General features: G+C 42.7%; 2 protein-coding genes across 2 annotated transcripts; one reads left to right on the top strand and one right to left on the bottom strand.

The window, feature by feature from the left end:
• The first annotated feature begins 3,246 nt into the window (after nt 1-3,246).
• Nucleotides 3,247-34,380, top strand: LOC147460151 (delta-1-pyrroline-5-carboxylate synthase 1-like). The gene is made up of 20 exons (XM_086511262.1): nt 3,247-3,525; nt 3,840-3,911; nt 4,000-4,103; nt 4,234-4,336; nt 11,110-11,271; nt 11,358-11,635; nt 11,750-11,900; nt 12,000-12,164; nt 12,540-12,617; nt 12,705-12,794; nt 28,918-29,004; nt 29,090-29,176; nt 29,278-29,374; nt 31,509-31,612; nt 31,689-31,764; nt 31,840-31,990; nt 32,101-32,169; nt 32,626-32,692; nt 33,434-33,504; nt 33,676-34,380. Exons 1-20 carry the CDS (start codon nt 3,475-3,477, stop codon nt 33,803-33,805), a joined length of 2,193 nt encoding a protein of 730 aa, XP_086367388.1. The 5' UTR covers nt 3,247-3,474; the 3' UTR covers nt 33,806-34,380.
• A 2,789-nt stretch (nt 34,381-37,169) lies between these two features.
• LOC147460152 (uncharacterized) lies at nt 37,170-39,616 on the bottom strand. Its single transcript, XM_086511264.1, has 2 exons — nt 38,999-39,616; nt 37,170-38,686 (listed from the first exon to the last, which is right to left on the bottom strand). Exons 1-2 carry the CDS (start codon nt 39,426-39,428, stop codon nt 37,539-37,541), a joined length of 1,578 nt encoding a protein of 525 aa, XP_086367390.1. The 5' UTR covers nt 39,429-39,616; the 3' UTR covers nt 37,170-37,538.
• Nucleotides 39,617-72,089: the final 32,473 nt, after the last annotated feature.

A 72,089-nucleotide genomic window follows, 5' to 3' on the forward strand; every position in this document is an offset into this window, starting at 1 on the left:
GGTTCGTCATCTAGTGTCCATTATCTTCGATTATACACAAGACGTCTGCACAGTTGAGCCTCGACACCCCCACTGTACCTATGAGATCTGGGATGGAGCTGAGTGCGCTGCCATGCCAGAGTCTGTATCGGTTTCTTTGATTTTGTCGATGTTCCTTATGTTCATGTTCATGTTCAGGTTTTGCTTACTGTTGTTGCTCTGTTATTCTTTATCTTATGTGTTTGCGTTGGTGGAGTGAGATATCATGCACATTGCATTGAGGAGCACCCACTATAGAGGGCGACACATTATCTCCACTACACACTCTCTCTCTCTCTCTCTCTCTCTCGTCTACCATGTCGCATACTACCCCCAACTTGCTAGAAGCTATGGATGTTTAGTCTCAACAAGATTACTAACCACGTACTGGCAATGCAACCCCAACTTCCGTAGTGACAACACCTTTGTGCTACATCATCTTCCATCCCATAACCCATCCCTATGCCTTAAATAAAGGCCCAACTAAGGGAACATCAATGCCTCACTGTATGTGTAGATTACCAAATCCTTTCAGCTGTAAATTCCCTACTTGCCTGCATGGACAGACTCTCTCAATTACGCTAGCCTCTTGTGCACCCATTGGATCAGTTGAACTACCTGTCTGCATGGACATATTTGCCTCTCCTCTCTCAGTTATGCTAGCCTCCCGTGCACCCATTGGATCGGCCGAACTACCAACTACATACACCTACCCGCCCACTAGTAGGAGCCAGCGGTCAACCCCATTGTCCCCTACCATTGCTGGTGCCCACTTTCTGTACTATAGAGCCTCACTTGCTTCACCATTAAGGGCTACCCTAATTCGCTTCACGTTCTCTTCACCGAGTATCCCTGCTCTCATGTGATGATGCAATCCAATACATGCACATGTGAGCTTTGCCAGAGATGCTCACATAGATGAGCTGCCCATTGCAATACACCACACCTACATGTAATGTTGTGCCTACATGTCTATGGTCAATAACCAGTGGCCAGGAAGGGACTCCATGGCAAGATGGAAAACCTTGTTGCGATAAGAAACTCTGTTTATCTCCAACAAAGAACATCTAACCTTCCAAGTTCCACAAGTGTCGATGCTCAAACAGATTGTAAAGGGTGGGGGATGTACTCATTCAAAGCAGCTATTAGCCACTAAAGAAGATGACAACAAGGTGTTTGGCTTGCTAGATGAAGTTCCAAACAAATTATTTTCCCTACAGTCACCTCCTCTTGAGCGTTATTAAGGCTACTCTCTCTCTCTCTCTCCCCTCCTCTGACTTGGTTACTAATTTGTGTGTTCTGTCAACAAAATGTCTCTTGTATCATGATAAATAGTGTGTACCATCAACAAAATGTATTTCTTTATCATGGTAAGTAGCTTAACGTCTTTCATTATCATGGTAACAGTAACCAAGACGAGAGAGAGAGAGAGAGAGAGAGAGAGAGAGAGAGAGAGAGAGAGAGAGAGAGAGAGAGAGAGAGAGAGAGAGAGAGAGAGAGAGAGAGAGAGAGAGAGAGAGAGAGAGAGAGAGAGAGAGAGAGAGAGAGAGGAGGGGAATAAGGAGGTAGCAAGAAATAAGGTCTTTCTATTTTGCTTGTATAATAGAGAGACCCGACTTAGAGAGAAAATTGAGAAGATGCAGTATGATCTGACTCACATTTGAATAGAGTCAATCATAAGGTCACGTGTGGTGTAAATTTGAAACAAAAACAAGTTTCTGGTGAGCTTTTTGAAGTGTCTTGGATTGCAATTATTGCAACATATGCCCAAAGCAAGCTTGGTTATCTTTAGCTAATGTGTGGTCAAGTGTTTCCTCCTAATGCTATCACCTATGCATGTGCTTTGAAGGTATGTCAATCAAAGCATGACTTCCTTAGTCATACATAGTCCCTTGCATTGGGCTTATTGACGGGCATGTTTGACATAGGCAAGCCTAATGGGTTTTAGGAGTCAATTGTCTCTCTTCTAGTTCAACTAGATGCATCAAGTATTTTTGTACCTGGACATTTATAGGCAGGCCTCATGATTTTATCACTTGTGCTCAAATTCATATCATGTTTCCAATATTAAATGCTTTTAGCTAGAAGTCAATGGCATGCAGAATTATTGACATAGTGTGTGTGTGTGTGTGTGTGTGTGTGTGAGAGAGAGAGAGAGAGAGAGAGAGAGAGAGAGAGAGAGAGAGAGAGAGAGAGAGAGAGAGAGAGAGAGAGAGAGAGAGAGAGAAGAAGAAGAAGAAGAAGAAGAAGAAGAAGAAGAAGAAGAAGAAGAAGAAGAGATCACATGAAGGGGAAAGAGAAAGGTTGTAAAGCGACCTTTTGAGCCATATAGTGTCTTATGCATTGACCTCTCAACATGGTGGTGGGGGGCGGGGGGGGGGGGGGGGGGGGGGGGGGGGGGGGGGGGGGGGGGGGGGGGGGGGGGGGGGGGGGGGGGGGGGGGGGAGGCGTCAACTTCTTGAGAGTAAGGGGCAACGGGCTTTGTAGCTCGAGATTAGTTTTTAGCTTTCCTCACAATGGTGCCAATCAACTAATGGTCCACTTTTGAGCTAGTGTTCGTCGATGGCATTCAGGACACCGTTTGCCAACAAGGTGATAATCATAGTGGCCTACATAAGCTGATAGGATTCATGGGAGAGTGTGTGTGGTCTCCAAGTTTTTGCCTTGTTTTAAATATTGCATAAGATAACAAGAATCGAGTGCGGCCTCCTAGTTCATGCCTCTCTTAAACTAGGAATAACACTGATTTTGCCACCTGACCGCATTAGCTCATCCAATGGTAAACAATTGCTACCAAGAGCTCCATGTGTCTGCGAAGGTAGGTGTAACACTGGGGCAAGCATGGGGGGCCATGTCAAAATAGTAGGCAATAGAAAAACAGGATGTCTATGCTCGATCACATGACTAAGGAGGGACCAAAGATGAAGTGGCTTAGGTGATAAACAATCCCACATGAGCATGTGGTTAGAGCATTGTACAACCAAGCGAGGGTTCTTAGGTTCAATTCTCAAGCGTGGGTCAACTTGTGACTTTTTTTTTTCAACCATCCTTCTTCCTTGAGATCCGTGCAAAACGTCTCGAGCACATCCTTTTTCCTCGAGATTTGTGGAAAACGTAAGGCGCTGTCTATCCCACCGCCCTAGGGTCATTAAAACAAACCCCCCCCCCCCCCCCCCCCCCCCCCCAAAAAAAAAAAAGACACCCCCAAATGCCACATTTTGTTTTTGGGAGGAGGGGCGCAGCATCTTGTAAGGTATAAGTACCTCAGCTCACACACAGGTTTAGAGAAATTACCTCAGCTCAAACACAGGCTCGTGGTTTAGGGGAATTAGGAGCGAGGTGGGCCCTGTTGAGAGAAAGAATATGCACTGTGGTGGGCTATTTAAGCTGTGAGCTGAGAGAGAGAGAGAGAGAGAGAGAGAGAGGATACCTCTTAGATCGTGGCGGAAAACCATCATGGATCATTCTCGGGCATTTCTCAAGCATGCCAAGCGAGTCATTGTCAAGGTATTTAAACTGCTACAGCTCATTTGATGTTGATTGGATATTGGGAGATGTGTAAGAGCAGCACACAATGTGGGTCCCTGCCAAACTCGTCGGTTCATGGACATGAAAACCGCATGTTTGACAAAGATCGTGCATAGACTATGTAAAGGTGTCCTGTGGCTTTTCAATAAGCACAGATTGTGTTCTGGGTATGATTTAAGAACATGTGGGCAATGATACATTCATGTAAATAATCACATGCAGAAGAGATTCCAGCTTTAAATGTGTGCTACAAGAAAGTGTTCAGCCGTGTGCTGATGGCATTAATGTTGCAGGTTGGTACAGCTGTGGTAACCCGAACAGATGGACGTTTGGCAGTGGGACGAATAGGTTCTCTTTTTGAGCAGGTTATGATCCGTTGTGGCTATAGATATTATCAACATCTTTAAAGAGAGTATTAGCCAATGTCCCGATCTTGTTGTGTGCTCAACTCAGGTGAAGGAACTCATAGCAGAAGGCACGGAGGTTATCCTTGTAACGTCTGGGGCAATTGGTGTTGGCAGACAGAAACTGCGGTACCAACGTTTAATGAACAGTAGGTATGATAGTTAATTTTTAACCTTTGCATACTCGCATGTCTATGTGCTACAGAATCAAACCATATCTTTGTGGACATTAGGTCAGTTGACTCACAGACACTGTTAAAGAATATATTGCAATTTAATGCAGTTTTGCAGACCTTCAGAAGCCTCAGGTTGAACTTGATGGGAAGCCATGTGCTGCTGTTGGACAAAGTGGTCTCATGGCTCTGTATGACAGCCTTTTGACTCAGGTACCTTTTTCATAAGTAACTTTTCTTTACATGGAAGACTTACGAAATTGAGCTAGCTTGAGGGTGAAGTAATGTTTTTCAAAACCTTCCAGGAACTGTAAATAATTATCTTGCTTCGTAGATAAACTTGGTACACGTTTGCCAAATCAATCTTGATATGCACATCAAATGGTGTCTCAATAGCTTCAGATGATTCTAGAGAAGGTTGGGACACCACCAACCTAGAAACATGCATGTGCCGCTATTCCACATTGATCATTAACAAGAGCTTGGTTTGATAAAGCTAAGCGAGAGTGGATTTTGGTAAGGGAGAGTTCAAGGAAATTCGAGAATTTTGCATCAGAGTTTGAGAGGACATTGTACAAACACAATATAGTACAATAAAATAATACCCAAGCAAGGTTGTTGAATCTAGTGGTTTAGGGCCATTGAATTCTCTTGTGCAGGAGCATTGCTCCAACATCTTATCTCTCTCTATTATCACTTGTCATTTCGGTTCAATTTGTTAATTTTCAAGCATTAAAATGATTGAAGTGTTGCTGATTCTGGTAGTTCACAGTATATTCTTTGATTGCTTATGTGAGGATTAGTGGCGCTTATCCTAGAATTAAGACTAAATCTCATACTTAAGACTAAACCGAGACTCAAGAGATGAGAACACTTGTTAAATTGATTTGATCGAAATGTATACATAGCCTTCTTTATATAGGAAATGAAAAGACACATACGAAGAGGCATGCCTATCGAGGAAGAGACAATGACTCTAGACCAATGGTACATGTGTTGACCAACAATTGTGACGAGTTGGCGTAGAGACATGACCATTTGGTGTAAGAGTGCAACCATTCGATGAAGAGGTGTACATGTTGGGCGAAGAGACACCATTTCAAGGACAGGGGTCTCCATTCTGATCCATGTTTGTATGTGCAAGAGGATCGGTTCTGAATGTCACACAGATATTCCTCACATCGTGTAGATTACTTCAGATGCAAATACCACATAGAGAGAATTGATCATGGCATAGAGGATTTTCGGCTTTGACAAAGAGATTGGCATGGACCATGTCACGTGTACATGGCTTTGTGTGCCACGTGGACATGCTTCATCGACTTCTAGAGCTAATTTTGCACCTATCCCTAGATAGGAGTGTCTACAATCCTAGAAGGATTAGTACCGGCAATTTTGTGAGCCTATTCATAGGATTTGCATGCTCGGATGAGTCCATTAGATTAGGTTTTCAAGTTTTGGAATCCTCTTCATAAATAGTTTGTACAAGCATTTTGACAAATATCGTCACACTATGGTGGGCATGTGACATGGCATGCATGTAGTTTTAGGTTAGAGGATTCCAACGAGCCATTACCCGTGTCAATCGGATTCTCGGGCGGGCAAATATGCATTAGTTTCACCTAGAAACTTTGTCGAGGCCAAGTTATCAATAAATCATTTTCTTGATTTATTTTTATAACTTTGTCTTTTACACTTGCCCTACCAATTTTTAAAAAAAGTTTCTAACCAATATCTTGGGCTATAAAAGGAGCAGCGTTTTGGATTAGATGAGCCAACGCCACATCTAGCCCAAGCATTTTTGCATGCCTTGGCGTTTTGCTCCCATATTGCAGCTCAGCCCTAACGCAAGCAACTCAGCCCAGCTTTTCGGATTTTAGCCCTTTCCCGCATTGGGATCGGCTCGAATTTGCTAATGCTAGCCTCTCCGTTGCAGCTCGGTACTTTGGTAGCCCATTGAGCCTTTTCTTGGCCATTCTCTCGCCGCATCGAGTGCTCCCATTGCTGTCCATCATCGGCATCATCATCATTTATGTTTTCAGCCCTGCTTTGCGCGATGGATTTGCTGCAGCGAGATCTGTGTTTTTGCAGCCAGCTTTGAGCCCTTCATTCCTCACATCGGGAGCGCAAATCAGCCCTAGATCTCCCTTGGTGGCCATTAGCAACCCCTCATCGAGATGGATCCAAAGGTGCATCAAATCAGCCTCGGAGGTGCTTCATTTTGAAGAGTTACCGCAATGACATTCCCCGTTTGAGTCAGTAGAGTCTGCATTGAGGTATTGTATGTGTGTACATTCCGTTTACACAATCAAAAGCAAATACCACATCGGCAACGATGTGGGGGTTCTTGAGAGGGTTGGTTGGGATCCCATCGGGTGTCATTCCCCTCTCTGACTCTCTCTTCTGGGGGTCCTTGAGAGGGTTGGTTGGGACCCCATCTATAAGGTGCAACGGAATTGAATGTTGAACTTTGCTCAAGATGAGTGCTCCGAACTGTGCTCAAGGGTTCCTTTTACTTACGGAAGAGAGAGCCTTTCGTTCCTTTAGTGAGAGAGCGCAAATGATCACAAACAAGAGGATAAACACTGTGAATGAAGGTACTGAGACTGTGAGATAGAAAGAGAAGAATACGACACCAGAAAAGTTGTCAAACCCTCCTCCAAGGGCCCCTCTCTTGATGGCGAGAAGTCTATGCTATTGATTGCACAAATCTGATACAAGGTCCTGATGCAAGTTCTTGATGCTATGATGCAATGAGGTTCTAGGTCGGAGACGACGGCGACGACGACGCTATGATTGCTGACTGAAAATGTTGATTTGGTGGCTGAAAAATGTTGCTGTTTTGGCTTGAGTTTCATTGTTGAAAACGCTGGTTCTACTGCTGAAAAACGCTGGTACAACAGATGCAAAACGCTGGTACAGCAGGGCTTAAAAAACACTGATTCTGCAAGTGCAAAGCGTTGGTACAGCAGGGCTGAAATCGCTAGGCTGAAAAACGCTGGTTTGCTATGCTGAAAAACGTCAGGTTTCTATGCTGAAAAACGATGGTGTAAAGCTGTTGAAAAATGCCAGTGTTTGTTGAGGTTCTTGCTTGAGAAGGAAGGTTAGTGTTAGGTGCAGCGGTACTCAAGATGAGTGCTCCGAACTGTGCTCAAGAGTTCCTTTTACTTACGGAAGGGAGAACCTTCTGTTCCTTTAGTGAGAGAGTGCAATGGACACAAACAAAGTGAATGGATACCGTGAATGGAAGTGCATGAGACTAAGAGATAGAGAGAGAATATGACACCAGAATGTTGTCAAACCCTCCTCCAAGGGCCCCACTCTCGATGGCGAGAGTGGTCTACTATTGATTGCACAATCTGGTACAATGGCTGATGCAAATCTAATGGGACTATGTCGATGTTGACGACGACGCACTGAAAACCAGATGCTGAAATCTGCGTTTCCGGGCTGAATCTGCAGACTTCGTGGGATTTGACCGTGCGGCGAGGATTTGCTGCGAGAAGGTGAGATCTGCGCGGTTTGGGGGTTCTACTGCGGGTACTGACTGCTGAAAACTGAAAACGCTGATGCTTGTGGGGATTTCGTTGTGAAGGAACTGCAAAATGCTAGGTCGCTTGCTGCTCCAAAAACGCTAGGGCTTAATTTTGCTAACGCTAGGGCTGATCTGCTGTTGTGGGGGAATCTGCTAACGCTAGGGCTGATCTGCTGTCTACTGTTGCTGTGAATCTGCAAATGCAAAAACGTTGGCTGATCAGATGCAAAAACGCTAGGCCTTCTACAATGCTGAAAACGCTAGGGTTGTCGCGGGGGTTGGTCTTGCTGAGAAGTTACCTGTTGAGCAAGGTGCTCCTTCTGTCTCTTCTCCAGAAAGTGCTAGCGCTAGGTTTGCTTATATACAAACTTAGCAAAATTGCCCTACCTACTTTCCAACAAAAAGTCACTTAAAAATAATAAGTGAAAAATGTCAAAAATAGGGAAAATAGGTCTATGCACTGTAAAAATGCTCTTGATGGGTTTGATGAGAATCTGATGGTCACGCTGTGTGCAACCAAAGGATATGCATCTAACTGCGAACAGACTCACAAAAGTGCCAGATCACTTCCTATTCTAGACTGACTTGACTGAACCAAACCCCGGTCATGCTGTAGCTTGTCCACGGACACACAGGGTTGGATGTGTCACGTGACATCCCCTCTTTTTCAAAGTGAGGTATTGGTACCGAACTGTATGGCGTCCAGGGAGATCGCCAATAACATCCGAAATCTTGGAAAGGACTCTCCGCCGGCCCACTCTGATGTGTGGGTCATGCGATACTTGAACTTCATAAAGGTCTGCAAAGTCTTCTTCTTTGGGCCGCGCCGAAAGCGACACAAATTCATCTATAGCTCCTTCAATGCTTCAACTTCGTCTATAGTCATGCGTCCAACTTCTTCAAGAATCTCCGATGCTGAAAATTTCTGAAACCACTTCTAACACAAAAACATGAACATACCCATTCCATGTAAAGTGAGTGGAGAAAATCTCGTCTTCCTCAAAGACTGTGCATGCAATGTAGATGAACAAATAGACGGAGTGCCAAACGGTCCACCACACACACACAAACACTGAGATCGAATCTTGTCTTTCTGATCTAAATCAATCAACTGTGGCAAATCACAATGGACATGCCGAGTTTTGATGCTCAATTCTTCTTGTGATCTTTCTACGATTGTGTTGTGACAAGGGAGAGACATGGAATGTGACTTCCTTGAATGCATACTTTTCAACTTTTCATGAACAATCCCTATACATCCGTGCTCATTCATGAGTGAAACGTGCTCAACGTACAATATGTCGTGCCTAGGAAAAGGGAGCACATAAAGACGCTGACTAAAATACAGTAAACGATCACGAATGAAACACTCGTACAATGCGTGCTGACAAATCATTTGAACACATAGTACTTCCTGTAAGGGTTCTTTGGACCTAGGCTCGAGAGCCAAGATCGGTTCTTCCTGATTGATCGAATCTTCCTGTGGGGGTTCTGTGGACCTAGACTCGAAAGCCAAGATCGGTTCTTCGTGATTGTTCGAATCTGCAACGAGGTTAGCTTTGCTAGAAAAAGCATCAACTAAACCATCATCCTTGTGAACAATCACGTCATCTTCATGCAAATCATCATGCTTGTGAGAAATCACATTGTGATCATCATGCAATTCATCATGCTTGTCATTGTCATCCAATTCATCATGCTTGTCATTATCATTCAAATTATCATGCTTATCATCATGCAAATCATGCGTGTCATGCTTTGGAAAAGAAGAGATTGAGAGAGTCTCCTTTTCCCGAATCTCTTGCATCTGTGCCTGCACTTGAGAAAAGAGTCGCAAGAACTCTTTCATGTGTTGGTTGCTCTTTTCTTTTCTTGCTTTGTTCTTGCGATCAAATTCTGCTCGTTTTTCCAGGCGTGCTTGCTCGTGCTCACGCTCTATGGCTTCCATTCTTGCTTCATATTCATGATCTATGGCTGCCCTTATTTGGTCTGCCCTAAGAATAGTATGCAGAGGCTTCCAAGTATCATCGTTTCTGATTCCCGAACGAACGTGGTAATACGTTCGGTTCACGTGCTTGTATAGACTTCTCCCGAGTAATAAAGATACTTTTATCGGCGGGGGGACGAGCCCATCTTCTGGTCCCCGTACTTTGTTGATCTCTCTCTCTCTCTCTCTCTCTTCTTTCTATATCAATTGGCTTTAATATAAGTGATAAATTCTATTTATCCAAGTATATTTTATATCATTCCCGTTTGTGACACTAGTAGGGCCAGTAGCCCATTGGGCAGTTATCTTAACTAATGGAAGGATCTTTTTCTTGCAAAAATATAAAAATAAGAAAAACAATCCTCCACGAGTGCATGCCGAAAAGTGGTCAAATTGGGGGACTGATTTTGTAGGGTTTGGTGATATGATTCAAGATGAGAGGGGGACATATTACGATGGGTAGATTTCTCCTACGAGAGTGAGGTGGAGCTGCTAGGTAACAGCCGGCTCGCCCATTCTTTTAGGGGATTTTCCATGACTTGTTGGCATATCTTGAAATGATCCTGTACTTTGGTGGCTTTCCGTGGTAGTAGACCATTACACGTGAAATGATAAAGAAATGCCAAAAGGGCTGCCAGTCTTGGAGCCAATCTAGTGTCATTTTCTCGCTCTCTCCCTCTCTTTCACTCTGCTGGTCAAGGTGTTAGATTCCATTCACAGGTGACAAGTCACGTGAACTTTGGGTCAAAAAGTTACATGGAAGTTTAGACAACAATCATTGGTTTCATTTTGTGTTTTACCACCCTTTGGTGGTCCCATTGGCTAGTTTCATAAGCAACAGAGCTGGCCTCTAACAGTAGCTACTATGCCTGATAAAAATGATGATCTTTCTATTTGTGTTTGGACAGTTTGGGTCCCCCATTGATATATACTATATCAAAATTGATTGTGTAATGCTTTATTCCAGGCCCTTACTTTAAGACTCTCATGTCATAGTGTAGCTTATTTTGGGAGTCGAGATTGTACTCGTCTATTGATTGTGTTGTTACAAGGTACATGAAGTTAAGGAATCAAGTCTTTGTGTTGTTTAATGTCCTTGGTGAATGACATTTGAAAGTTGTAGTAAGTATCTTTGAATTATATGTTTTATCTGATTCCTCTTGAACCTCTTCTTTTTTTTAAGTATTTATAGAACTGTATCTAAGTAAGTGTTTATTTTTACTAATACACTTTTAAATTGTTTTTCTTCAACACGTGTAATTGTGTCGCTTGATTTTTCTGTATTGTGCAAGCATGTTGTCTGTCTTAGAGTTTATAAGTTCAGATCTTTCTGACCTGATGAAGATAATACAGTTTCTCTAAAGTTCACGTCAGGGCTCTTTTCTTCCATCTGATGTTCTTTTAAATGTACAATCATGTGAGAGACTAATTTCCTGCCGTGTTTGTGTTTCTTTTGGTTTCCAGCTTGATGTGCAGTCATCTCAAATTCTTGTCACTGATCGTGATTTCTCAAATGAGGATTTTCGAAAGCAGCTGTCTCGAACTGTGGATGTTTTACTGGCATCGCGAGTGGTGCCAGTTTTTAATGAGAATGATGCAATAAGCACACGAAAAGCACCTTATGAGGTTCCATGGCTGTGCGCTTCCCCCTTAATTGATCATATTGGGCAGCCTTTTTGTTAATGTGTTCTCATGAAGGTTTTTTGTCTCAGGATTCAACAGGCATATTTTGGGACAATGACAGTTTGGCAGGCCTTTTGGCGGTAGAACTGAAAGCTGACCTTCTCATTCTTTTAAGTGATGTTGAAGGTCTCTATAGTGGACCCCCAAGTGATCCTACATCAAAACTTATCCATACTTATTTGAGAGGAAAGCATGTTGATACGATAACTTTTGGAGAGAAGTCACGGGTCGGTACAGGTGGTATGACTGCAAAGGTGTTTGCTGCTTGGACTGCTGCGAGTGCAGGAGTTCCTGTTGTGATTACAAGGTAAATACAAGAGCATCTTTATGTTGCCAATTTAAGCACAGGCTAGCTTCATCAGGTAGTATGCCCACTCAATCACAAATAATGTGGCTGATCACAAGAACTGCACCTTTGTAGTGGATTTACTGCAGATGGTATATTGAGAGTGGTGAATGGTGAGCGTATAGGAACACTTTTTCATAAGGATGCTCACCTCTGGATCTCAAAGAAGGAGGCAAGTACTCGCCAAATGGCTGCTATGGCAAGGGATGCCAGCCGAAGACTGCAGGTATTTTTACTTATCTAATTTCATGCATTTGGGGGTTATAGATTTGCATCGTATCCAAATTAAATTGTCAACGTCGTCCAAATCGCTGTTTTTTCGCAGAAAATTTCCACATTTGAGCGAAGAAAAGTATTATTGGATGTAGCTGATGCGCTTGAAGCCAATGACGAGTTGATAAGAAGTGAAAACAATCTTGATGTACAAGCAGCAGAGTCATCCGGAGTAGAAAAATCTTTGGTAGCAAGGCTGAAGTTGAAACCTGGAAAGGTTGTTGCTTTGCGTTTTCAATTTTGACTAAGGCCCAATTGCTAATGCATGTAGTTGCCAGAGGGTGACTTGCATGCACTTCTGCACTTCCATAAGCTTTCTGTCAAGGACATAATATTGTTTGTCCCATCAAAACTGAGCCTAATTTTTTTGAGAGAGCTCTTCGCTTTATTTTTCCTGCTTCTCTTGTGTATTTTAATTTAATTGCTGTTTGTCTTCAATTAAAGGTGTAAACAACAATGCATGATTGCCTTACTGAATTTCTAGCTAGTTACTGAACATCATCACAGGGGAAACCCGTTGAAATGCAAATCCATGCAAAAACTATTTGATTGCAAGCCTCTTAGTTGCAGGTCTTTTTTGTGTGCGCTTCAGGTTGCGAGCTTGGCAAAGGCAGTAAGGACGCTAGCTGACATGGATGAGCCAATAGGGAAAGTACTGAGTCGAATGGAGGTGCGTTTTGGGCACTTTCTTGATCATTGCTGCAATCTCTCAATAGAGTTGTGTTTCTTAGTTTATTTAGTTTTTGTATATCTTCAGATTGCAGAAGGTCTCATTCTAGATAAGAGTACCTGTCCATTAGGGGTACTGCTGATCATATTTGAATCTCGACCTGATGCACTAGTTCAGGTACTTATGTTTAATCTGAAAGAGTTTTTGTTGGTATCTTTAGTATAGAGTGAAGAAATTGGGGCCTTCAGTCCTGGGTTGCAGAGGTAGAAATATTAGCTGCTAGTGAGGCAGGGCATGGTAGTTGTGAGAGTGAAAGAAGACTTGATTGGGGGTTGCAACTTGAACGCATTTCATAAAATGATGACACTTTCAAAAAAAACTTTCCAAACGTCATTTTTCATGAAAGACTTTCACTTTTTGACATTTTGGAGACTTCTTTTCATGTTTTTATGTTTATTTTGATGGTTTTTCTTGGCACTTCAGTGCTCTTTGTAAGGGAGATGATGGATTCTGTAATTGTAAAATCATATATGCTTTGTCTATGTGAATGGATGGGAAGATCTGGACTTTTCATTCTCTTTTCTTTTATGTAATTTTAAAAAACTTCACGTCCTAAACATCCTTTATAGGAGCCAACGTTTTGAGTTGCGTTTCAAACTTTCTAATTCATGTTTGATTGAAATCTTTAAAACTATCTTGATCATGGTTCATATCTTGAAATGCATCTGCCCCAAAACAAAAAAGCAAACTGGGCTTTTAATCAGAATGAGCCACATTGCAAAATGAGTAATTATTTGGAGAACAGATAGGTTGGGCAACAAATAGAAAGGAGACTTGGGCAAGAATTGGGTGGCTTTACATCGGCGAATAGGCACTTGAGCAGTTGATGGGACATATTTTGCTTTAAGTACAGGCCCTTAGAAGCTGCTTCAGAAAATCCCAGACTGCTGGCAATACTTGATGGAGGAAGGACAATTTGTAATACGAATCTAGATTTAAAAGGCCACAAAATTGCAGGATTGTTCTTTACCGTACGACAAGCCTTGAAAAGAGGCTAGCAGAAGAGGAGAGACCCCTTTCTCCCAGCCCTTTGTTTTGCAAGCACCTATTTTCTAACCGGCCTAAGAGACAAACAACACCCACAATGGAATGTATCTCTCCGCTTTGAGATGGGAAAAAATGCCAAATGCTGAAAATCTGTCTTTGATTGTGTAAAATTATGAATCAACAAAATACAAATCGTCACTGAAAACTTCTCATAATGGGGTATATCTCTCAATGATGTATGGTGGGACTATTTGTCAGGTGCAGAGCTTTGGTCGACATATGTGTTGAATTTGGTAGTTTATACAAAGTACAAAAGGTGAGCGTGGTAAATGAACCCCTTGGTGAGACACTCTGTGCACTGGCCTGGACCCTGGTACCTTGCAACCACCTCACATAAGATGCGCAAGCTAATCATGTGAGCTGTTGCTATTATGGGGGGCTGCTCTAGTTTCCATTATGAGTGCGATGTGCTTTGGCCTTTGCTATCCAAAATTAAGTAATGTATAGAAGTTGCAATTCAGGAAGCAGAGGCCTGCTCAAGTGCAGGGCCTGCTTGTGCTGGATAAGAAGGGGGCCTGCTTGCTTCATAGAGGTAGAGGTGGTACTTGCATTCAGAAGCAGTGGTGCTCATTGCTCTAAAGGTTGGTTGTCAACAGTAAGAGGCATGTCTCAATGTCCAGAGAGGTCCGGCATTGAACAAGAAGTGCAACAAGACCTTTAACACTCAAACTAAAACCCATTTACATACAAAAAACTGAGGGATAGACTCTTGTTATGACAATTTTGGGCACCAGTAAATTGCGCCCCCCCCCCCCCCCCCCAACCCCCCCCTCCCTCCGCCCCCACGTCACAAAACGGGCACCACGTGCCAATAGAAAAGAACAGACTGAACAAACTTTTAGCACTTCAATAACAACTGAATTGAAAGAGAGACGACACGCGACACGGAGTGGCGGAATTCCACCCTAGAGAGTATTGGCCCCAAACCTTGGCGCCCCTTTCTGTATTTCTTTCTATTGCATCAACACAGTACAAGCCGGTACTCGAGACTCTGCACCTTCTCCAGGAAGCATGCTAGAGAATGAGCCCTCAGTACATATTTAAAGGCCCCTGGCCTATGAAAAGCAGTTTACATGGAAAGCCTTCAAACTCAAAAGCTTCTGGTCCAAAAGCAATGTGTCACAAGGCGGGCACTACGTGCCAATAGAAAAGAACAGACTGAAATAGACTTTTAGCACTTCAATGACTTTTAGCACTTCAATAACAACTGAATTGAGAGAGAGAGAGACGACACGCGACACGGAGTGGCGGAATTCCACCCTAGAGAGTATTGGCCTCAAACCTTGGCTCCCCTTTTGGTATTTATATTGCATCATCAAAGTACAAGCCGGTACTCGAGACTCTGCACCTTCTCCAGGAAGCATGCTAGAGAATGAGTCCTAACCTCATATTTAAAGGCCCTAGGTCCCAAAAGCAGATTACAGTAAAAAGCCTTTAAAACTCAAAAGCTTCTGGTCCAAAAAGCAATGCCAAAAGCTGCCAGCATAATTTACGGAAATCCGTACAGCCTGCCACGTCATCAACCAACACAATTTTCGGAAATCTCCTTGCTGCCCTTAGGGTTAGGGTTAGGGTTTCTAGAATTAGGCTTTGCAGGTTTTAGGGTTAGGGTTTCCAGAATTAGGGTTTGCAGGTTTTATGGTTAGGGTTTCCAGAATTAGGGTTTGCAGGTTTTAGGGTTAGGGTTTCCAGAATTAGGGTTTGCAGGTTTTAGGGTTAGGGTTTCCAGAATTAGGGTTTCAGCAGTTAGGGTTTTTGGCAGAAATTAGGGTTACGGGAAGCCATGTCATCACTTTGTGACAAATTAGGCCCCTTGGCCACATCTGTAAGTTGGCTCCATTCTTTAGGCTTTGACACGTCAGCAGTTTGTTACACAATGCCCAAAAGCTGTCAGTGTAAATCACGAAAATCCGTAGCAGTCAACGCAAAACACGAAAATCCGTACAGTCTGCCACGTCATCATGCCAGTGCAATTTTCAGAATTTCCGTACAATTGCCACGTCATCAACTGCTAGGCAATTCTTTCTCTGTGTGTGTGGTTCCTGCTTTATTTTAATCCTATATGTCACTTCATAAGTTGGTAGGACTTCTTCTTCTGTTACTTGTTCTTCTTAGGGTTTAGGCCCCTTGGCCGCGGCATCTGCAAGTTGGCTCCATTCTTCAAGGCTTTGACACGTCAGCAGTTTGTGACATCTCCCCTTCTTGAAAGAGAGTAATCGTCCGCGATTACAACATATCTGCAAAACAACTCAAGTTAGCTCAAATTTTTTTTGAGGGACATTTCGAGGGACAATCAGTTTGCTCTTTTCGTTAAGGAGTTAGCTTCTCCTTTCAGCTCTTTTGATCAAGGAGTTGGCTTCTCCTTTCGTCCAGATTGGAACTCTTGATATTCTGGCGTAGTAAAATTAGCCATCACACCCAGACCGCATTGATCTTCCATGGGTGTCTTGATGCACTAAAATTACATACCCAGACAATCTCATCCAATTAGGAATATTCAGTGGTTGGCACATCACAATGCAACACAAATGCTCACATATGCATGTCACAACTTACAAGACATAGAAACATAAAGCTGCTGATAAACACTCCCCCCGCAAATAACCATCTAGGTCCGGGCCATGAGCTGTTCAACGACTCCCTCATCACTCCTCCCGCAAATAACCTAAAAAGGTCTGGGCCATGAGATATAGAGGCCTTTTACAACCAAACGCCCCCCCAGACTGCAGCCTGCGTCGTTTGGAGGTGCTGAGAGTAACCACTGCTCAGACTTCTTAGTTCCTCCCGCATAACCATCCTGGTCCGGGCCGGGAGTCACAAACAACAATACTCCCCCCGTAAATAACCACTAGGGTCCGGGCCATGAGTAAAAACAACACTTTTCAATCATTCAATACTTCGCCGGCAAATAACCACAAGGGTCCGGCCATGAGTATGAGCAAGCATTCTCAAACATCATCTCTCACTACTCCACCCGGGAGTTAAATCACCAATCATTGAAATCAATATTAAAACCAGAGTCAAACAATTCAAATCAGCACCAAGACAGGTTCAAAACAGATACCATCCTTTTCAAACAAATTCCAAACAGGATCACCAAACAAGTTCTCAAACAGATTTTAAACTTGAAAAGCAATCTCGACATCAGTCGAGCTCGAAAAGTTGACTAACTTTCCATCCTGAAACCTGCACCAAAAAGATTAGGGTGAGGTTCATTCCATAGGGTCGTAGCCGAGCACAGCATGGTCCATTAGCTCGTGGACAAACAGTGTTTCTTTGGCGGCGATGGTAGTCCCAAGATAGCAATCGCACTGGACCTCCAAGGTCATCTGCTCGTGAAGAGACATCTATTGAGAGATGTCGAGAAATTTCAAGTTATAATCTGCTAGGGTTTCCATGGCAAACATTTCAGGATACCCCCCTCTGCCAGAAGTTGCACTCCGAAGGAAGATGTCAGAAACCATATAACTTCGGACAAAATCGTCTTGAAAGCTTGCCAAGTCCTTGGAAGTGTGCGGCTTGCTAGCTATAGACATCAACATCTGCATGGCACTGCTTTTGAGAAAAAACAGTGACTCGAAACAAATCTTGGATCCTTGTCTTGGAAGTGATTTTTTTTTGGCTTATGTCTTGTAAGACATGAGCGGTGAAGACGGGAGCGCGCTTGATGCGCGATGTATGAAGGGCGGGAGTGGCTAATAAGTCCGGGGTCCGGGCCTCAAGATACTTCCAGTAAAATTCCAATAGCTCTGTCTGCTCTTTTGTAGGGCCGGTATGCTTTCAGAAAAGCACACACCTGATGCTCTGATACCATTGTCACAAAACGAGCACCACGTGCCAATAGAAAAGAACAGACTGAATAGACTTTTAGCACTTCAATAACAAGTGAACTGAAAGAGAGAGACGACGTGCGACACGGAGTGGCGGAATTCCACCCCAGAGAGTATTGGCCCCAAACCTTGGCACCCTTTTCGGTATTTCTTTATATTTATTCAACACAGTACAAGCGGGTACTCGAGACTCTACACCTTCCTCCAAGAAGCATGCCAGAGAATGAGCCCTTAGCACAACGCGGAAATTTGTACAGTCTGCCACATCATCATGTCAACACAATTTTCGGAATTTTCGTACAGTTGCCACGTCATCAATTGCTACACAATTCTTTCTCTGTGTGTGTGGGTCTTGCTTTATTTTAATCCTTTATGTCACTTGGGGCCCCATCGGACGGGGTCCCCATAAGTTGGTAGGACTTCTTCTTCTGTTACTTGTTCTTCTTAGGGTTTAGGCCCCTTGGCTGGCATCTGCAAGTTGGCTCCATTCTTTAGGGCTTTGACACTTGAGCAGTTTATGAAACCCCCCCCCCCCCCCCCCCCCCCCCCCCCTGCGCGCGAAAAGTGATCTTTATTATCAGGGAATCTCCTTCTGACAAGCCCATGAACTGGAAAGTGAGTGTCACTAGACGTGCACCACGTGGCCAACGGAAAAGAACAGATTGAACAGACTTTTAGCATTTTAATAACAATTGAACTGAAAGAGATAAGACGACACAGGGAGTGGCGGATTTATACCCCGAGAGAGCAGTGGCCCCAAACCTTGGCGCCCCTTTCGGTATTTCTTTACTTGAACTCGGTACAATGCTGGTACTCACGCTCTGCATCCTCACCCCAAAGAGTGTCAAAGACTTGAGCCCTCTGCGCTATTTAAAGGCCCTTGGCCTATGAAAAGCAGTTACATGAAAAGCTTCAAACTCAAAAGCATCTGGTTAAAAAAGCATCTTGCCAAAAAGCTGCTAGCGCAAAACAGGGAATTTCGTACACTGCCACGGGAGCACATGTTATTGCAAAACGTGGAAATCCGTATAGTGCCATGTCAGCGCGAAACCCGAACATCCGTACAGTTGCCACGTCAGCATGTCAGTGTATTAGTCCTTATGTAATTCTCTGTGGATGTATGTGTATTGGTGAAATTTGCTTCCTCTATTGCTTCTTCTAGGGTTTAAGCCCCTCGGCCGGGATCTGCAAGTCGGCTCCGTTCTTCAGTGGCTTGACATATCAACAGTTTGTGACAGTGAGTGAGTGCTATTGCTCTCTTCCGTCTTGAAACCTAATCTTACAAATTCTTTATCTTGAAGGAAGGCAAAACCTACCCTCTGCCAAAATTGATTCTATGGACCGGAGTCCTTACCGTTATGAGGGAAACTCATTAGCCAATGGAATTTCTTGTGAATCATGATTTCATTTGTTAAAAGTTATGCATCTCCAGTGAATGCCCAATGTGATCCCATTTATTTATTTTGTCATTTTATGTATTTTCCAACATATTTGGCATGAGAATTGGGTCTATATAAGGACCCCCAACCCTCATTGTAATAATCATTTAATTTATTGCTGAGCATGTTGGTGAAGTGAGATTCTTCCTTCTGCCTGTATTCCTTCTATAGATCACAAGTCAATCTCAAAATAGGTACAATCCATCTCTCTCTCTCTCTCTCTCTCTCTCTCTCGTGCATTCTCTCTCTATCTCTATGCTTCCGCATTGTCTACTTTGACATGGTAGTAGAGAAAGTTGGCTTGTGATTGTAGGAAATGTGCACGAAGGAGAAGAGTAGTTCAAGCTCTGCAGCGGCTTTGGAATTGGTGAGTGCAATTATGTGAAGTACAAGTGTGGAGAGAACTTGAAGAAGGTTATTTTCAACTAGGACATTTAAAATTTCCTTGATCTCAAAAGTTCCTCCGTGTGATCTCAACCTTGAGATGGCTCTCCCATGCTCAAATGCTGGTGACAAACCTTATCATGGAAATTGATCTTGTGGCGTTGGTTTCTACGCAAAGGCTTGTGAGACACTGTCCTTTTCTCATCTTCACCCAAATCCTCCACAAACAATGAATGAAGTGTGAGCAATGAGAAAAAGAACAATGGGGCATCTGCAAAGATATAGCCGACTGAGCGATGCCAACACCAATATAACCATATAACAGATAGGCACCACGTGCCAAGTAAAAAGAACAAAACTGGACTTAGCACTTCAAACACAATTGAACGGAGAGAGAGAGAGAGAGAGAGAGAGAGAGAGAGAGAGAGAGAGAGAGAGAGAGAGAGAGAGAGAGAGAGAGAGAGAGAGAGAGAGAGAGAGAGAGAGAGAGAGAGAGAGAGAGAGAGAGAGAGAGAGAGAGAGAGAGAGAGAGAGAGAGAGAGAGAGAGAGAGAGAGAGAGAGAGAGAGAGAGAGAGAGAGAGAGAGAGAGAGAGAGAGAGAGAGAGAGAGTTGAGGTTTTACTTGCACGTGAGCAGATCTGGCATCACACGCGACGCCGTTGTACAGACACTATGACAGAGATCTTGTTGGCACCCTTCACACTTGCAGAGCTCCATGCTGCTATAGAGAGTCTTGATCCATCCTCCTGTCCAGGAGAGGATGGCCTCACTAGAGCTTTCTTTTTGACATATTGGGATGTATTGCATATACCACTGCTTCGCGGTTGTCAGGACATCTTTGCATCAGGATATATGCATCCGGATCTTTGTTCAGGTCTCATATCTCTTATTCCGAAGGGGAGTGACACCACTCAGCTCCGACAGTGGAGACCTATTACCCTACTCCCTTCGGTCTATAAGATATTAGCGTTAATGATCAGCCATGGCTTGCGGCCGTTCTTACAAGATATTATTCATACTTCTCAGACAGGCTTTGTCATGGATCGATATATCCTGGATAATATCTTCACTTTTTATGAGGCAATGGAGTGGGCCAGATCATCTTCTGAGCCTCTCGCTTTTTTCATCCTTGACTTCGAGAAAGCATATGATCGTGTTGAGTGGGACTTTCTCGAAGGAAATTTAGCCAGGATGGGTTTCCCTTCGAGATGGATCTCAAGCATTTCCGCTCTCTTCAGGACTGCCAGCAGTGCTATTACTATTGGTGGTCGTCTTAGTCGCAGTTTTGAGCTTTCTCGATCTGTCCCTCAGGGATGTCCTCTAGCAGCATATCTGTATCTGTTTGTAGGAGAGACTATGTCCGACTTTCTTCGTGCTCAGAGTCATGCATTTTGTGGCTTGACCATGCCAGTACCTACAGCTCCAAACCTTATCGATCAGGAGTTTGCTGATGATACTATGCTCATGTTACGCTATTTGCTAGCTGCTCTTGATGCCATGCGGGAGGCCCTAGAGGTTTTTTGCATTGCCAGTGGTGCACGCATTAACTGGCATAAATCCTATGGGTTACTGGTTGGCAATGATGACATACCTACTTGGGGGGTAGCTGATGGTTTCACATGGTTGCGACCGGGTCAGACATGCAGATATCTGGGCTTTCAGGTTGGATTAGATGTTACCTCACAGCTGCAGTTTGCACTCGTACTACAATCTATTCGCAAGAAGCTTCTTGAGTTGGTCTTCACATCATCTGTCGTTGGCTGGCCGTGCATTGGTCGCCAACCAGGTCATTCTGGCTACAGTATGGTATATTGCTTCTTGTTGGATGTTACATTTTGGTGTGATAGCTCCGCTCCGCCGCCTAGTGCGGAACTTTTTATGGAGTGGCACAGATGGGACTAGTGATACCCGTGCTCGAGTTCATTGGTCCACGATTATTCGTCCTAGGTCAGAGGGAGGCCTTGGCATTATTGATCCAGAGTTACAGAGCCGCGCCCTTCTTACCAAGCTTATAGTTCGGGGTCTTTTTCCCGGACAAGAACCTTGGAAGATGCTTCTTCAGGCCGCTCTTTGCGCAGTGACTCCACGACTCGGCACTAGAGATGGTCATACTTGGCAGACAGGGTATCGTTTTCTCTTTACTGATGCCCCCTTGTCCACCACCTCCTCTCCCCCTTCATCCGATCGCTCCTTCAGATTTGGGTTTCCATGCGACGGGCTATCATACGCTCACCTCCCTCATGTCGTGAGGAGATTGAGCGCCAGCCTCTCATTTGGAATGCTGTAGTTCTTGATTCTTCGGTTGATCCACCCCGTCAGCATGGAGAGAGGACTCACATTGATTGGGTTGCTTAGGACGTTGGCACTGCTGCCTCTATGCGGTTGTTTCATGAGACACGGATGCTGGATGCTGATTTTGTGGTAGAACATTATGACATTGGTTGCGGGGTGACAGACAGACTGCTTGAGATTGATTCCGCCGTTCCTTCACAGTGGGATGCAGTCATGAGAGGCACGGTTCAGATGCCTCCCCATTGTGGCTGGGAAGGCCTCTTTGCTCAGAGCACTCTCTTATTAGTTCGTTTAGACACCATGCTGATCACAGTTGATACTGACCAGTCTGAGGGGATTCATGCTAGATTGACATATGATGCCACCTCTCCGCACCCTGTCCTTCCCGGAGCTCGATGGGAGGCCATCAGAGTAGTTGGATGCCGCGGGAAGCGTCGTTGTGGTGACCCCCGTTTCGCTTCCGTTGATGCTGCTCTTTGGAGGCTTTGGATGTGGGAGGGTCGTGCCCTATCTTAGCTTTATTGGGACCCAGGAGAGTGGCATTGGCCTCACTCTGACCCCACCTGTGCACCTGTATCCTTCTTTGAGTACACTGTCAGGATTGGACCGTTAGCATTGATGAGACAACAGCCAGAGCAGCCCACTCGTATGTGTTTCTGGTTACATTCAGGCCTCTCTCATGCCTATCTGCAGCAGTTTTGGGCCGCCATCTGGGATTTACATGCGGCTCGTCGTATTTCTTTTTTCATGTGGATGATTGCACATGCGGGACTTCTAGTTGGGACTTGGCTAGCTACTATGGGTCATGATCCGTTATGTACTCGCTGTCCTTTGAGACTCCTTGAGTCACCTGCACACTGTCTTTAGTCATGCTCAACTTCCCATGTACTGTGGCTTGCAATTTGCTTTCTACTTAGCAGAGCAGGAGTTCAACGTGGATTTCTTACTTGGGGATCTCTCTCATGGTTGATGCCGATGCCCGGCCCCCATCTTTTTTACGAGGGCTCAGACACATCCAGCCTTTATGCTTACCTCGGCTGGTTATCAGCGAGGGACTTTGGCTATGCTACCACAGATTGCTTGGCATGGGGATTCTCAGACACGTGATGAGGTTTTTTCAGTCATCACTAGTATTACACGATGGAATGTTTGGAGAGCTCGTTGTCTCCACATTCTAAGTGCGGCTCCACAGCTCCTTCAGGATACCCTCACTGCCATTTGGCTGGACATCATTCACACCTTGATTTGGCAGTGGGATTCTTCCTCAGGTACATCTCGAGAAGCCGAGGCTCGCCGATTTGCCTTCTTTCGGTGTTGGGCACGATCCCCACTCTTCTTCACACTTACAGGTGGCCAGATTACGTGGCATTATGCCCCTCCTCGGTGGTTTCTCCTCCACTCGTCACACCGACCACCATGAGATTGTTTTAGTCGAGTTGTCACTATGGTGGCTCTCCTCCTTACATTCAGCTTGTACACCCCAAGTGATAGGCTATTTTGGCATCCGCTGGGGATTATATTGTACTCAGTAATATACAGCCTTGACTTTTTCCAAAAAAGAGAGAGAGAGAGAGAGAGAGAGAGAGAGAGAGAGAGAGAGAGAGAGAGAGAGAGAGAGAGAGAGAGAGAGAGAAATGAAATGAAATGTTATATTAACGTCTTCAAAAGGCCAGAATGACCTATGAGACCAAACTGATACAAAAGTGGTGAATCTGTTACAATGTCTGGGTACCTTAGTACTAAAGTACTAAGTGTAAAAGTGTGAAAATAAATGTGAAAAATTAAATACAAAGTGTTAAATAAACTTCTTAGGAGCATTTTGGGTGTCTGGCTAGAATGCTTCTAATCCTTTGTTGTAGTCTCCTCCGGTGAAGTGTGCTTCTGCATCTTGGTCGTGGTCGTCTCGATTTCCTAAGCTCAATCGCTCTGTCAATTAGGGTGCCTTTGGTATGAATGTGGGTACTCCTTTGTGTTGGCTGCTGGCCTCTTGCTTCTCCTTCCACTCCTGCTTCTCTCAATCCGAAGAAATCTGCGATCTGCCTCTGAGGTTGTAGTGCTCTTTGTCTTCTCATTAGATTATCCCTGTGCCGATGTAGTTCCAGTAGGTACAAGCCTAAGCATCTTTGATCTTGGTATTGCATGATTCTATCTAGAGGTTTAAATCCTTCTTTAAAGAGGCAATGAAAACGCCCACGTATCTCATAGTATACTGTGCAGTGGCATATATAGTGTAATTCTGTCTCCGGCTCCATTCCGCATAACTTGCAAATTCTGCTCTCAGGTGGGATTCCCCTAAATCTGCCAAATTCAATTTCCAACTGGTGTGAGGATGTACGAATTTGACCAATAGCACATCTCAAACCATGAGACAGGCGGGTATCCATGTAACTCGTGCGAATAACAAATCCATCTTCAGATAGTTGTAGGAAGTTTTCTTTGTAGTCGGCCATCTTCGTGCCCAATTCTTGTGTAGGGTCTACCCATGTCCTCTTAGTATCCAACTGTATAAGATCGTGTCGGATGATTTTATTAATCTCTGTTCGTGTAATTGCCAGTGATGGAGCCTCAAGAGAGTATTGGAAGGGGGGTAATCTTTCCATACTGAACCCGTGTCTCTGAAACCACGAGGATAGTTGCGCATACCAGCATGATGTATCCCCTTTCATTGCTAATTGTCGAGAGGATTCGAGGGCCAGTCTAGTATATCGGCAATTATTTGTATCCCACAAACCATGTATAAGGGACATTGATCTGGTAAGAGCTTCAATTTCTATCGGAGGGGCCGCTAGTTCCGCTCGGGTAATCGCGTGTGGTACGGAGGCCTTGGCTCTAATCATTTAGGAAATCATAGATACCAAAGGTCTCTACATTGACTTCCAATTATCCTGATCCACAGATGGTCCCCAAATTTGGACCCCATAAAGCATAGCCGAAGCCACCACAGTATCAAAGAGCCAAAGTTTTGTTCGTGGTTCCTGAAATTGCACTTGTGAACACATCCTCTCCAACCCTCCCAAGGCTGCAGAGGCTTTGGATAATCTAGCATCCGCTGCTTTCTTAAGAGATAAACTTCGGTCCTGGAAATACCACACCAAGGTATGTGTATGCATTTGTGTACTCTACCGTATCCTGGCCATATGCAAATGTAGGTGCCGATCTCCTAACCCACTGGGTGTGGTGTTAAACACCATAACTTTGGTTTTACCCAAGTTTACCGACAGTCCACTGTCCTCCGCGAGTTTATGTAATGCATCTAGCTGCCTCTGCATTCCATCTGGTGATTCTGCTATCAATACAATATCATCTGCATACAACAACAAAGGGATCCATGACCCTGCAAGTTGAGCACCTTTGTCACCCTCTCTATCAATGTAATCTGATACCTCATCTATGTACATACCAAATAAAGTAGGGGACAGTGGGCATCCCTGCTTTACTCCAACGGTGGAATGAACAATGTCGGAATCCCCTTTTGGAGAACGTACATAACCAGTTACTGACCCGTATAAGGCCATGATGCCCCAAATAATCTCTTTGGGGACCCCTAACTCCTGCATCCTGTGCATCAATCTGGCCCTTGGTACTGTATCAAAAGCTTTCCGAAAATCCACAAAGCAACATACATCCTTCTCCTGTTTGCTCTTCCTTCCTCAATAATGGCTCTGAGTGTAAGAATATGATCTAAAGTGGAATAACCCCTTCTGAATCCAGCTTGTCCCGTTGCCCTTATGCCCTCATTCTCTGCCCAGCTACTCAATTTTTGTTCAAGAATGGATGCGTACAGTCGGGTCAAAGTGTGACCTACCATCATGGTACGGTAGTTCCCGGGTATCATAGGATCCCCTGACTTGAAAATAGGAACGATAGTAGATAATTTCCAAGATTCAGGTAATCCTTCACACATGACCCGATTAAACAAACGAACAAGGACTTCTAAAAGTAGATCCCTGGCATGGATCAGATGTTCTGCTACTAAACCATCATGATCATATGCTCTTCTTGTCTTCATCTTATCAATGGCTTTTTCCACCATTTCCGTAGTAAAGAAAGTACTAGTAGCAGGGCATGGCTCTAGCGGCTCTAGCGGATCTGGTAATGGAGGCTGTCCAGATACCATGTATAATGATGTTACATATTGACCCCAAATCTCGGGAGAAGTAATCGTCGGAGGTGGTGAGTGCTCGTGAAATAAGCGCCAGGCCTCATGTGAGTCCTGACTCGAGAAGAGTTGATATAAATCCTTCTCCAGTTTGGCTAAAAATGCCCTTTTCTTGCGACGGACTATACGCCGAAGAGCAATCCGAGACTGCTTATATGTGATGATCCCAAGTGTAAGCTCTTTCTGGACCTTGGTTCCCGTCTCTCTGCATTCCTCGTCATACCAACTGTTTTGAGGCATGTTCCCAGATCCTCTCTTCTGATCAGGTTGAGTATGTGGGTATGCCTCTTGTGCTGCTCCATGTAGTACCTCTGTTAACTGAGAAGTAATCTCCTCTATAGTATATACTGGCTCGGCTGCCCACATCCTATTATAGATCTTTTCCACATAGACTAAATCAGTCTCTAGCGTGGAAGTATATCTTGTGTGTGTGTGTGAGAGAGAGAGAGAGAGAGAGAGAGAGAGAGAGAGAGAGAGAGAGAGAGAGAGAGAGAGAGAGAGTCACGTGACACATCCAACCCTATGTGTCCGTGGACAAGCTACAACATGACAAGGGTTCAGTTCAGTCCAGTCAGTCTAGCTTAGGAAGTGTTCTGGTGGGGCCAGCACCAAAAGGTGAGAGATGGGCAGCGTGGAAATGCCTGCTGCTGGCTTTCATTCTTTTTTTAATTATGTAAGTTAAAAGGGAAGGGGTGCTCTCACATGAGAGGTTATTATGTAGGGTTAGTTTAATTCATTAAAATTGAGTTTTATGTATAACTTAAATGCCTTGCGCTGCTGGTCTCTCTTATGTAAAACAATAAGCCAGCGAAGAAGTGCAGCGTTTCAGCCAGCGCTTCAGCCCAGCGATTCCAGCAATCCAGCGCGTGTGCAAAGAGGCAGGTCACGGGGGGGAAATCTTTGACGCTAGGGCAGCACATGCCACATGAAGGCCATCACTACTGCCGCGAAGAGGCACCATCTGGTTGACGCCCGCGAAGAGGCACGCAGGGGGGCATGCCTCCAACAAAAGGTTTTTGAAGGGGCAGCCCAGCCCAGAGTTTTAGCAAATCAGCGTGAGGGGTTTTCAGCCGTGTGAAGAGGCTGCCCGTTGGAGACTCCATTGCTTGGTAAGTAGCACCTCTTGGGGGGAAGGGGTGTGACGAGAGTGAAGGGGTGCCCTTCCATGGTGCCCTTTCATGAGGAGGCGTGTCTGTTGATGTGTAGCACCAACGAAGGTATTCAGCTGCCATCTGAGAGAGTGCCACACCTACAAACAAGTACTCCTATATGCGAAAGGGTGCCACCAAGGTGAAGAGGTGCTACCCTTTCACGTGAATAGGTGTGAGCGCAAATCTAAAGGGACACCACCCGATGAAGAGGCACATGAAAGGTCACCAAGAGAAGTTTGCCGGAAATTTACCGGGTACTTGGCATGCCGCACTCACACATCTGCGTCTGTTCTTTATGTGTATAAGTGAAACAGAAAGATACTTGTTACCTCATGCTCGCGTATGTGTGCGTGTACCACCTTTCTTCAGCTTCCATACAACTCTGGGAGAGGGTAGGAGTGAGGGTGAGAGGCTCACAACCTTTGGGTCCCGGGAAAAAAATTGCTTTGATACCACTGTACTAATCCTTGATTAAGTACTCAAATTCATGATTAAAACTTAGAAACTTAAACTTGACTCAAAGATAAGACTTAGAAGACTCTGTGTTTGATTGCTTGATTGAAATGTGTTACAAGGGTGTTCTTATATAGAAATTGAAGAGACACGATGAAAAGACATGACCATAAGTCAAGAGACATGACTCTAGGCCAATAGTCGTGTCCTTCTGTTGTAGAGTCATGACCCTTCGGCGTAAAGGTGCAGCCATTCGCTGAAGAGGCATGGCTATTCGCCGAACAGGTCCGGCTCTTGGGCGAAGGGACGCATCCTTTGGAGAATCGGGGGTCTCGGATCTGGTGCGTCTTTGTATCTACTAAAGAATCAAGCAAGAAGGTAATACCAAGACAAAAAATACATCAATGGAGCACTCAATGCCGGTGAAGGAATGGCTGAGGGGAGGCTGGATGGGCTGCCGAAGTACATGACCGCAACGGGCAATTGCTAGGACAGTTTTCGAGCCGTTCCGTCGTGGGATGATGGGCTGACAACTGAAAACGCTAGACTGATCTGCTACTGCTGCAGCACTAGGGCTGAAAACCAAAAACGCTGGCTGGTATGGCTGAAATCTGCAGGCGATAGGGCTGAAATCCAAAAACGTTGAAGGGCTGAAAACGCTAGGCTTATCTGGAGTCTAAACGCTGAAGCTCCTCTGCCTCCTTGCTAGAGCTACCACAATGTGTTGGAATTGCTGGCAGCTTAGGTGTAGGGCTTATAAATCTCTTTAGGTTGAGGTAGGGCAAACTGTCCACCAATCCAACAAATTAAATCGTTAATTAAATTTTTTCCAAGTTTTGGACCAGGGCTAAGTTTCGAGTGAAACTATGGCACATCTACCCACCCAGGAATCCGATTGACGTGGGGAATGGCTCGTTGGATTCCTCTAACCTAGAACTACATGCTCGTCATGCCAGATGCCCACCGTAGTGTAAACGCGTGTACAAAACATTTATGCAAGAGGGTTCCTATCAAAAGCAGTTTACGTGAAAAGCATCACATGTAAAAGCATGTGATTCCAAAAGCTATCACCCAAAGTTGCCAGCGCGTTTCATGAAAATCCATACATCTATCACGTCAGCAACGCAAAGCGTGGGCATCCATACAACTGCCACGTCATCAACATTTACACAAGTTATTTGTGTGTGTGTGTGTGTGTTTGCTTTATTTTTAGGCCCCATCGGATGGGGTCCCATAAGTTGTTAAAATCCTAATCCTATAGGCCACTCGGCGAGGATGTGTAAGTTGGCGAGAACTTTGTCTTCTGCTGCTTCTGCTAGGGTTCTAGTCCCCTCGGCCAAGATTTGCAGGTTGGCTAGGGTTAGGATTGGGGAGCCCAACCATCTAGGGTCGTCAGTGGCTTGACATATCAGCAGTTTGTGACAAAAAGAGAGGGAGGCAGGGGATTTTTTACTGTTTTAATGAGGTCAGGTTTGATATTTTTAGATTGCTGCTTTATCCATTCGAACTGGCAATGGGCTTCTTTTGAAGGGTGGAAAGGAAGCAGCTCGTTCAAACATGATATTGCACAAGGTACCAAGGGGAGGCTAGTCTTTTGTTTGAGTTTGTTTATTTTGCATGCTTCTACTTCAAGTTACTGATTTGAGCTCAACTCCAGGTGATTACAGATGCAATTCCCCAGTCAGTTGGGAGAGAATTAATTGGGCACATAACTTCAAGAGACGAGATTTCTGATCTTCTCAAGGTAGACTTTGATGTTGATGGTGTTAGTTGGCGATTGTAAATCTAGGCTTTTTTGTTGAGCTTGAAACATGAAGTTGACTTTGTCTGTTCTTTTGGAAGTAGCTTGATGATGTTATAGATTTGGTTATCCCTCGAGGAAGCAACAAGCTTGTTTCCCAAATCAAAGAATCCACAAAGATACCTGTTCTTGGTCACTCTGGTAGGTTTTTGTTAAATGCATTTCCTCTTTATCCTGTGCTTTTGCTGCACCTCTCCCTCTTTCTGGAAAGTTGTCTGAATTTATCTTGATATGCATGCTGGATTCACGGCAAGAGTTGTAACTTACAAAGCAAGAGTTGTTCACTGTTATTTTGATTGTAACATATTGAGCAAGACAGTAACAGATGTTTGTGAATGAAAATCCTCGTTTTTTTCCTATTTTGGACTATTTCTTGTTTGGTCTCCCTCTGTATTATTCTCTTCAGAGGACTAGGTCTTCCTTTCATTTTAAGAAACTGGTTCATTTTTTTTTTTCATAATCTTCCACAATCCATTCCACGACTCTCATGCCGCTCTTTGGCAATCTACTTGTGCTTTTATAGGTTAAGCGTCCTAGAAGTGGATGCTTAGATTATGTATCGGAGATCCTTTTTGTTTTATATACTATGTCATGGAGAGGTTAAGTACTCCCTCTTTTGCTGGTGCATTAACTCTAGGTTTTTAATACATATGTCGGTCAGTTAAGTTCCTCACAAACATGCTTGCAGAGTGCAGCATGACCACTCGAGTCCTCTTTGCTGAGCACGTGTTGTGCCATGTTTTCAAAAGTTGTTAAGAGGGTCATTAGCTGCACAGACTTTCCAGATTGCCAAGGAGGTTTTGCAACGACAACGTATGATTACTAGCGCTCACCTCAATGGGGAACCGTGCTCTTATGCCATCTATGGACCATATGGCATGCTACAAACTTCAGCCTATGCTGTATGTTCTTCACCTTAGGAAGGCCATTCATCAGTGAACATGGTGATTATGTTGATGTTACATTTCCCTCCCAAGGAATCAAAATTTTATCCCAAAAATTAGTTTGTACGGTGATAAGTGTCGCAAGACTTGTGCTAACTTTCAGGAGGAATTCACTTTTGGCTTTAGGTCACATAAACAAGCGAGGGGGCTCTTCTGCCTCCTTGTGGAAAGAGGAAGAGCAATTATCTAGCCAAGCTTTAGGCAGAGATCTATGAGTTGTTCGTGAGTCAGGATAGTGAAAGGCTTGGAAAAGGGGCCAAGAAGATATGTCAATCATGCCACCTGAATCTTGGCATGAGTATGTGACATCTTTGTTAATGTACCAGTTTAACCCCTCCTCATTTCAGCCATTATGTTCTCAGCCAGACTGTAGCAACTTGTCTGTGAAATAGTTTTGAATATGTATTTCTCTACTTAATGTTGAATACTGGTTTTTACTCTTATTATTACCCTCCTCTACATCGGCTGTGTAACCCCTCTCACAATCTTGATTGCATAGTCACTTATTGCTGATGCAACATTCAATTTAGTTGACTAAAATAGACCCTTTAAAAGTTTTATAAAAACTCTCTCTCTGGGAAAGAAGTGCAGCCTGTTGTTCCCACAATCTTTCATGGGCTGATGATTCCCATGGACAGTATGGGGCCTTTCTCTACACCTCAGGGAACGCAGCAGCTTCATCCAAAATGGTGCAGCTTTCTATGGCCACGAGAGCTGTTTCCTGCACAGAGTTTAGAGGTAGACTGCCAGGCAATGGTTCTTGACGGATATTCCACACAACAGAAATTTCTACCATGAAGGAACTGCTCTGGTAGCAATGTAAAGGACCGCCCAAGGGTATCCTGGGTCGAGGATTGAGTCCCATTCTCCATCTAACATAACAAAAATGGATACTTCTCGCGCCACAAGAAATCATTTAAACCTGTTCTGCATGCAATGCCCAACTGATGAGATCGATCTTGTCCCGACTCCCAATTCAGCTACCATCGATGATCACACTTGGTGCAAAATAATGCTAAGCTGGATGAGAGCTTGTCTTGTAAACCGTTTAGATAGCTGTTCTGTGCCTATTGTCTTGCTCCTACCATCATGTCAAAAAAGTAAATCATAGTTTACAGTGCAATAGCATAGGCATCTTTTAGATTGGTTCTCATATATGCCAAACGAAATAACATAAAATAAAGGTTAAGCGGTTTCAAACTTCAACACGCTCATGTAATGACTGCTGACTGATCTAGTGCAGTATACTTGAAATTGGCTCTAGGTGTAAGATATGTTTGTATTATCTTATATATCTGGTGATGAATTGTTGCAAGCTTCATCTCTGTCAGATGGCATCTGTCATGTCTTTGTGGACAAGTATGCTGATTTGAAGAAAGCAGAGAAGATAGTTATAGACGCTAAGGTCGACTATCCAGCTGCTTGCAATGCAATGGTGAGGGCTTTTTGATGCTTGTTAGGATTTTATTTTCTCTCTTCGAGACTCTCTCTTATTTTTTCGAATTGAGCAGGAAACTTTGCTTGTGCATGAAGATCTTGTTGAATCTGGAGCAGTTGGTTACCTTGCTTCATCACTCGAGTCAAGAGGCAAGTTATCAGGAAGGAGCGTTTCTTGCGTGTGTTATGTTGTGCAGTGGCTCAAAGGAGGGGATTTTTTTGCAGGTGTTAAAGTGTATGGTGGCTCAAAAGCCTCAGAACTGCTGAGCGTGCCGAAAGCAGCAGATTTTCATTTTGAGTACAATGCTCTAGCTTGCACTGTGGAAGTTGTTAAGGATGTCTATGCTGCGATAGATCACATTCATTCATATGGAAGGTAAGCTACAGCTGTTGCAGTATCTGTGGTAAGCTTCATGAACATCTGTTAAGTGTTTGCCAAAGTTTCTATGCTTCTCAAAGACTCAAGATGTTGCTGCTTGGTTGCAGTGCCCATACAGATTGCATTGTCACTGAAGACCAAAAGAATGCAGAAGTCTTTTTGAATCAAATAGACAGGTGCAAGATGGGTTTGCCTTATGTCTTTCATTAGTGTTGAGATCGTTGTGATTCACTTTCTTCTTGGTAATAGCCCTGCTTGAAGTACAATTGTCTATTATAACAGCACTCTGGCTATGTGGCATAGGACCGACGTGAAGGTGTCAGATGGCAACGAAACTTTGCAGGGGTGGGCAATGCATGAAACCCCCACCTATGTAAAGTTGCATTGCAATCTGAGTCCGACTCCTTGGTCTTTTGCTGCACCATTGCCATATCTGCTTACAAAGCAGTTAGTATTATAGATGCTTGAAGAGGATACTAGTGTGACATAGACAAAGAGAGTTTGGTTTCCTGTCTGCAGATTTTTGAGCATTTTGGATAAATGAAGTTCAGGTTATGAGCTTTTTGAGGCTAGTTGCATTCAATGCTATCGGTTTTAGGTTGCGTATGTCATATTCTCTGTTTGTTTTGCAGTGCTGTAATTATTCATAATGCGAGCACAAGGTTTTGTGATGGAGCTCGGTTTGGACTTGGAGCTGAGGTAATACTCCATCCAATCTTATAATCCCTCTTCATGTATAACAGTACATGCGAATACACACTTGTCACACTCATGCTTTCATACAATTCATACTCAAAACTCAATCAATTATTAGTGATACCCCACACACATGCCATGAGAGAAATATTATGAGAGAGAGCTTTTGGATGATACCTTGTAAAATTGGGATCGCGGATGTGTAACCACTTGCGGTGAGTGGTCAGATGACAACCACAAAATTTTGCACGCTTAGATACCTTATATTCCAAAATCAATTGAAAATAAGTAATAAAAATTGAATTGAACAAATTGAAGGGAGATGCAGAAGAAGATGTCCGAGTGGGATGCCCCTGTCACCATTGCATGTGCGAGTGTGCGTTATTATGTAAGAACACGCAGCATACGATTTGCAGTATCTGTGTGAACTCCCTGAGCACTTGAAATTGGAGGGACCTTTCATTTAATTGTATCCAACTAAGCGATATAAACAAATTCCCAACCAGAAGCTTTGACAATGGCGGTTCAAGGCCCCCGGCTTGCGTGTACATCTTCTCCATCTCCGTTCACTTAGTTCAATTCAGTTTTGATGACTTGTTTTCAATTGATATTGAGATATAAGTTGTAGTTCTCATTATCTGTTATCCAACTACTTGCCACAACATAGAAGGCAAGGATCTCTTTCTGGTGTAGGCCCTTTTCATGACTGTTGCTTCAATAACTTACATTCCCATCATGCCACAGGTTGGAATAAGTACAGGTAGGATCCATGCTCGTGGTCCTGTAGGAGTGGAAGGTCTACTCACGACAAAATGGTGAGGTTTATTTACATTTGTAGATAAGGTTCGTCGGCTTGATGATGATTGCATTTTTCTTTGGCTGTCCTTAGCAACAGTACTTTTTCACATTTTGAGACACTATCTTAGGTATACACCGCTTACATTCGTCTCTTACTCTCTGTGTGTGTGCGCGCGCGCATGTGGCAGGTTGCTACGAGGGACTGGACAAGTTGTAGACGGAGACTGTGGGGTGACCTATCTGCATAAAGAGTTGAATATTGCAGATGACAAAGGCACCTTGCATTCTAAGGATTCTCTTTCCAATGGCACTGCTTGAATGCCTCTGATCGCAAAGAGGTGTTTACAAAGGTTTTCAATTGTATATACCAGCCTGCTTATATAAAAAAGCACCTGAAGGGCAAGACCCAAGGTGAAAATAAGAGAAAGTTACACCACAGAGGAATGTAACTACAAAAGTATTTTGTAGAATGCAATTGCGGGGCGAAGCCTAGGGGTTTGCACAAATATATTGTAATGTTTGTGCTTGTTCCAAGCAGATCTGCCAATCTCATCAAGCGGAGACAATTTAGAAGCTTCTAAGAAAATGGGAAATGCGGACTAATTTATGAGGAGCTATCTATGTCTGTGGTCCGAAGTTAATGCAGCTCTGACTCAAAACCAGAAGAAGATGGAAGGTTTAAAAGAGAGGAATCATGAAAACCAAGGAAGCCCTCAAGCCCTTGTCATGTCTGACTGTGGGCTTGTCTTCTCTTCTTTTCCCTCTCTGCTCCTTGCTTGTTCTGAATCTTAGCTTCCTTTACTCTTGGTATTATGGCCTGCCTCCTGATACTTAATTTCAATTCAAACTATTGTAGTTGTGTTGGGCATTCGAATAGAGTCTTGTTTTGGTTTTGCCTGCTGTTTACCCTCCGTTGGTTGTGTGATAAATCCCAACAAAAACATGCTGCTTTGAACTCGGCCTCAGTAGAAGAAAAAGCAATGGAAGTTTATGACTACTTGAGTGAGTAGTCGTGGAATGCACATGATAGCTAGTTCTTGGGCAACAAAAATTAACTCTTAAGGATGGTCTGTTGGTTCCCCCGCCCTGCCCCGCCCCACCCGAAGTAACAAGGCAAAAAGACAAGGATTGTTTATTGAGAAACACTAACATGGCAATATGGCTTTTTGATTATTATTGATTCACAAACGTGGTTCTGACCAAAAGTAGATACATGCACTTGTTACATTTATAGGCACAAGTTCTGCATCGCTTACTTCTAGGACAGCTTCTTGAAGTGCCTCCATAAACCATTCAAAGAAACCCTCGTTGATTTTATTGGTTTAGGAAAGGTTTACAACATCAATCCAAATCGCATGATAATTGCATTTCTCAATAGTTACATTTTTAGGGCTTTAGTGCTCTCAGTCACATTTCAAGATGTATGCTACTAAGACATAACATTCTACAACTTGCTATCACAGAAAATCAATAAGCCAATTTCTCAAGCATTAAAATAAATGACATGGCATGATGAGAGCCCGTGTAAATTAGTTTAGTCATCTCCTAATAAATGCGAACAAGTAGCCCCTTTGAATTGTTATTTTAGAAAATATGCAAATTTGAATGAGAGCAACACATGATGTTTGTATAATGCTTTTTTTGGCTACTCACACGTGGCATGTCGCTTTGTAATAACTCCAATTATTCTTGGTTGAGACCAGATTGGATGGGCAGTTGTCTTCTATCAAGATCAACTAAATTGATCGAGGAAGAGTAGCATCTGTTAGCAAGAAGAAAAGATGGTTGGGTTAATTGATTTATTCTTTTCTTTGCATGGCCTACCTTAAGTCATATAATTACCATGTTTGCCAGCATTTCCTGCTAGCAAGATATGACAACGGTTGATTTGGGTAGAGTAACATCTTCAGAGCCGATAGAACTCATTATTAGCTTCATATTAATGTAACCTAACATCATACAGAATTGCAATTAGGGATCTCAAAACATCGACTTTTTTTTTTCCGCCTCTTAAAATTGTTTCAATTTTTGCATATAGAAAATTAATGTAAATTTTAAATTGGTGACTATTGTAGTTATGGTGAATATATTGTAGCATGTAAGATTATGGCTAAGATAAGAGATTCTTGGAATATGTCGATTTTTGATACACATCAATAGTTTTTTAGCGTTATCATTGATGAGATTTCTGAAATTTATGCGTGTTGGTGCCCTAGATGCAACTACCGACAATTTCCACCTGTTGTACTAATGGGCAAGTAATGTTGTATGATTGCTGTAGAGGTTTAAACGTTGAAAACAATTCATGATGTTTTCTCTGTCACAATGTGCCTCCTTAGCTCATCACCTCAAACTTTGTTGTTGCTATGAGGTTTTGGAAGTGTATCCTCCTCACATACAAAAGATTTAAAGATAACATATCCATTTGGTTGTTTAAGCTGCAAGCTGGTCGTCTTCTCGATACTGTTGGTAGTTCCTAGTTGCAGTACATGAAATGTCACATCTAGCTGCTCTCTTAGTATATTGTACATTTTACCAACTAAAATGATGCGATGGTTTAATCGTATCAAATTGCACAATAGTCCCCTTTTCAGTAGCTTCTTGTCTTAGATACTTTACCACCTTTACATCAAGTAAATTGTTATCTACTCGACTTGAATTATCCATATTATCTACACGTGATTACTACATGTTTATTTATTGAGTTTGTGAGCAAAAAAATGATGTTTTTAGTTAGTAAATGAAACCTTTTCTCTCAATCGTTAGGTGTTCTATGATACTTGTTGAAAGAGAAAAGTTAGTTGGTGTAAAAATACATTCTCATGCAATAAAGGGCTAATTTTATGCTAGAACTCAAGATTCACAACATGATGCTAGCTACAAGTAGTTGTTAAGTGTGTTGCTATCAACTAATACTCATATTAAAGATAATGCAAACATAGCTACTAATGCTAGCAAATCACAAACTTGATCCATTTGGATTCCTCGTCTTTTCTCTTCATGTTTACTTCTAACTCAGTCATTCTCTTTCACTCTTTCCCCCCCTCTTTTGGGGCTCCTTATTGTCGCCACACTTATCTCTTTCTTTATCCTTTCCTTGATCTTCTGTTGTCTTCGCTATGAACAAGACATTGCTTCCTTGGCTTTACTCCCAAGTCTATAACGTTGGGCATGTCATTCTTCCTTGCTAATGCGCCAAGGGCTAGTATTACTCTTCTAAATTTTCTTTTCCCCTAGATACATGTGGTTTATTGCATTGATATGTAAAGAAAACACTGTGCAAGTAGTCATTTGCATGTTTTACAAGCAATCATTCACATGTTTTTAGCGTTAGGAATGAATTTAACAAAGCGAATTTCTGTTTGCTTAAAGTACAAACGAATTGTAATAATAACCCAGGTTTATGAAATACAAAATTGTATGGCAAGTAGTCTTCTTTGCACTATAAAAATGGTGAAAATAAGATGGGTTAATCATTGCACGATTAATGAGAGATTAAGATATATCATCATGTTACCTTGCTGACATTGGACATTTAAAAAAAGGCACAAGTGTTCATCACGTCCAAATACATGACATGTTCACCAGTTACTAGAACTAGAAATCACATGTAGCTTGAACATTAGATTTGATACGGTCTAATAACCATTGATATTAATGAAACAATTTAACAACTCAAAAATGGCATTAATCTTGTCTTATTCATTTGTAGTCGAGCACAAAGATCTCAATAAGAGACCAAGCTCCCCAAATAGGATCTAATCATCGTGTTTGATATAAAAAGCTACATAATTTGGTTTCAACATCCAAATTGACACTTTCAAAACTAATCTCGGTACATGAGCACATGTCTCTCAAGAAATGCGAGCTAATGAGAAAGGATCAAACATTGAAATAAGGCCACCGAGAGTCAGTATTCGAACTGCTACCACTTCTGTCACCTTCAGTGTTGGAAAGAATTTGAGTATTCTCATTCAAGCCTCGCACTTCAGGATCAATTAGGGACGATGTAGACCCTTGTGGTGGATGTGTTGATATATGCAACATAGATTCACCCATTGATGTTGATCATGTGAGAAGTATCAAAATCACTCCTCAATTGTATAGGACTTTGGTGGCGGTGTCTCAAGAGCGAAGCTGTGTGTGGATACATATGAGTTGTTTGTGCGGAATTATTAGCCTCCTCTAATACCTTCTCTAATAGAGTAATCTCACCATACAAACCTTGCTCTTGCTTTATTGCATTTGATGAGCCAACAAAGGAATCCGTCATCATAGTCGTCGTCGGATGACTAAGCACATGGTGACCATATTGCTGATGTTGCAAACTTCTAGCAATCTCGTACGATTGATTATCCACATAGGGAGCTTGGGATGCCATGGATGCACCTTGGCTATATTGAGATGTCGATATGATTGGTGATGGTAGGTTTGTCTGATCACAAGCATTTTGCGGCCGATATTGAAAATTCGTAAGTGATGATAATAAGCTAGCTCCGCTTGAAAGATGTGGTTGGATTGTATGGCTTACCTCTTGGTGTCTCTGCTTGTGAGCTAGTGCATGCATTGTCAAGTATTGTTGTGGAGTAAGAACGGGTCGGATGGTTGTGTTAAATTGAGATGGATTGTGTGAGGCTTCATGATTGGAGTTGAAGAAGAAGGGTTTGATATCAGATGAAAAGGAATTCAGCTCTGCAGGACTAGATGCATAATTTGTCGCACGCATGACGGGTAAGCTGTGTGCGCGTAGCAACATAGGGTCATTGCTTGATTGATGAGTTCCCCATGGAGAAATCTCTTGTCCAAGCATGGCAGAGGAATGTAAATTCGCGAGTTTTGATTGGCCGCTGCCAGACAACAAAGCTGGTTGTTGTTGCCGAAGATTTTGAAAATTGGGATTGTTTCGAAGCAAGTGAGCTCGCTCCGGAAAGTTGAGCTTGGCACGAGAACCTCGAAACTTGATAGCGGCATTATCATAGGCAAGCGCGGCATCCTCTGCGGTTTCGAAGGTGCCTAGCCAAACACGGGCAGCCTTTTTTGGATCTCTGATTTCAGCTGCCCACTTCCCCCAAGGCCGTTGCCTCACACCTCGATACCGTCTTTTCCGTGCATGCAGAGCCTCCATGGCCTCATCTTGAGTGGGTTGTGTCTCTTCGACGTCCTCTGCTGCGTCTTGTATCACGTCTCCAGCATCATCAACTGCGATGGCATCCAAGGAAGACCTCTTGATTTGAAGTGTGATATTCTTTTAAGGTAAAGTATAGCATCTTAATTATTCTATAAGTAAATTATTAGGCTATGGATTGTATTATACTATGAGCCTTTGATATTAGGTTAAAAAATATACAGTAGGTTCCATGAGCCCTTTTTCTAAGGTTACTGTAAAAATAAGTGCTACTGATTCATTTATTATATACTAATCACAGATAGATAACAAGGTTTAATGTAGCAGCTTATAATGGCTATTAATAAATGAGATTCCTGCAAATCAATAAAGAGAAAGAGGGCTACCTTGTGCTTGCGTCTGTGGTGTGCCATCACTTGCCAAGCTTGTAGAAAAAGGGGCAGAAAGCTGGCCACCATAGCCACTATGCAAGTCTGTGTGATCATCTGTTGAATGTTTCATTATGCCAGTAGCAGCAGAAGGGAAGTTGGCGCAGAAAAGTTCATAATCATAGCGACTCTGCTTTGACAACGCTGCGAGGGGTGATTGGTCAAAGAGATCGAGCTCGCCGTACTGCTGATCGGCTGCAGCTAGTGGAGGTGGAGGTGATGAGGTGCTAGTGATGGGTGAAGAAGCGCTGGACACATAGGATAAAGCAGATATAATTTTGGAAAGCTCATCCTGGTTATCGTCTTCTCCATGATCAGCTGCAGCTGCTCCAGCAGCTTGCATTGAGATAAGACACATCAAAGGAATCTGGTTGAATTCTATGTGCATGTACCTACTTTCTCTTAAGGGTTAAGCAATGAGCATGCAGCCGCCTAAATCTCTCTCTCTCTCTCTCTCTCTCTCTCTCTCTCTCTCTCTCCCCCGTTTCTAAGAGAGAGAAATGTTGCTCATCAACAATCGTTCGTCGTGTAAAAATAGCGAAGGCTCTATTTATTCTCAAAATCCTAAGGTTCAAGAGACCTTGCTTGAGTTAAAGGGCGGTATTGAGTTTATTACACCTTTGCATGTTGACCTTATAGGCCTACAGCACGATTAGTTAAAATCCAAAGGAATTCCCACACGATGTTTCCTTTCAAGTCGGTGAATTTGGAGCACGTGTGTCTGTGGCCTTATTTACTACACATTCACATGCACGCATGCTTTGCGTAGAGAGAGAGAGAGAGAGAGAGAGAGAGAGAGAGAGAGAGAGAGCATTTTTGCATCATTTGTCCCCGTCATTTTCACAACACAATTTTTTGTTATCCTATGGTGACACCTTGTCATTATCCACAAAATAAAAAGAAATTCCCTTGCACTTCTTAATTCAACATTCCATGTGGTACCATTTTGGATTTCCATCTTAGCGTCTACTACCCATATAAATGCTCCATGTGTTCCTTTTGCTGTCATGTGTAAGCATTTCATTCTTTTTAATAAGATGTTTTGCTTAATAAAATGGATTGCCTCTCTCTCTCTCTCTCTCTCTCTCTCTCTCTCTCTCTCTCTCTCTCTCTCTCGTGGGTTGAGGATGGATGTCTTTCAATTGGTTTTAAGCACTGTTCTGGAAAAGTGTGCCATGAGCCAGTTGAAAAATCAAAACAACCAGTTGAAAAGAGCAGGGCTAGAAAAATACATTTTTCCCAACCGAAGAAAATTAAGGGCAAAACTTGAAATTCTATTGGTTTTAAGGTCAAAATTTGAAGCTTTTGCCGGTATTTACTCTAAAACTTGTGTAAATTTGCCGGTTTTCTTCAACGAAAGCTCAAAATCTAATCGGGATTTTATGATTTTAGCCGGTTAAAATACACTCTACCCCGGTTTTTTCTAACACTGGAAAAGAGGGGGAGAAGGTGTAAATCAGGTTTGAAAATTGAAGAAAATAGTGTTATCTTTTACAAAATATCGTTAATTTTAGAAACTTTCCTCGTCAAATCTACCCTAAAGCGAAGTTTGTGAAATTGATTTTCGAACGCCGGCTTGAAGTGGCTTTTCGATTTTATTCAAAGCAAAGGTCTTTCTTAACAGAGGAATGTCCTCCCACCATTTTTAACAATACTAAAACTAAAACATTGCCTTAGAAGAGGGGAGAAAGACGTATAATTTATTTAGTTATTTTTCTTTGTTTAGTTAGTGAATGGATCCCTTGTTCAAAGGTCACATTGACTTTCCTTAGATTTTGTTTCAAAATGCTTATGTTACGTTTCACTTTATTTAATCTATCCTACTAAACAAGGGGGAGGGCTCAACCCCCCCCCCCCCCCCCCCCCCCCCCCCACCCCCACGTTACATGGCGTGAGCTCTTTCATCCGATATGTGTGTGCCCTGCAAACCCAACGCTCAACGCGTGCAGAGAGAGAGAGGCGGCCGAAGGCGATCGGCTATACTAATCAAGATAAAATCTAAATACAAATGAGATCACGAAATCATTTTGTGGATGTAAAATATTATTTTGACTTTCAAAGATTAGCTTTGTGCGCTCTTTATATTATATTTTTATAGAGATAATCTCAAGTTTAATAAGATCATGAGGGGGATTGCTCTTGGAAGATCATCGTGACTTGTGCTACAAGCACACTTTTGTGTGTGATCATTAGTGAAAGAAAAACATGCTTAGAAAATAACACTTGGAAGAGAGAATAAGTTTTTAATGCTGTGGGAACACTCTCAAGAGACTTTCAAAGATCTCTACTTTGACGAGTCTCGAACTCAAGACTTGTTAGTCAAAATTCTCTCTCTCTCTCTATCAAAGAAACATCTCATTTATAGAAAAGCTTTTGAAAATGGGGGGCCAAAATACTCAAAATAGAAACACAGGGCAATTAAATATTGAAAATAATCAAGGGAATTCGTACCCTACAACCAAAGGGTCTAATTAATTTATCTTGAAGATGCTCTAAATTGTGTGCATCCAGCTTGTATATTTGAGTAAGAAACGTGGCAAAATATGTGGAGATACCTTAGGTGAGAGGCAAATGTGGTGATTGTGATATATGCAACACAAGGAAAAGTCCTAACATAAAGCTAAAAGGAAGGTGAAGGGGTACCCTTCTATCAAACAAAAAAGTATTAAATTTGGCCGGTTAAGACTCGTATACCAAAACCATTGCCTTGCCTTGCCAGCCCCTTTCTGTGTTCATAATGTGTGGTCAAATTTGCACGTGTTTTTTTCTCTTATTGCCACGCTCCCTTGGACCCTTCCTTTTTTGTAAACACTTCAACTCTCCTTTTTCTCTGTATTCACACCTAGCTAGGTCCCTGTTCCCACAACCCCACTAGCTACTTCTCTCATCCCACTAGCTACTTCTCCAAGTTATCACCCAAATGGGATGAGCACCTCAAATCCCTCGTTCCTCTTATTTTCTTCTTTACATCATTCATCCCCAAACAAATGCTCTCTCTCTCTATCTATCTATCTATCTATCTATCTATCTCTATATATATATATGTATATATATATATATATATATATATATATATATATATATATATATATATATATATATATATATATATATATATAGAGATAGATAGATATATATTCTTGGTGTAATTCCATTTACAACTTTTTGAAATTATGTGTCATATTGGATACTTAAATTTGGATAGGATGCTTTTAGGTAAGATACGGTGAGCACGCGTTTGAGGATACAAAGAGCTTTAGTAAGTGGCAAACTTCTGATAGCATCAACTTCCTTGCCATCCATCTAGAGCGTGGTTTTGCCCATCGAACTATGAGCACTCACACAACATTGTGGTCCCTCTTACAACAATGTTGTCACCCTATCACAACTTTGCCATTAACCATCTCCCCCATTCTTCCCTTATCGTGTAGCAAATTTGCAACTTAGCTCGCAAAAAATTTGGGAGGAAGAGAGCGCAGAGACAAAGAGAGGGAGGGAGACAGAAAGAGAGCTAGATAGGTGCCACGCCCTCGCTTGTCAACGATGAGTTGTCACACCTGGATACTTGATTCGGGTGCTTCTTTGCATGTTACTCCACATAGAGAGTGGTTTACCATGCACAAATTTGAGAGAAAGAGAGCTAGATAGGTGCCACACCCTCGCCACTTGTCTGTGCCTTGTTCTAAAGTTGATGTGGTTCCTCCCTTTCTTCTAGCTTATAAGACGATCTTGGCTTGTGGGGTCTAGTGTAAGGGACCCCATAAGGGACAATTTACAAACTAAACAAAGGCAATCAAAGATTTGTAAGCCTTTCTCACTTCTTCTCTATGCCATGCTTTACCATGCCAAAAATAGAAAGACCTTACCTTCAATTTTGTTTAATGATTTTAAAATATCTCCAAATTCCAAATAGAACACCACTAGTTTATAGATTTGGGTGCTGTATTCAGTATTGAGAAATCATGAAGGATTCTTATTTTCAGTAAGAAAACCAACTGGGTCAAATGTTTCTTTCGGTTTCATTAATGAGGATCTGGAAAGATACCTTGAATTTCTTTGAAGAGGAAACTAGGAGGAGGGGGCAGGTGCAAGTCGAGTGGGGAATTGCATGTGGTGCTAGGTGAGTGTACGTGTGGATGGCAATGCCAAGTGGAGATAGTCGTGGGTGACAATAGTGATACTGAAGGATTGGACCCTTTTTTTTTGGGGGCGGGGCGTGTGTGTGTGTGTGTGTGTGTGTGTGTGTGTGTGTGTGTGTTTGAGTATAGGTCAAAATTCACCTACAGGAAGCGGAGACACAAACCAAGCAACATTTGTTATGACAATTAGAAAATTGGCATTGTTTGAAGATAAGGCATGAAGAATTAGCACAATATCTTTTTTTGGTTTGTTAAAACAACCCTTAAGGAAATTGCTAGAAAGGTGAACAACAAAGGAGTGCAACGTCTTGTCTTGCCCACTTATGGGACGACATCAGTCTGAACGGGAGAGAGGCAGACTTGATGGCTACCCAGTCCCACCTTAATGGCACGAAGAGGTTGCCTATTAACAAAGTCTTAGATAGACTGGGCAGTCTAATAATGTCCATTAGCGCTCATAACTATGAGTGGAAAACGTGGCAATGGCCATAGAACAGCCAGTTTCTTAAACCACACCCCAAGGGAATTTACTTAGGCTTGATGTATAGGGCCGAGTGGTTTGTCCCCTTGAATAAATAGTGGGGCACGTAGTGGCCAGAGGCTTGGTGCTTGGTGTCTACAAAGAACATATGGAACCCTCAGCTTCCCTTGTCCATGAAGATCTTTTTGTGGAAGGTATTATGGGGGGCTCTGCCAACCAGTTTCAAGGTATTAGCTCGAGGTATCGCCTCGATAGGTGTTCAGGTTGCAGAACTGCTAAAGAGGACGTGCCCCACTTATTCTTGGAATGTACTTAGGTGGTTAGGTTCTGCTGCTGTCACCATATTTGGAAGGCCAGGAATGGCCGTGTGTTTGCCCAGGATCTCTCTCAAGCCAACTATGCAAAGACCATCCAAGCTAGCAAGGTTATTATTCAGGGGATTGGAAAATACAGAACCTTTGACAAATGGAAGTGGATAACTCTTAGCGTCAGGTCTATGACATTTTGAGGGTTGACTGTTAGTCTTCAATGAAATATATGTGGCCATGGCTCGGATTGAGCATGGTGCTGATGTAATGGGTTCTCTCATTTTAATATAACCCCTGAGACATGTGGGTGTGGCTGAGTGGACGTAATCCCGTAAAACTAGTCGAAGCAAAGCTTTGAATGATAAAAAAACAAAAACCTAACATATTGTGAGATTTGCCCAAAAAAAAAAATCCTTAGGGAGAAGGAACTCAATTATTATGACAACTAAAAAGTTGACATTGTTTGAAGATAAAGCATGAAAAATTAGCACTCAAATTGTAAGGTACTTTTTCTTTCACCATTTATGGCAGGTGAGGAACTGCTGTGTGTTTGAGGGAGACCTTGATGTAGCAAGCTTCTTAGAGATTATACAAGAAAGCAAAGTGATGATCTATATGGTCAGAAGCAAGAAAGACTCAAGAGACTGGTCTAGGGTTATCCATGGCATGTCTGAGATGTAAAAGCCTAGAACTATAGTTCATCGGTTATGATTAGCCTTGGTGAGAGGCGGTAGACATCCATTTTGTAATCTTTAGCACCTCAAGGCTCGGCATGAGCTTGAGGCTTGTTTGTAAATTTTATGTTTGGAAAAAAAAAGTTGAAAATTCACTATGATTTTAAAACATATGATATCACAATAAAATATTATGTTTTTTAATTTAAATTTATAATATATTTTAAAAGCATAAAAAATAATGTTTGACACAATACTCAAGCCCCTCTTTAAAAAAAAAGGTATACAAATGTCAACACCCTCCTACAAAAGCCTTTAAAAAAAAACCAAGATTAATACCATTAGCTTGCCATGTGGTACTAATCCGTAAGCTTTATTTAGTGGTCGAGAGATGCACCCGAAATCTAACCCTTTACTGAGGACTACTTATGTACTCCAAAAAGATAAAGCATGAAAAGTTACAAAAAGAAATATTTTTACCTTGGTAAAACAAGCCATAGGAGAGGAGGAGTGATGGACATGTGCTCTCTGTTAAAAGTATTGCAGACCAAAACAAATCATGTCCTTTGTGTTTTCTTTCCCAGCTTTTAAAAAAAAGAGGAAATTTAATAGTTTAAGCATGTATACATATTTTTCAAACTTTATAAAGAACATTTTGTTTTTTATCTTTTTTTTTTCCGATATGTAGTTTTCAAAATCATAAATGGTAGAAATGTAAGTCAAGTGATACTTTTGGAGATGCTAATATGTTTCAACATACTACCTACTCCATCTTCGCTTTATTTAAACCATTTGTAACACATCGAGTGCAACAACCAAGAAAATAGGAGCTATAACATGCAATTGTGTGGCTCATTAGAAACGAGCTTTTACTTAGTATAAGCAAATATATTTTCTTTGAAATGAAAGCTATATAATCCCGCGGCCCCGCCCCCGGCCCCCAACCCCAAAAAAAAACCAAAAAAAAAAGTATCGGATTTTTGTTTCCATGAGTAGTGGGGACAAATTTTGCTACCCAATGAGACTTTATCGACATGATTCTTCTTAGAGTCGTAACCAATAGGTGTGGCAAACATTGTTCTTGGGTTTGATTTAAAGAAGTAGTAGTCACTCATTGCAAGACAAGATCATTATTTTTTATCACTATTTGGAGTAGAATGTGTTGTGGTAACTTTTGACACTAGCGTGCATAAAGCATCCCATTGGGCAATAAACCAAATGCATTCATGCCATTCAAGTCAAAAAAAGAGACTTTGTATCAATCTTGGTTCTATGTTGAATGATAGATTAATGGTCCTATGTTGATGTAGACCAAAATCGGTCTAGTCTTCCTTGGACAAGCTAACAAACTTCCTTTGATATAAATTTGAATGAGAAGATTCATCATTAAAACGAATGAAAGGATTCGATCTTGTGATCTTGCTAGTAGCAGGTTTAGAAGGAGGGCCTTTAGATCAATGATAGGAGCGATTAAAAAAAAAAAAAGCCCTAAAGAAACTACTTGTCCAAAAATGTTAATGGAAACAAAGAGAGCCATATGCAAACATCATGACTCAAGGAAGATAAGAAAGAAATGTGCCAATTGGAGTTCCAACTGATTATTATTTCTCATCATCCTATGCATATGTGGCAAGGAGTATTTCACCACAACCTTCTCAACCACACCATCTATGCCCAAGGTCGACCACATATACAAGATACCAACGGTTTCGAGTTTCTATCAATATCTCTCAAGTCTTTGGGGAGACCCAGTCATGCATATGGCTAGCTCAAAACATTTTTGACAAATAAGCTTTGGAATTGGCATCAATTCAAAGTAATAAGCAAGTTATGGAAAAAGGAAACGGCTTGGAAAATAGAAAATTAATATTTTAGGGATCTACCTATGTCATGGAAATCGCCTATAAACTTTTAGAATAGCGGAATTAAGAAGAATTAAAGTGAGCATTTTGTGACATTACTTTGAGAACATAGAGGGTGAACTTAATTGATGGTGGCAACATGAACATAGTACTTAATTAACTTGGCATGAACAATACTTTTGCAAGAGAGAGTATTAGAGAACGTGACAATAGGTAAGGACCGGATTTACTTGGAGCCGGTCCCTCCTCCAAAAGGTGTTTGTATTATAGATTCTCCCATCAAGAGAGACTTGGTACAATACAATCTTTGTGTACCTTGTGTCCTTGGTGATGCTATGAAGATGGAAAGCTTCATGCATCACGAGCATAACATAAACTTTGTAAAAAACATTAACTATTCCAAGCCTCAGTTCCAAGGCCTCAAACACCTCCGAAGGTGGAGAGAGCTAGCGGGGAATGAGGGTAGGGAAGAGGAAGAAGAATCATTCATAGGAGAAAGAAATAGTTCCTCATTGTTAACCCTCGTGGCTCACGGACACCCTATCGCCTACGACGGACACCGTAACCGTATTATTTATTTAAGTAGAGTCAGGCATCGGGCTTGTCGGTCCAATAGGGAAAGGTAGAGTGATCGCCGATGAGAGGCGCACTCTAACACTAACATGCTAGGGTTAGTTGGCTAAGCATGGGCGCCCAAGTGTGAATGGGGTGAGCTCACATAAAAGCCAATTAAACCTAAAATTGAGTCATTCTCTCATTGTGCAATAGAAGCGGCTCTTGCTCCATCTCCACCTTCTCCTTCACCATCTCCTTGTGTGTGTGTGTGTGTGTGTGAGAGAGAGAGAGAGAGAGAGAGTGAGAGAGTGTGAGAGTGTGTGTGTGATCGAGCGTTGCGGCGGCACGACGGCGGCGAGGCGGTTGAGCGCGACGTAGCGGCGTCTCCTTCTTCTTCGCGGCGAGGAATCCTCTACGGCAGGAGCATAAGGTGGTGAGTGACACACCATTGCCCTCTTTGAGCTTACTAGTTAAACTAGTTGTGTGCTTGGAGCCGTCTGCGGCTCGCACACGGTGTATCGGCAAGTCCCTTGCTTCGACAGTGCGGCAAGGAGCGCACATTTTTGGCGCCGCTGCCGGGGAATAGCCTTGCACTAAGCCCAAGAGGCACTTTGTGCTTCTTGTATGAGTGGTTTGCAGTAGGAAAGAAGAGGGAGAGGAAGGCATATTTTTTCTGCAAGTTGTTAATTCTGTTTTTCTGCTGCGCACAGTTTGCATTTTCTGTTTTTCTGCTGCGTACATTTAGTATTAGTTAGACAGTTAGCAAAATTCTGTTTTTCTGTTTACACACAGTTAGCATTAGTCACACAGTTAGCATTTCTTGCGTTTTTTTGTATTTTCTGCATTTTCTGGTTTGCACTGCACAGTTCTGTCAAGTTTCAATTTCTGCATTTTCTGTGTTTTCTGGTTTGTGCACAGTTAGACGCACATTTAGTTAATTAAGTAGGCTAGTAATTATGTGAGACAGAAAGTAGGTAGGTGAGGTCAATGCGCACCAAAACGTGTACCAAAAAAATAAAATAATTAAAAAAAAAATAATAAAAAAAAATTTAAAATTTTTTGAAAAAAAAATAAAAAAATAATTTTTTTCCCGAAAAACAAAAACGTGAGTGAGGGGGAGGTTAAATTTTCGAAAATAAAAAACGTGAGTTATTAAAACGGACGGGTTGGTTTATATAAAAGTTAGATCGGGATCATTTCCCCAAGCCCAAGCCCAAGCCCAGGCCCAGGCCTCAGTCCTCAGTCTTATGGTATATACTAGACTCACTCTTATATATATACCCTACCCCCTCAAGAGGGAATGAGAGCATGTGGGACAAGTCCTCCACTCTCCTCCCTTCTCTTCCCACTTGCACCCTTAGACTTGCTAGTTGGAGCCTAGTTCCCCAGCTAGGAAAAGACTGTTTCGGGCTTTTCTGGAGCAAAATAGAACCAAACGGTGGGCTGTAAAGCACAGCGCGTCCCTCCTAGCGATACGCTCGTTTCGAGCTATCACACGGCCCATTCCACGACACGCTCTAAAAAATCTAGCAAAAAAACAAACAAAAAACACGCAAAAAACTAGTCACAAGGCCTCCTAGAGCAGCTTTTTGACACCTTAGGGTATCAAAAGCACATGCACTTACGCTCTGGGCGGGTGCTAGAACACGAGCATATTGAGGGTGCCTCTGTTCATACGGACACCCATTACCCATCCACGATAGGCTCTAGACCCTCAGCGGGGACACAAGGTAGCACCACCCAAGACCCTAAAATAGCCGCTAGTGATTCCTCCTCCGACTCAGAAATCATGGAAGCATACCCTACCCAAAACACTGAGAGAGAAGGCCATGCACCTCCCGAAGCTCCACAGCCTAGTACTAGTATGTTTAGCCGTTTCATGGAAACATTAGGTAGAGCTACTCGCTCGGAACCTGATGCAAATGAAGCACACGAAGGGGGTGGGGAAGTGGACTCTCCTTTCACATCGCACGTGGACCCCACACCCCCAAAGAGTGTCCATGTGGATATCCTGCCAACTTCTTACCAAGAAGGCCCTGTTGAGCTGCCTCCTTCAGAAGTTCCCTCTAGAGTACCGTTGGTGACAAGTAAAACCACGGGGAGCAACATTGCTTCTACCTCACAAGAAACCGTTAACACGTCGACTCTAGAAGGATTGTTTATTAATGATCATTGGACATACGACCTCCACACTGAGGTGTTGACGGATCTACACTCTGGCCACGCCTACCATGTAGTATGGATAGAGATTGTACGATCCACCTCTAGTGCCACGAGCCTCGAAGATCAACAGAAAATGATCTGTAATGTTATCCATGGCATTATTCAATCAGAAAGGCAAAACCGAGGGGTAAATATACTCTCAACTGGCCCCATGAGATTTCTGGATACGAGCAAGGCTCAACAGCCTACTCTATCACAAATGGAGACTCCTCTAATGAGCCCCATGGACCCATCTTACGTCATTTCACCTGGGGTATCTATGCAATCTGAGCCTCCGAGCGACAACTTTAGCTTCCCTAACTTGGCTCAACCCTCTATTAAGGAAAACACAGTGCTCACTCCAGGGATAAGCCTGACAGAGAATGTACCGATGACATCTACGGTTAGCGCAGTGCCACTACCTAGTGTCGTAGTACCTAATATGGGGCCTCGACCGTATGTGCCTCTAGCCCCTTATGCACACATGGCCCCCACACCTCCAATTGTACCACTTGTTTATGCTCCTCGAGTGCCGCTCCCTAGCCCTTATCCAAGTGGACCTATGCCCGGTTATGTTCCATATCCTGCATCATCCACACATATGCCAAGACCGGTACCCGTCCCTCTCCCACATATGATTCCAAGAGTACCTCCATCGGCCCTACCTCCTCACATAGGTGACTTGGCAGCGTTTGCTCAAACCATAGGTCGATCTATCGCGGAAAATATGCGTCATGCATCTGATAGAGAGCCTAGAAGTAAGGCAGTACAAATTGCCAAACTCACGCAAAAATTCAATGGGGACGAAGATGCTAGAAAACACATTGAAGTGTTTGAACAAGTATGTGATTCCTTAGGGGAACGCAACGAACTACATAAGTGCAATGCCTTAAGCTTGACATTAAGTGGGAAGGCTGGAGATTGGTATAAAACCCTAAGGGTGGACGAGAAAACAATCTACCCTACCCTTCGAAGGTTGTTTCTAAAAGAGTACATACGAGAAGGTGTGCTTTGGGGTGTAGCATCTCAGCTACAGAAGGCCGAACGTAAGGAAGGAGAGTCAGTAAGGGACTTCATTAGTCGTGTAAAGCACTTAAACTCTCGCTGCCCTGTAAATGAGCGCTTCAACAATAACCAACTGCTTGATCGATTCATTCGAGGGTTGAGGAATGAAGGAATCTATAATGGACTAGTGATTAGAGGTATCACAACCTGGGAAGATGTCACTGCCAATGCAATCCAATTAGAGGACAACTTGATGATAGCAGGCATGAGGGTGTCTACTGACACGAGATCCATTAGCTCACAAGCCATTGAGTATGAACCCATGACTGCAAAGCCCATTGCCAATGAGCCAAAGGTATTTGAGACATTCTTGACAGACCTCACCAAGGCAATCCAAGAGTCTCTTAAGGATAATCGACCCCCTCAAAATAGTCACATGTATCCAAGAAGGGAGCAACAATGGTGTTCCATTTGCTTAGGTCCACATAGCACTAGTGAGTGCCCTACGTTTAGAGTAAAATTTAATGGAACTTGCAACGCATGTGGTAGGTATGGTCACCAAGCTAAGGATTGTTTAATGATCAAAGGTATGATGGAAAATAGACCACCTGTAGCCTGGACGGATGCGCCTCGAGCTCCTGTATTGATGCCTGCTCCACCTGTTGAGCAACTACCGCAACACATGGTCCCTAGATCTCAAAATGTTGTACAAGTTACACCGCTACCACCTCTTGTGCTAGGACCGCAGCCCCCGCATCCAAGAGTCGCCCCTATGAACCAAGTGGGTTGCGAGCCATCTAATGCTTATGCAGATGGCTATGAGGAGGAAATAGACACTAGTATTGCCTACAGACTTGATACATTGGAAGAGTGTCCTATATACTACATGGAAGATTGTTGGGGGCAAGTCAAGCTGGTTTATCAAGCTGCTGCTCTCGCATCCAGAGGTCAAAATATCAACACCTAGGCTAGGAGGCCACCTCTTCAATGCTACGAGTGTGGTGGACCACATCGAGCAGCGGAGTGCCCTATTAGGCTGCAAAAGAATGCTGCACAGATGCAAATGAATCAAGGGAGCACGTCTGCAATGCCAATACTCACATGTAATCGTTGTGGCATAGATCACTTGATTGCCCAATGCCCCTATAACCCATATGCGCCTAAAATCACACCCCTAAATTTGGTCGAAATTGCTAGTGTGACGTCGCCAATACCACCCGTCGCACCCGCTTATGCGATTACATGGTCCATGCTTCAAGGGCCAGGCCATATCCTCGAAGAGAGAGATACCGTGTCAGTTATCCAAGCAAAGAAAAAGAAGACACGAAGGAAGAGGTCGCAGAATACGGGAAATTCAAAGCCAAGTTCCAAAACAAACATAGGAACAGGAGATGACCCCGTGTATATGAATGACCTCGAGGATGATTCAGATTCAATCGAGACAATGGAGACTAGAACCAATACCACAAAGGGAAAGACCGACAAAGAAAACCGTAACATGGAACCAAATGAAAACCGAATAAGAGAAAACCATAAAGAGCCTCTGAAAACACCACAAGTGTTTCCAAATCCAATCCAAGACCCCCAAGATAAACCGCAGGGGCAAAAACGGAAGAATCGTAAAAAGAAGATTGGGACGTACCCAAACCCAGTAGACGAGATTGAGCAGGTGAAACATCTAAGAGGTTTAGTGGAGGAGACTCAAGGGGAACTAGAACCAGAACCCCTGCATGTCAAAATTCATGACACAGTATTTCCCACGCAAGTTCATCCACCCCACATGAACCATAGACCGTTAGCCATATCTAGTATCATCCAAGAAGGGAGTGAGGACGGGACATCAGAAAGTGAGCATACACCCTTCTTGTTGGAAAGGATGTTTAACGAAGGAATACCTGATCCCATTGAGGAATATGAGATTCCATCCTCACCAGTTCCTAGTCAAGGACCTACACCCTGCAAAATGCCAATGAATGTTACCAAACTAGTGGACTTCATGTCTTCTGAGGTCCGAACCACGATCATAGCAAATCTGTATGGAGATCCTGAGTTATTCCTTGCACGTCGAGCATTCCTTAACGGAGAGCTACGAACGGGATTACCGCAGTTTGCGCAACCAAATAGGCCTGACTCGATTATGATTGATGAGGAAAATCATGTGCAATCACTTGACTTAGATGGACACGAGTCTGTGATCGAGGTACCCATTAACGAATTAGGGCAGTATTTTGAAGGCGACGAGTCTAATGCGACCCTACCCATCACTACCAAGGGATTAACTATAAAGGGAATTCTTGATGGTGGTGCGGGAGTTAGCATCGTTACAAAAGATTGTTGGGAATCCATGGGAAAACCCTGCCTCAGTGTTACTAACATTGTGGTAAAGATGGCAAATGGTACCATAGCCAAACCTATGGGGATGCTCAAGGATCTTAAGATCAAAGTTCTAGGACACAAGGTACGACATACATTCATTGTAATGGATTTCTCTAAACACCCTATGTCATATGAAATGATTTTAGGACGACCATTCATGAGGGAAGCACAAATGGTTCATGATTGGTCTAAAAATCATGTCTATTTGCAATTCCAAGACTCTGTCCTGAGAGTGGATTTGGTGACTGGTAAGGTACACCCCTTAGGGAGTAAAACCATTATTGATCATCGCTCTGACACCACAGTTCACTCGGCCCCACTACAATATTGTTACACTTGTAAGAAGGATACAAACATTGGCCAAGATTCTCCTTACATGGATGTGTTACCGGGTATGACGGAATCAGACAACGTAGACTGGGTACACCTAGCTGCAACCATAGATACCTGGGGAAATAGAGGAACCACTTGGGTCACACCAGAGGGGGAAGAGGTACCACAAATTGCACCTCTGAACATGATAAGTGCCATACATGCATCTTCTAAGGGCAAGGCAATTGTGGACCAATCTGACAGTGACACCGATAGCTCAATAGAAGACTTTGACCAACACGACTCGGACATTGACTCCCAGAGTGAAACGGATTCTGAATCTCATGAATTAGAGAGTGGAGCAAGTTCAGAGTCAAAACATTCGGAAGGACCGAGCACATCAACCGATGATAGCTCCTCCGAGAGTGAAGAGGACACCAACGAGGACTCCTTTAGTGAGCCAGATCTAAATGCAAATCAAAAGCAGGTCTCAAATAAGAAAAAGAAAAACCTTAAGAGGCGTCGATATCGAGCCAATGTACGTGCTAGGATAAAAAAGAAGTGATCCTTAGCAGAATGGCTCAGTTATATAAGAGCATGTGATGCTCATCGAAAATTGGTAGACAATTGGGGTGAATATCTCCAAAATGTTATGTGGTGTAGACCACGACCCATGACATAGCCCAATTAGAGATCATAGACAAGCCAAAGTTGAGCCGCACTGCAAGGAGGCGTCAAAACCAAGAGTTAGCTCGACAACACAAGAAAGCAGGAATGGAAGCACAAACCAAAGCACAACCAGAATCCACAGACTTGCATCCTGCACCAGAACATTTCAAATCTTACACCACAGGGGAAGCAAAGGTTGTGTACACAAAAGCCCAAAGAATACCTATCGATGGGAATAATGGAATCTATGATGGTCCGAAAATAGTTAAAGAAATAGAATTAGCTGACCCCGGTGAAGAATCAAAACCTGTTTTTATTGCCCAAGACCTCACAGAAGTTGAAGAGGCGGTCCTCAAAGAGATTCTCAAGGAATTCAAGGACATATTCGCTTGGACATACCATCATATGAAAGGTGTTCCACCTTCTGTGGTCCAACATACAATCCCTATGATTAGCACTGCGAAGCCGTACAACAAAGACCCTACCCGATGAATCCTAAGTACGCAAAGATCATTCAAGAAGAACTAGAAAAGCTTATCAAATGTGGGTTCATATATCCTATTGAACACTCTGAATGGGTGTCTCCAATAGTTATCGTGCCAAAAAAGAATAGGAAACTCAGGGTGTGCGTGGACCTCAAAAAAGTTAATGCAGCTACTAGAAGAGACCATTACCCCCTACCATATTCCGAACATGTACTCGAAAGAGTTGCAGGCAAGGAAGCTTATAGCTTTCTAGATGGATACTCAGGCTACAACCAAATCACGATAGCGCTAGAGGACCAAGCTAAAACTGCCTTCATCACAGAATTTGGCGTGTTTGCATTTCGTGTGATGGCTTTTGGCTTAACAAATGCCCCTGCTACTTTCCAACGATTAATAAACACTGATTTTAAAGAATATTTGAGAGAGTTTTGTGAAGCTTTCTTAGACGACCTTTGTGTTTACTCTTCTTGGAAAGAACATCTATCATGTTTGCGGAAGGTGTTTGAAAAGTGTAGGTTATATCGTATCTCATTGAACCCGTTCAAATGCCAATTTTGGGTCAAGCATGGAGTTATTTTAGGGCATAAAGTATCTAAGAATGGTATCTCAACCGATGAGAGCAAAATTAAAGTGATTCTAGAGTTACCACCACCAACCAATTACAAGGGAGTTCAAAGGTTCATGGGACACGTGGGTTATTATCGACGGTTTATTTTATTTTTCGCTGAGATAGCACGTTCTTTGTACAAGCTTCTCATTGAATTTAAATGGACTGAAGAGTGTGACCAGGCCTATGAACAATTGAAGAAAACACTAGCAAGTGCTCCGATTTTAAGGACACCTAACTGGGATGTCATTTTCCATGTGCATATTGATGCATCAAACTTTGCTATTGGGTGTGTTCTCACTCAACCAGGAGAACATAAATTGGACTATCCCATTAGCTTTGCAAGCCGTCAATTGAACGATGCTGAAAGGAACTACACCACTACAGAGCGAGAAGGTTTAGCAATGGTTTATGCAGTAAAGAAATTTCGCTACTACCTTCTGGCAAACAAGTTTGTATTTTATGTGGATCATCAAGCGTTGCTGTATCTGGTTAACAAGCCATGCTCCACAGGAAGAATCACACGATGGTTGTTAATTCTTCTGGAGTTTGATTTCACGATTGTAGTGAGACCCGGTAAAAGGCACGTCATGGCTGATCATTTGTCTCGCATACCCAATGGTGAAGCCCCTACAGGAGTTGATGATGAATTACCCGATACTTCCCTATTCATAGTTGAGACTATGCCTGAATGGAGTGAGAACATTGTTAACTTTTTAGTTAATGGTTTTCCACCCAAGGAACTTCGTAAGGATATCGCTCGAAGGCTAGTAAAAGAATGTGAACCCTATTGTTTGATTGCCGGAACTCTGTATAGACTAGGCAAGGACGATATTCTTAGGCGTTGTGCCCGCAAGGATGAATATTTGTATATCTTGCAAGAAGCACATATGGACGTAGCAGGAGGACATTTCCCAGGAGACCTGACTGCTAGAAAGGTGCTGCAATCAGGCTATTGGTGGCCAACTTTATTTAAGGATGCATCACTTTTTACAAAAGGGTGTGATGAGTGCCAACGTTACAAGACCACACAGCGCAAAGACAGAATGCCCTTACATCCTATTAAAGTAACCCAACCATTTGAAAAATGGGGCTTAGACTTTGTAGGTCCAATTAGTCCCGCAGCTCGCAACACTCAATCTCGATATATTCTAGTTGCTACGGACTATGTAACAAAGTGGGCTGAAGCTAAGGCTTCACAAAAAGCTGACGCGAGGACAACAGCTAAGTTTCTTTATGAGAACATTATCACAAGATTTGGTTGCCCTTTTGAAATTGTTAGTGATAATGGTACCCATTTTATAAATGAGGTAATAAGAGAGCTTACCACGACCTTTATGATATCCCACCATAAGTCTACACCTTATTACCCGCAAGCTAATGGACAAGCCGAGAGCACCAACAAGACTCTAATCTCTATTTTAACCAAGACAGTAGAAGCTCATCGCACTGATTGGGATTTGAAGTTGACATCTGCTCTATGGGCTTATCGTACTGCTTATAAAGTGGCTTTTAATTGTACGCCATTCAAAATGGTATATGGCCAAGAAGCGGTTATGCCTTGGGAGTTGGTCATTCCTAGTCTTAGGGTAGCTTCACAGGAAGGATGGAATGGTAACCCCTTAACCGAGCGCTTGTATATCTTAGAAAAACTAGACGAAGAGAGACAGTTGGCTGTGCAAAATGCTCTTGTGGAAAAGGATAGGAGAAAGAAGTGGTTTGATCGCTATGTGAAGGACAAGGACATCAAAGTTGGTGATAAAGTCCTTATGTATGGAGTACGTAAAGAGAAGAAAAAGTTGAAATATGCTGGTAAAGGACCATATAGAGTATGTGAAATTACCCCACAAGGTACCCTTCGTGTGGAAACTCTTGATGGAGTTGAAACCATTGGATTCCTCAATGGGAGTAAATTCAAAAGATATTATGATCCTTTAAGCCAAGAAGAACTACGGGCCATTCATCAAAAGAAGGCCGCCAAAGCACAAACCGAGTTAAACAAGATACAAGCTCAAGCTGAGGCTAAGGAGCGACAACAACGTATAAGACAAAAACGAGAGGCTAACCTTGGAGTCACAAATGCATTCCACGTGGAAATCGAAGAGGATTGGTTGGACTATGACACACCTCTACGATACCCTATTGAGTTAAATAGTGCCTATGGAAAAGTGCTATATAACGCCTTATTGGACACGGGTGCTAAATATAATCTGCTATCCTATGGGGTGTGGTGTCAGTTAGGGAAGCCACCTTTATCTGAGAGTATTATCCAAGTCAAGGGTGTCAACAAGAAAAAAACTACGGTTTTTGGAATCTGGCACACTTTTGTCAGTTATGACAATGGAATTGTAGCTCAAGACTTTTTGGTCATGCCTACTGGAACTATGGAGGGTAATATAAACCTAGGCCGCACGTGGATGATAGCCACCAAATGCACTATTGATTGGGGGACTGGGGGTGTTACAACGCAAAAACCAACTCTTAGCCCTACCACTCAAGCCATAGTCCCTGAGATATTGCCTAAGGAAATAAAACCCAAGACATTGCATGTCCAAGAGGTTGAACCATACGTCCCCATAGCCCAACTCTCTAGAGCTTCAACTGATGTAGTTGAAAGAAAGCTTGAGACACACAAGAACCATCCTAATATAACAGAGAAAACATACAAGTGGGTCCCTAAAGCTTCTGTAGTGAGCATGGTTGATGCAAAAAAACGGAAACCTCGTAAGAACCGTCCCACTCACTCCAAGAAATGTAAAGAAACGTTGCGTTGGATTCCTAAACGACTATTGGAAGCCCAAGGATACTATGAAGGAAATGATCAAATCTGGGTGCCCAAACGTAAAGTGTACTCTTACCTGTCACCAAGCCCATGTAAACCCAATCCTGTGGCTCCAAAACAAATTGAAAATCGCGGAAAGGAAAAAATCATGGAATGTTACACACCCGCTCTAGAGCTAGTTTGGGTACCAAAGAAAGAACAATTTGTTCCACCTAGCTCAGGAACAGAAAAATCAAATGAAGCTTCTTGCTCTTCATGTAGTTCCTATACGCAAATAGAAGCTTCGACACAACCTCCACCTACCAATGTACATATCCATACAAGCACGAAAGAGTTTGCACCTCCCGGGGTAAGTTCACCACCTACAACAATGTTGCAAATAAAATCATGGGAGAGTACCTTACCACCCTTGCAACTAGATGAAACGCATAGGGAGGTCGAAAACTATTGGTTAAAGCCTTCACCCATAACAACTTGGAACAATTGGTTTCAAAAGGTGACGACCTCATTCCAAAAGGTATGATCTACCCAAGGAAGGGGGGAGTGTTTACTAACATCAATCATTCACTCGCTCCCCTCTCAACCTTCCTCCCTGACCTCTCAATTCCAATCTTAGGGAATGTATATATATAGCCTTATACTCACAAAAAACAAAAATAGTAAAGAGCAAGAGCGACTAGCAACGAGAGAGCACCCTATAATATCTTACATATAAGTCCAAATTCACCTTGTCAATTCAAGCAACACACAAAAACAACTCTTATGTTTTAAAGGCCTAACCAAATCTATCTGTATTGTCAGAAATGGCTACTTCACCAGAGGCATGCACTTCTATTTTTGATGAAAGGTACCCTTTGTCTTTTCCTCAAGTGTTCTACGTATGCTACCCTATACTTTCTTGCGAATGGGATTTGATAGAGAGCCTTGCATGTGAGAGAAATTTTGAGGAGTTAGAATGTCTGATACGTTTATGGCTAATTAGTGATCCCTACCCAGTAGCGAATGTGTCTCTAGTGGCACATGCTTATTCTTTTGCACAAGATGAGTATCCACGCATCGCGAGGTTCTTAGTTAGCATGCTTGCACAAGAGGATGATGAAGAGGAACTAATAGAGACCGAGGAAGACTATGGCCTCACGGACAACGATTTTATTTATCTAGATGATGAGGATAGAGGCCTAGCCTTAGGGTGGCCACCCGGTTTATATAATATCCTATTTCCTTGATTCTAAAAGGGGTGACAGATAGGTAGGTTAGGGGTCTAGATTGTGTTTTGAGTTTGTTTTTTAGGAGTTTTAATTTTTCACACTGACATGCCTCCTAGAGGTATAGTGCCTGTTTTTGGATGTGTTAGGTAGGACTTATATGGATCTCCATCCACATGACTGAGGACATCTGCTTCAACGAAATGAGCCACTCCATACCTCCAGGTGTACTACTTTCCATGATTCATGTTGGTGGATATGTGTAATTGCTAATAATGATTTTTCATGCTTTGTTTGAGTGCAATAGTTATGATTGTTATCTGCCATTATAGATGTATAAATTTGTCTTTGCTTAAGTTGATTGAACTCCAGTTTAATCTTATGGATGAGCCTGGAGATTAGGAGACCGTGACTTTAGGTTAACTCATTTACTTGACCACTAGGCCTAGCTAATAAAATTATCAGAGTATTTGAGACCTTAGGGATGTTTTAGGCAGAGAAAGGCTTGCTCACTTAAACAACAAAAAACACTAGTGCGAATACCAAGGAAATGGAAGCAAAAAAAAAAAAAAACATAAGTGCCACAAATAAAAAATCTTACGCTGGAAGAGAAATCCTGGCTTGAATTGGTACTTCACTCACATGTATTGTCTATGGTACTAGAGCCCTAGAGGTTCCCAGTGTGGGCGCTTTTCCTTGAGAGGCAAAAAACCCCGGACATACAAAATAAACACACACGTCACATGATTGTGACCCAAAGTAAAAAAGAAAAATAAAAAAATAAAGAAAAATTAAAAGACTTCCATTGAGCTTACAGTTAACATTTCAAGCTTTTGTTTGCAGTTGTGAGAACGAGTTGGCTAATCAAAGCTGAAAAGCATAATTAGGGAATCTTGCATTTATATAATCTTCTTAGCTTAGCTAGTACTAGAGTAGTTGTTTTAACCTTAGTCATAGCTAACTAATTGATAGACTCACCCATAAGCTCAAAACTCTTGATTAATTAATTTACTCAAAGTGCAATTTAATTGTCCTTAATGGCAGTCTAACATTTCATGAATCTTGCATTTACTCATTTCCACATGTACTTTACATTCCCCTCATGATTTATGGCAATATAATTCCGCTTGCTAAAACAGTGACTTTGCCTTACAGATTCAAATCTAGATGCTCTACAACATGGACATACCAAGCTTCAACTCAATAGCTTCCGAGGACGGAATCTACATCAGGAAGGGGGGCAATGTTAACCCTCGTGGCTCACGGACACCCTATCGCCTACGACGGACACCATAACCGTATTATTTATTTAAGTAGAGTCAGGCACCGGGCTTGTCGGCCCAATAGGGAAAGGTAGAGTGATCGCCGATGAGAGGCGCACTCTAACACGAACATGCTAGGGTTAGTTGGCTAAGCATGGGCGCCCAAGTGTGAATGGGGTGAGCTCACATAAAAGCCAATTAAACCTAAAATTGAGTCATTCTCTCATTGTGCAATAGAAGCTGCTCTTGCTCCATCTCCACCTTCTCCTTCACCATCTCCTTGTGTGTGTGCGTGAGAGAGAGAGAGAGAGAGAGAGAGAGAGAGAGAGAGAGAGAGAGAGAGAGAGAGAGAGAGAGAGTGAGAGTGTGAGAGTGTGTGTGCGATCGAGCGTTGCGGCGGCACGACGGTTGAGCGCGGCGTAGCGGCGTCTCCTTCTTCTTTGCGGCGAGGAATCCTCTACGACAGGAGCATAAGGCGGTGAGTGACACACCATTGCCCTCTTTGAGCTTACTAGTTAAACTAGTTGTGTGCTTGGAGCCGTCTGCGGCTTGCACACGGTGTATCGGCAAGTCCCTTGCTTCGACAGTGCGGCAAGGAGCGCACACTCATTATCATCACTCTTTTTGCTTAGCATAGCATAATAGCATAGTAATGAAGATGAAGAAGATGGAAAGCTTAAGCATTGAAGCATGGCTTTTGGCTGGATTTGCATTCCATAGCCAAGATTGTTGGTGTAGGCTCTCAACTTCTCAACAAGCTTGGAGAAGGAGATGGAGCTCTTGCACTTTCTACTTCACATAATGAGAGTGTGTTCTCTCTCTCTCTCTCTCTCTCTCTCACGTATTATTTAAATATATCATTTGGACATGTGTCCTCTTTTTCCTCTTTGAGAGAAATAACTTAATTATTTATTTTTATGCATCTAAATTCTCATTGGATCCCTTTGAATCCTATCCAATAGGATTCAAGCACATCATGAGGGCCACATATGGAGGATTTTGACATGTGTCTTTTATGCTTCTTAAGTCATTTGGTTTAAATTGAACACTTCAAGCACTTAGTCAATTAAGCATGGAAACCATTTATGCCTCTTAAGATTTTATCTTTGAATTGAACACTTCAAGAACATTCGTCATTTAAGCATAAAAATCACCTCAAGCTTTAAAAGGTTCCCACAAACACTTTAAGCACTTTAGCAAGCCGACAAGCACCTCATGCTTGGGTAGGATTCCCATCTCAAGGTCAAGCCCTAGCTTGCCTAAGGTCAAAGGACTTTTTAACACTAACTTTTGGAGGTCTTTAATGAAGCTAACCCTAAGGTCTTTTAAGCTCCATTAGAGGCACATAGATCTTTGATAAACTACCTCCTTTTGGACCCCTATTGAGATGTAACCATCTCTCCTCTTGGTCCCTTGCTGAGGTAAATCTAGAAGCCCTTATTGCACATTGCTCTTTGGTAGACCGTCTCCTTTTGGACCCCTATTGAGATGCAACCATTTCTCCTTTTGGTCCCCTTTTGAGATAGGTCTAGAAGCACATGTCTATATCCTAACTCTTGTTTCCCTTTTATCTTCCCATATTAAATAATCAGTTTAATATGAGAAAATCATTTGGTAAAGTTAGATATTATATTTTATGACAATACCTCTCTCTTTAAATTATAGTCGTCCTCAACTATGAGGTAGAGAAGATAAATCCTAGTCATTAGTCCATGTTTCTTAGCGGGTAGAGGATCCCTTTTTACCCTACGACATCATTCCAGAATGGATGACTAATCCATTTGGTGCTCGGGAGACTTAGCTGCCGCAAGCATGTCTGGTTTTGGTCCATATTATACTTCCAAAGTAGAGTGACAAGTTATACTTGGTGTTTGGGAGACGTCGTCAGCACAAACATGATCCTAAGCATTCATACTTCTTAAATTTTGTGCACAATAAAAGAGAGAGAACGAGTCTTATAAGACAAGAACATTGTTCATTAAAATGAATTTTCATTTGCTTACTCTAGTGTAGTATTGCAAGTATTGACAAGGATCATGTTATCCTTAAGCTAGGTTCCTTGCATCCATCTAGTATCTTTAAAAGGATAATTCTTAAACTTAACAAGATATCATTGGATAACGTTACCGTTTCTTAGTACCTTATCTTCGTGTTGCAGAATTGATTCGGGCTGCAACACCTCTTCTTAATCTTTGATCTCTGGGGGGTCCTCCATTATTGGGTCTTTTGGAGGCTCTCCTTTGTAAGGCTCGAGTAGGCTCACATGGTTAGCATTGTGAATGAGCCAATGATTGAGCAACTTTAACTAATAATCCATCTCATTGATTAAAATCAAGAATTTTAAAAGAAAGGACCATAGTATCTTTTTGCTAGTTTAGCATAATACTCTTGGTGGCTTGTAAGATTCTTGCCCGTAGTATGCCTTAGACGAGCCTCGAGAAAATTTAGCAAGACCCAATCATTTTCCTTGAAGGCTAAGGTTCTTTTGTGCTTATTAACAGTAACGCTTTTTGCCTTTGCTGTGAGATGGATATAACCTTTTTAATCTTTGGAAAAGATTCTTGTAAGTCTCGGCTATATTCATCGATAGCAAAGATCTCCCATATACTTTTTTTTTTGGGTGCAAAACTCACAATTGTGAGTGAATTATATTAAGCAACCCATAGAATTACAATGTCTTATCATGCTCGTGTTGAGCCATGACATCATCCAGGGACCATAATTACAACGGCTATCAGGGCAGCCATCCCAACCAACTCACCCCCTTATCCTTCATACATAAGGTCCATTATCATGTTCTTGAACTTTTAATTACCGATAGCCAAGATTTTCACCCATCCTAGGCATACCCTCTGCTGACAACAAGGCACCAGTAGTCCTAGAAAAATCCTCCGAGTGTTGCTTGCACCCGAGCGTCCAAATTAGCACTTTGCTTTCTTGTATAATTTTTGCGAAGCTTGGCACCTCAAGACCTCCCTCAAACACACGGCGGTTCCTTGTCTGCCATACATTATGCAAGAAGAAGTACCTGACGATTTGAGTGCTGATGAGGATGGCAGGAGCCCCTGACTTCTTCCCTCCAAGGAATAGATCAGTCTTGTAAAAACCAATTCTCCATGTTCTTTGGATCCACTTGCATATTTTCCCTGCGAGGCCTTTGATAGTTGGGCAATCCATGAAGAGGTGGGATAGATCTTCACTAGCCAACCTGCACCCTAAGAATCGATCCGACCCAATCCCTCTTTCCTGAATCTTCACCTCCCCCAAATTACCTTCCATAAAAATACCTTCACGTACTGCGGAACCTTTGGTTTCCAGATGTTCTCCATTACTTGCTCCCACCTTTCCTCCGGCCATTGTTTTTTCCATATCTTGTTAAGGGGGCTAGACCAATTTTTATTTTGCATCATTGTATGGTAGATGTCTTTAGGATGGGGTTTCCCTAAGAGACTGCTTTCGGGCCATTCCCAGGCGTTCCAGTCGAACTCCGACTCACAGATAGGCATCACTAAATTGTCAAGCTCTTTCCTCACTTTGTGGACCAGCAAGACCTCCAAGCTATTCAATTGGAACTGGGTAACCAGAAGATCAATGGTTTTCCAACTCTTGTTGTCACTGTCTTAGAAGTGCCCTAGTCGATTCAGACCCTTATTATTCAGCTTCCTGGCTGTCTCTATCCAAACTGTCTCTATCCAATAGGGAATTTGTGGCGTATCTGCAACTTTGGAGAGCCAAGGGGACCAATGCAAAATGGAGTTCTTGAAGTACCTCGTTTTTCCCCCCCACTTTAAGACTCCTACTACTCTATTGTATTTTGTTACCAATTCTCCTGAGCTGCCCCCACTCTTAGGGTGGTCCACGTCGGGGCTAATAGCTTGTCATGAACCTCCACCCCTCTCCACATTCCACCCTTAGAACCAAGTTGAGCTGCTTCTATCATATCTTTGATCATGACAGCCTAAACTTGATCCTGTTTAGCCAAGGATACAACAAATTTGGTGCAGCAAGCTTCTGTATGGGCCACAGGGTTCAGGATTCTGAGGCCTCCTTGATTTCTAGGCCGAGCAACAGATTCCCAACGGGCCCATTGCCATGGCCTGGAGGATTTCGTGTTGTTTTTCCATAAAAACCTTTTCACCGGTTTTAAGAACTCTTTCCAGGGACACTTAGCCATCTTGAGAAGCGGGCTGGTGAAGGCAATATAAGGAAGCATAAAAGCATTTATCACTTTTATCCGACTTGGGAATGGGAGAAGGGCATACTCCCACCTACTCATTTTTGTTTTGATTTTTTCAAGCACCCACTCAAATCTTTGCTTGTGAGTTACATCCACCCCCAAGGGGGCTCCCAGATGTCTGAAGATATTTCCTTTTGTGACAATCTCCCCCGACCAGACAGAAGGGTCAAATGAATCATTTTTCGATAGGGAGATCTTCTCTATATTACACTGGGACCCCGAAGCTACTGAGAATATTTGTACAATCTCCAGAGCTTTCTTGATGACCTGGGGGCACGCCTTCAAAAAGAGGAGAGAATCAACTGCAAAAAGTTTTGCTAGGAGTCGGCAGTTTCCTCGCAAATCCAGGCCGTGCAGCTCCCCTCGTTCCGCACTAGCTTGAAGCTTCGTGATTAAAGGATGTGAACCTATGGCGAACATAAGGGGGGGCAGAGGGCATCCTTGCTTGATAGACCTTTTGACCTCAAAAGAGCCCACAATTCTATCGTTGAATAGGAGCTCTGACTGGCTTCCAGCTCCCATTACACTTACCAGACGACAAAGGCGTGGCCCAAAGCCCAAAGCTTCCATGACGGCTTTTATATATGTCCATGTTATTTTGTCATAAGCCTTATCCAGATCCAACTGTAACAGTACACACTCTTGCTTTGTGACAGTTGCATACTCGATCTGCACCATTACTGCCAAGATGTTATCATAAATGGACCTTCCTTTGATGAACCCATGCTGATGGGGAGAGCTGATATTGGTGAGTAAGGGGGCTAGTTTGAGGGCTACAACTTTAGCAATAATTTTGTAGGCCACCGACATCATCGTTATAGGGCGCTTGTGTTTCAATTGAGAACAACATATCTGTTTGGGAATGGGTTTGATAAGCCCTCTCTTTACACTTATATCCAACGACCCTTTGACCATGGCTTTATTGGCCAACCTTGTGATTGGGACCTTGAGATCGTCCCAGAATTCTCTATAGAATTCCACCGTCATGCCATCCCAACCAGGGGACTTTTCCTTGCCAAGGGCTTGCAATGCTAGTGAACATTTGTCTTCGGAAAATTCCCTTTCTAATAAATTAGCTTCTGAGTGGGGAATCTTCTTCTTGACACTCTGAAGTAAGGACCCTTTGGCTTCTTCCACTTCTTGGGACTGGATCTCTGGGCATCCAATGATCTGACTAAGATAGCTCAGCATCAAGCTAGCCATCTCATCCTGGTTATAAACAACTGTCCCTTTCTCATCATCGAGCGAGCGGACGTGGCCTCGGCTCTTCTTGATTTTTAAAGCCCTAAAGAAATGCGCTTGATTAGAGGCTTCAGGTTGAAGGCCAGTCTCCCTAGAGAGAAGCCTTTCCTTTTTGATATCTTCTAACTATTCATCAGCAAGGTTAGATTTGGCTTCGAGCCATCGTTTGTGCTCATCCTCAGTAGCTAGCCCCTTGGCTTTTTTGGATGTAAGCAACTGTACCTCCGCTGTAAGATGTAGAAGGTGTGCCTCCCTAACTTTCTTGATTTTGGGGCCCGAGGTTTTGACTGCTTTCTGGATGCTTCAAGCAAAGAGGTCCCACGCATTGTGTTTGTTGAGGTCGACATATTTTTTGAGCTTACCTAGTGATTTCTTGGTTTGATTCCTGAGAAGAGGGTCTTTGAATAAGTGTGCCCCTGTTACTAACAATTTTTTTCCACCTCTTGGGGTCTGCTCCTCACGTGTATTCTTCTTAAAATGAATGTGCAGAGGTATGTGATCCGAAAGGCTTTTTGTTGGAACTAACTTCATCTCCATCAACGACGGAATCCAGTCAGCTTGGTGTGAGCAATAGCATCTGTCTAGCCTGGAGGCAGTGCGGGCATACTGGAGGCTTGTGTATGTGAACCCATGCGTGCTGTTCCATGGGCCGATCTCCCATAAGTCGATCATCGCCCATTTTTCACAAAAACTTTTCCATTTAGACCTTTCCAAGCTAGCCAGAATACTGGAGGATCCTGTTCTATACCTGCTCTTTTCTACCATATTGAAATCGCCAACCAATAACCACTCACCTTCAATAGGAGTATCTCTAAGATGCATCCAAATTTTAGCTCTGTCTTTTGCATTGCAAGGGCCATACACATTCACAATGGTGAAGGGATACCATTCCCATCTGATTCTAATCCCCAAGATTCTGCCGGATGGTTGGTTTAGAATCAACTTCGGCTCCAATTCTCTGTCCACAATGCTGACGATGCCACTGAAACCGTTACTTCCTTCTCCATAGAATATTGGTTTCTTTCCTAGCGCTTGCTTTCTCTTGCTATGGGCATCTAAGTGGTGTTCCTGGATGGCCCAGCAGTTGACTGCCTTCTCCTTTTTAATTTCCTCCCAGAATAGGATACTCTTCTTACGGGTTTTCAACCCCTTTACGTTCCAAGATTGGATAGTTACAGATGCCATCATTAGTGAAGGGTTCATTGGGAAAGAGGAACGAATTATTCAGTGTCCGAATCTTCCCCCTCCCCCTCTCCTTGGTGTTAGGAGAATCCGGGGGTTCGAGGTCTGGGGATTTCCTTTCCTGTAGTGCTGCAAATGGATTGTGTATTGGGACAGTGAACCCCCCTCCTTTCAGTGGGGTGGAGGACGGACTAGAGCCTTCCACCTCAAGTGTTCTCATGACCTGAAGTACTTTGGAGTCTCTTGCCACTGCCTTCACCCTTTGGAGTCTCTTGCCACTGCCTTCACTCTTTTGGTTCTTTTCAGACCAGGGACTTGCACAGCCGTCCCCGTTATCACTGTCATAAATTTCGGGGTAGCAGCGGGAATAATGATCTTATTATTATTGCATTTGGAGATTTGTTGTATGGGAATCGATTCCTCCACATTCTTTTCCTGCATTTTTACATCCATCGTACCTTCTTTATCCTTCTCTGCATTTGCTCCTTTGTTACTACCTCCTTGCTTCACCAGCCCTTCCATCTGGGTTTTCATTTCTCTGGTGGCCTGTGCTGCCGGAGCTGCAGTACCATTAGACTTCAAGGGGCAATCCTTGGCGAAGTGTCCAAAGTTGTTGCATTCAAAACATGCTCCAAAGCATGTTCCAAAGTTGAGTGGAATTGTAACAAGCCTAGCTCCGACATTGATTACCGTGCTCTTAGGTGGCATTTTAGACACATCCTAGCCTATACAAACCCTGTTTAAGGTTCTGCCAAACCCTCTCTTGCTAGGTATAAATAAGGGAGTGCCCAGTTGACTAGCTAGCATCCTGGGATTATCCCACAGCCAGCTAGGCAGACCCACAAACTCAACCAGACCGGATGAAACCCTTGTAGAGAATCAGCTGAGTCGAACACTGGCTCCCAAGGCACCACACAGACCATAGTCCTATTAAAGACTAGGGGCCCTTTGTCAAGGATCTTTTCCACATCGGAGGCCTCTTTGAATCTCACTGAAGGAAAATCTTTAGCTAGGTAAAAAGTACTTTCAAGTGCTCCTCCGTGATCAAGAATTTGAGGGCCTTGAAGCCATTGAATCATCTCAAACCTATTCGGAATTCTTCCATTGAACCCAAAAACCAGTGTTAGTTGAAGCTTGCATGGCTAACTGTTTTTTGATAAGTGTTGGTAGAATCGCTATCATAATAGCCTCGGAAACCTCCACCTGCTGTGGTAAAGACTTTCTTAAAGTAGCATAGGCCCGATCTGCCAACCCGTCTTCAACCAGCCCATTGTGATCTGTTTGGGAGCCCATTCTTTTGTTGTTGTTAGGGCCAGCCTCAATCATTTGTTGACTTCCATGAGCTCTTGCTGAAGTCTAGCTCTTGTATTCTGCAATTTTTTGATATTCCCTTCCCTCGACATCCCTTCTGATGAGCCTTTTTTAGAATCCTTATAGTTAGGCCCCTTGAGTATGCTAGCAAACGAGATGCCTGGCGTGCAAGCTGCAGATGCAATTGCCTCTTTATTCGCATTCGTACAGATGGAACCTTGAGGGACCCCCTCTTTGAGGGTTTTTACCTCGAATTTGAACCCTTGAGCTGAGGCCATTTTCTCCCTTGTTTCCTCCAAGGGAACTTTTTCGATTGAGACATTTTTGTCCTTTTTCGTGGAGAGCGACAATGTCGATCTCCCATATACTTTAAGTAGTAAGGGACTTTTGGATATTTTCTCGTTATCCTCAAAGGGTACTTTCCCCATAGAAGTATGTACAATGTCATTGTACGTATACTCTATAAGAGGTAAGTACTTCTCTCATTGAGAATGTTGATCTATTTTTATGACATAGGCTTTTAGTAGATCAAGAATCATTAGATTAATTATTTCACTTTGTTCATCCGTTTGTGGATGATAGGCCAAAAGAGAAATTTAATCTACTTCCTAGATTCTCAAAGAGACCCTTCTAGAAATTATTGGTCATTCTAGGATCTTTGTCCGACACTATGGATGTTGGCCAATCATGATACTTGAAAATTTGAGATCTAAAGAGGGTTGCCGCTTGATGTGCCTTATTAGTCTTTTTGATAGGCATAGAGTGTGTTTTCGTGCTAAGCCTATCGAATTAAACAACCCAAGTTGCTTCCCTCGATCAAATTTCAATTTTTGGTATACCACACATTTTGAAACATACTCTTCTATGTTTACTTTTCATGATAAAACAACATAAATACATTTCTACTCCTTGAAGAGTAGATTATGGACTCCCTCTTTGCCCCGCATAAGGAGAAGCATGGGATTCATACATGACTTTATTATTGTATTGGTGAGTAACACATAGCCTATTGCCGTTTGCAAGATAATCATCCTTCAAGGTGAATGGTTCTTTTTTCTTCCCTAATGCAAAGATTGTAATTACCTACTTAAAGTCTTGGTCAGTAGCATACTCATCTATCATAAAAGATAGATCATTGTGAGTTGCTATAGATACCACATTTACCCTTGACCGTTGTGAAAGTGCATTGATCACTTGATTGTGTTTGACAACAACGTGAGAACTATGAAATTTACATTGCAAAAGAAAATTTGCCCACCTCATTTATTTGTCGGAGAGCTTGGTTTTCATCATGAAGTTCTTGAGGCTTTGTGATCCATTCTAAGATGAATGGAGCCCCCAAGAGATAGTGCTTCCATGTGTCTAGGGATGTAGAACAACTAAAAGCTCTTTTTCATATATGCCCAAGACCCGTTCATTGGCATTGAGCCTTTGGCTCTTATATGCTATGGTATGCCCTTCTTGAAGCAAAATTGCTCCAAGGCAATCACCACAAGCATCACATTGGACCTCAAATAGCTTTGAGAGATCCGGAAGCATAAGGACTGGTTGAGAGGTAAGCTTCTCTTTGAGCTTGTCAAAAGCATTTTGTTCTTTAGCACTCCATGAGTACTTAACGTTCTTCTTTGTTAAGTCATGCAACGGTCCTTCTATTTGAGAGAATTTTTCTATGAGGCGTCTATAGTATGCACACATACCAATAAAGCTTCTTAGCTCATATAGATTCCTTGGATTAGGCTATGCTTTTATTACCTCCAACTTTGATGGATCCATACGGATACCATCTTGAGAGATAATGTGTCCTGAATGTTGAATCTTTTGTAGAAAAAAATCACTTTTCTTTTGATTAATGAAAAGCTTACTCTCTCACACAACTTGAAAGATTACATGGAGGTGTCACTTGTACTCCTCAAGAGAATTTGAGTGGCTTGAAGATTTTTGTCCAACGTGAGTTTGAATGCGCTGGAGCATTTGTCAGGCCAAAACTTGTAGCTTATCAAATAGATCTTCTAGCCGTGGACACGAGAAATCTTTTTTTAATACTGATCCTATTTAGTGCTCTATAATCGACACACATGTGGTATGTTCCATCTTTCTTTTGCACTAAAAATAATGGTGAACAGAATGGAGAGGAGTTAGGCCTCACCATCCCTTTTTCCACCAGTTCATGCACTTGCCTCATGATCTCCTCTTGTTGAGCTTGTGAAACTCAATAAGGAGGTTTATTAGGCGGTCAACTTCCGAGTAGAAGCTCTATTGCATGATCATCATCCCCTCGTTTTGGAGGTAGCTCACTAGGGATGTCATCAATGAAACTATCTTGGAATCCATTACAAAATTAGACAGCTCTAATTCCTCTCGATTCCCTTTATTGCTACTTGTGAAAACATTAGAATCATATATAGATTCTCTAACAAAAATCATATACGAAAAAATAGAGTTTTTCATTGAAGCGTATTTACCAGGGATATGGTGTTCCTTGACTAATTAGCATCTATGTTGCTCTTTTCCTTGTAGGTGAAATAGATTCTCCTTTTAGGAAACTTCATGTTGGCAGCCATGCAGTTGAACCATGGTGCTCCTAGGATAAAATCCTCATGTTGGAGAGGAGAGATTAAAAAAATTCTTCTTTGTCGACGTAGCTTTGGACATGAAGCCTCGACTTCCCAATCAAGGGAGTAATGGAGGTGAAAGGACGGTGGTAATGCGTGTGCTAGTCTCCACCCAACCGTGCTATCTTATAGCCTCCCCCCTAGCTTACACACTATCCGGCCGTGCCGTGGCCTTGCCCGTAGGATCCATGTCCTTACAATACCCCCCCCTTGGAGAATCGTTTTTGTCCTAGAAAACGAATGTAGGAAACTTTTTCTTAAGTGCGGAGACATTCTCCCATGTAGAACCTTCTTCAGGTCTATCTAACCATTTTACCAACACTCGTCGTCTGACATGATGTCTGGTGCGAAGCTCATAAGAATCCAAAATCTTTTCGGGCTCATGAGGGATGCTTGGCGGTTTGATATGGTCAACTAACACACCTGTGTCAATGACATTATCATTTTGTCCTATCTGTTTTTGTAAACAACTAACATGAAAAACGGGATCAACTCGTGAGTTCTCTGGAAGAACTAACTTATAGGCCACTTGACCTATATGTTTGAGAATGGTAAACGGTCTACAATAGCGTGGTGAAAATTTAGCAACCTTTCCCGTCTTCAAACTTCCTGAATGCTCCGGAACCTTGCGGAAAACCTTGTCTCCTTCTTCAAAAGTAGCAAGACGACAATGCTCATGTGCGTACTTCTTATATCAATCTTGAGCTTGCTTAACATTCTTTCTAGCAACTCGAAGCATGTCAAAATGGTCTTGGAGAGAATCCTTCGCTTGTTGTATCTTCTCCGTAGCCAACCCCACCATAATGGGTGATCTAGGTTGAAATCCATATAAAAGCATAAATGGACTAAACCCTGTAGTTACATGCTTTGAACTATTATAAGAAAATTCCAATATAGGTAAGTAGTCTTCCCAATTGGTTTGCTTCTTGCTAACGTACACTCGTAGCATATCCTCTAGCACTTGATTAACTCTTTTGGTTTGACCATTTGTTTCTGGATGATCAGCCGTACTTAGATTAAGTTTAGTTTTCAACTTTTGAAACATAGCTCTCCAGAAGTGATTATCAAACTTTCGATCTCTATCACTAATGATACTAGCTGGAAGAAGACCGTAGAGTCTATATATATGCTCTACAAATAGCCGTGCAAATTCTGGTGTCTTAATCGTAGTCTTAGTGGGAATGGATCGACCCATCTTTGTGACACGGTCTACAATTACCCATATGGCATCATGGCCATGATTTGTAGTAGGTAGTCCTGCTACAAAATCCATAGAGATACTCTCCCACTTACCTTGTGGAATCTCTAAAGGATGTAAAAGGCCACCTACCTTGAGGCGCTCTGCCTTATTAACTTGGCACTGTTGGCGGGTTAGTACGTACTCTTGAACATCATGATGTAAGCCCGACCAGTAAAATGGCCGTCGAACTAAGGCATATGTCTTACGAATACCTGGATGACCAACACTTGGACTATCGTGACACTCAAATAAGATTTGGCGTGTACTGTCTGAGTCCTTTGGCACACATACTATACCCTTG

Source organism: Adiantum capillus-veneris, chromosome 4 (assembly GCF_014529385.1).
Source record: "Adiantum capillus-veneris isolate H3 chromosome 4, ASM1452938v2, whole genome shotgun sequence".
Taxonomy (NCBI): domain Eukaryota; kingdom Viridiplantae; phylum Streptophyta; class Polypodiopsida; order Polypodiales; family Pteridaceae; genus Adiantum; species Adiantum capillus-veneris.

Bases quoted from the DNA above. Each gene is read 5' to 3' on its own strand.
- LOC147460152 (XM_086511264.1), bottom strand. From the start codon at position 39,428: ATGCACATAGAATTCAACCAGATTCCTTTGATGTGTCTTATCTCAATG. The intron at 38,687-38,998 runs GTAGCCCTCTTT...ATGCCATCGCAG, and splicing joins ACCACAGACGCAAGCACAAG to TTGATGATGCTGGAGACGTG.
- LOC147460151 (XM_086511262.1), top strand. From the start codon at position 3,475: ATGGATCATTCTCGGGCATTTCTCAAGCATGCCAAGCGAGTCATTGTC. The intron at 29,177-29,277 runs GTAGACTTTGAT...TTTTGGAAGTAG, and splicing joins AGATTTCTGATCTTCTCAAG to CTTGATGATGTTATAGATTT. The intron at 33,505-33,675 runs GTGAGGTTTATT...CGCATGTGGCAG, and splicing joins GGTCTACTCACGACAAAATG to GTTGCTACGAGGGACTGGAC.